The sequence below is a fragment of the Ranitomeya variabilis genome, chromosome 6, assembly GCF_051348905.1.
Source record: "Ranitomeya variabilis isolate aRanVar5 chromosome 6, aRanVar5.hap1, whole genome shotgun sequence".
Taxonomy (NCBI): domain Eukaryota; kingdom Metazoa; phylum Chordata; class Amphibia; order Anura; family Dendrobatidae; genus Ranitomeya; species Ranitomeya variabilis.
In genome coordinates this window covers 372,884,027-372,956,115 of record NC_135237.1, presented here as the reverse complement: position 1 = coordinate 372,956,115, position 72,089 = coordinate 372,884,027, and positions in this window count along the sequence as shown.

Sequence of the window (72,089 nt, the reverse complement as noted above, 5' to 3'; positions counted from 1 at the left end):
CCCTTGCAGTCTGCTTCCCGCTCTGACTGACTGCCGGCCGGAATGTAAGAGCAGAGCACAGCGGTGACGTCACCGCTGTGATCTGCTTTCACTTTACGGCGGCACTGAGTCAGAGCGGGAAGCAGACTGCAAGGGACCTGATGGACACCGGAATGTGAGTATGTACGTTTTTTGGTTTTTTTTACTTTTACGATGGTAACCAGGGTAAACATTGGGTTACTAAGCGCGGCCCTGCGCTTAGTAACCCGATGTTTACCCTGGTTACCCGGGGCCTTCGGCATCGTTGGTCGCTGGAGAGCGGTCTGTGTGACAGCTCTCCAGCGACCACACAACGAATTTCCAACGATCACGGCCAGGTCGTATCGCTGGTCGTGATCATTGGAAAGTTGCAGAGTGTGACAGTACCCTTAGGCATATCTGAAACTCAAAGATAGAGCCTGAAGAGCAGAAAACTTGTGAAAAATGCAGGATAAAAGTCATACAATTACCAGAAATAATGTTATTCCCATGTGCACACATATGACAACTTATTCTGAAATAAGTACACTTAATGCCATTATCAAATGTGTAAATAGTAGGGTTTTTTTTATTATAACTCTCATTTTTTTTATTATCATCTTCTATGTGTTCATAGATACTGGATAACCAGAAATGCCTTATATTACAATATCATAGTAGAGATATGTGTTATATTTTGCTGTCAAATTTTGGGTATTTCTCTGCTCATTGTCCTAGAATCAGGGAAAGTAAATGAGAATAGCATTACCAGGAAAAGCAAAGCAACTTCTATTACAGGTGGTGACTTTAATTGTAACTATTTTAACCTAATCATCATAGCAGACACCTGTGGATCAAGAAGGTTAGCAGCAGACATATCACAGATGCCTGAGAGGTGACGAGAGACGAATATATTATTTTCCCACAGCCATGTTTTATAGGAGTTCCACTTGCTTAGCTAAGGGTAAAGTTCCTGAAGAGTATTTCTCACCAAATCATAAACCTTTGACTGCTAGTTTATGGGAGACCATTTAACCATAGACTGCTCTCATTCAGATGCAGAACATCCACTGGCCCATAAAGCACCACTTTGATTCAAGAAACAACATAATAGTAAAGATAGTCACACATTCATAATACTGGAGTAAATGGTAGTAAAATAATGTGCTCACACTTTGTTATACCCTCACATGAGTAAATACAAACACAAGGCTGCATTAACGAACTTAAAATATAAGCTTGAGAAAAAGCAAAATAATTAACCGGAAAGAAAAATAAAAAGTTGTAATTGTTAATTTTAGGCAACATCGGCGGTGAGAACATTATCAGTTGATCTGTAATGTTAGATGCCGTGTGGAATGTCCGACAAATACAATTTCTCATGAATTATACATAATAATGAAAATGATACTTAATAGAAGGCTGGAAAGAGGGCAGGTATTTCCATCACCTAGGGGTGAAAGACCTGCAAATTAACAACAAGACGGTTCATTGAAGCAGATAATGGACTGGTGTGTGAACACAAGGAGCCTTTGTGGGAAGGATTGTGATTATTAGTTTAGTCCATGCTAATCATTACTAGTATGAACATTAAAGTGGTGTTACAGTAAAAATTTCTATAGAAAATTTTATTTGCTAGAAGCACAAATTATATTTTTTTCTGTGTTATGTTAAGTAGAAACCGTAAATACATTTACAGGGGGTAAACTGTAATATTTTATTATCAAATTATAGTATTACTCTCCACTATACAAATGCTTGAATCTGATCATCAGCATGCCCAGGAGGATTCAGGCAGTGTTGAAAGCCAAAGGTGAATTTACAAAATGCTAACAAAATAACAAACATAAAAATGTAGATTTTTAAGAGCAAAACATCAACAATGCAGTGTTATGATAAGAATCTTCATAACTAATCATATGCTAAATAGTTGCAAGTCAAATTTATGTATGAGATAGCAAAGATGATTCTCTATAAAATGATGGTAGTCTCAATTTCGAAGCAGTAGTGGATGGTGACATATGGAGCCTTAAATTCAAATGTTCAAAATATTGTTACCCTTTTGATCATCAGTGTATGTGCATCCAGATCTGCTCTTCTCTTCAGGGCTACTCACAAAAATCACCATCTTGAGACCTTCTCTTCAAAGCTATTTGCTAGACCTGGTGCAAATACACCAAGCTTTCAGACAGTTGAGAGCCACCCATCATGAGCCTATGAGCCTCATGTGGCTCGCGACCCTCAGGTTGTAGACCCGTATATTACAGACTTTAAATGAGTTACCTTCATTGTAAAGAAGCAAGGGCTGCAATCAGATACTCTTCTTGACTTTTTTAATACCATGAAATGAGCTAGTATTGCCTGGGATTGGGACATACAGCTCTGGCAAAAATTAAGAGGCCACCACATCAAAACGATGTCATGGGCAGCCCAATCTCCACACCTGAACCCCATTGAAAACCTCTTGAATGTAATCAAGAGGATGATGGATAGTTACAAGTCATCAAACAAAGAACTGCTTAAATTTTTGCACCAGAAGCAGTGGGAAAGACTGGTGGAAAGCATGCCAAGATGCATGAAAGCTGTGATTAAAAATCATGGTTATTCCAGAAAATATTGATTTCTGAACTCTACTCAAGTTAAAACATTAGTATTGCTGTTTCTAAATGATTATGAACTTGTTTTCTTTGCATTATTTGAGGTCTGAAAGCACTGTTGTTGTTTTTTTTAATTTTGACTATTTTTCTTTGTCAGAAAAAAAATACAAAATTTATTGCTTGGAAATTCGGAGACATGTTGTCAGAAGTTTATAGACTAAAAGAACAATTTTCATTTAACTCAAAAATAAACCTATAAAGAGCTAAATCAGACAAACTGAACTTTTGCAGTGGTCCCTTAATTTTTGCCAGAGTTGTGCATATATATATATACATATATATAAATTAAATAATCAAAATAGCAAAATAGCAAAAAATATGCATTGCTTGCAGACCTCAAATAATGCAAATAAAAACAAGTTCATAATCATTCAGAAACAACAATACTAATGTTTAAACTCAGGAAGAGTTCAGAAATCAATATTTTGTGGAATAACCATGATTTTTAATCACAGCTTTCATGGGTCTTGGCATGCTTTCCACCAATCTTTCACACTGCTTTTGGGTGACCTTATGCCACTCCTGGTACAAAAATGTAAGCAGTTCTTCTTTGTTTGATGGCTTGTGACTATCCATCTTCCTCTTGATTACATTCCAGAGGTTTTTAATGTGGTTCAGGGCTGGAGATTGGGCTGGCCGTGACAGGAATTTGATGTGGTGGTCTGTTATGACCCCAATGGCAGAGGGTCTCAAAAGTACATACCAAGTCTGCAAACATAAAAAACCAGCTCATAGGGCAGTGGTAACTGGGCTAACCGTATATCTAATCCTAGCACCACAAATAGCAGCAGCCGGGGAACGTGCCTACGTTGGTTCTAGACGTCTTGCGCCAGCCGGAGAACTAACTAACCCTAGAAGAGAAAAGATAGACCTTTCTTGCCTCCAGAAAAAAGACCCCAATAGTTGGATACAAGCCCCCCACAAATAATAACGGTGAGGTAAGGAGAAAAGACAAACGTAAGAATGAACTAGATATTTAGCAAAGAGAGGCCCACTGACTAATAGCAGAATATAGTAAGATGACTTATACGGTCAGCAAAAACCCTATCAAAATTTCCACGCTGGATATTCAAGAACCCCCGAACCGTCTAACGGCCCGGGGGGAGAATACCAGCCCCCTAGAGCTTCCAGCAAAATCAGGAATCACATTTAGTACAAGCTGGACAGAAAATAAGAGCAATACAGATTACCAAAAAACAAGGAAGCAGGACTTAGCTTAATTTTGCAATAACCCGGACCAGCAGACAGGAGCAAACAGAAAGGATCTGATTACAACGATGCCAGGCACTGGACTGAGGATCCAGGAAGTTTATATAGCAACACCCCTGGACTAACGACCCAGGTGGGTGCCAAACTGAGGAAAGACAATCCCAGAGTCATATCACTAGTGACCACAAGAGGGAGCCAAAAAAGTCTAATTCACAACAGTACCCCCCCTTTAAGGAGGGGTCACCGAACCCTCACCAGGACCACCAGGGCGATCAGGATGAGCAGCGTGAAAGGCACGAACTAATTCGGCCGCATGCACATCAGAGGCAACCACCCAGGAATTATCCTCCTGGCCATAGCCCTTCCACTTGACCAGATACTGAAGCCTCCGTCTGGAGAGACGAGAATCCAAGATCTTCTCCACCACGTACTCCAACTCGCCCTCAACCAACACCGGAGCAGGAGGCTCAACAGAAGGAACCACAGGCACAACGTACCGCCGCAACAAAGACCTATGGAACACGTTGTGAATGGCAAACGACACCGGAAGATACAAGCGAAAGGACACAGGATTAAGGATTTCCAATATCTTGTAAGGACTGATGAAGTGAGGCTTAAATTTAGGAGAGGAGACCTTCATAGGAACAAATCGAGAAGACAGCCATACCAAATCCCCAACACGAAGTCGGGGACCCACACCGCGGTGGCGGTTAGCAAAACGCTGAGCCTTCTCCTGTGACAACTTTAAGTTGTCACCACATGATTCCAGATCTGCTGCAACCTATCCACCACGGAATCTACCCCAGGACAGTCAGAAGGCTCCACATGTCCCGAGGAAAAACGAGGATGGAAACCAGAGTTGCAAAAAAAAGGCGAAACCAAAGTAGCGGAATTAGCCCGATTATTAAGGGCAAACTCAGCCAACGGCAAGAAGGTCACCCAATCATCCTGATCTGCAGAAACAAAACACCTCAAATAAGCCTCCAGAGTCTGATTAGTTCGCTCCGTTTGTCCATTAGTCTGAGGATGAAAGGCAGACGAAAACGACAAATCAATGCCCATCTTAGCACAAAAGGATCGCCAGAACCTGGAAACAAACTGGGATCCTCTGTCAGACACAATATTCTCAGGAATGCCGTGTAAACGAACCACATTCTGAAAGAACAAAGGAACCAGATCGGAAGAGGAAGGCAGCTTAGGCAAAGATACCAAATGGACCATCTTGGAAAAGCGATCACATACCACCCAGATGACAGACATGCCCTGAGACACCGGAAGATCTGAAACGAAATCCATGGAAATGTGTGTCCAAGGCCTCTTCGGGACAGGCAAGGGCAAGAGCAACCCGCTGGCACGAGAACAGCAAGGCTTAGCTCGAGCACAAGTCCCACAGGACTGCACAAATGACCGCACATCCCGTGACAAGGAAGGCCACCAAAAGGACCTAGCCACCAGATCTCTGGTGCCAAAAATTCCCGGATGCCCTGCCAACACCGAGGAATGAACCTCGGAAATGACTCTGCTGGTCCACTTATCAGGAACAAACAGTCTGTCAGGTGGACAAGAGTCAGGTCTACCAGCCTGAAATCTCTGCAACACACGTCGCAAATCCGGAGAAATGGCTGACAAGATAACTCCCTCTTTAAGAATACCAACTGGTTCTACGACTCCAGGAGAGTCAGGCACAAAGCTCCTTGAAAGAGCATCAGCCTTCACATTCTTTGAACCTGGTAAATACGAGACCACAAAGTCAAAACGGGAGAAAAACAATGACCAGCGGGCCTGTCTAGGATTCAGGCGTTTAGCAGACTCGAGATACATCAGATTTTTGTGATCAGTCAAGACCACCACACGATGCTTAGCACCCTCGAGCTAATGACGCCACTCCTCAAATGCCCACTTCATGGCCAAAAACTCCCGATTGCCAACATCATAATTCCGCTCAGCAGGCGAAAACTTCCTAGAGAAAAAGGCACATGGTCTCATTACAGAGCAACCAGGGCCTCTCTGCGACAAAACGGCCCCTGCCCCAATCTCAGAAGCATCCACTTCAACCTGAAAGGGCAGTGAGACATCAGGCTGGCACAAAACAGGCGCCGAAGTAAACCGGCGCTTCAACTCTTGGAAAGCTTCCATGGCTGCAGGAGCCCAGTTAGCAACATCAGAACCTTTCTTGGTCATATCCGTCAAAGGTTTAACAACGCTAGAAAAATTAGCGATAAAACGACGGTAGAAGTTAGCAAAACCCAAGAACTTCTGAAGACTTTTAACTGACGTGGGCTGAGTCCAATCATGAATAGCTCGGATCTTGACTGGGTCCATCTCCACCGCAGAAGGGGAAAAAATAAAACCCAAAAAGGGAACCTTCTGTACTCCAAAGAGACACTTTGAGCCCTTAACAAACAAAGCATGCTCACGCAAAACCTGAAACACCATCCTGACCTGCTCTACATGCGAGTCCCAATCATCAGAAAAAAACAGAATATCATCCAGATAAACAATCATAAATTTATCCAGATACTTCCGGAAAATATCATGCATAAAGGACTGAAACACTGAAGGAGCGTTAGAGAGCCCAAAAGGCATCACCAAGTACTCAAAATGACCTTCGGGCGTATTAAATGCAGTTTTCCATTCATCTCCTTGCTTAATGCGCACAAGGTTGTACGCACCACGAAGATCTATCTTGGTGAACCACTTGGCACCTTTAATCCGGGCAAACAAGTCCGACAACAGAGGCAAAGGATACTGAAATTTAACAGTGATTTTATTCAGAAGCCGATAGTCAATACAAGGTCTCAAAGATCCGTCCTTCTTGGCCACAAAATAGAATCCCGCACCAAGAGGGGAAGAGGATGGACGGATATGCCCCTTCTCCAGAGACTCCTTGATATACGAACGCATTGCGGTATGCTCAGGTACAGACAGATTAAATAGTCTTCCCTTAGGAAATTTACTACCTGGAATCAAATCTATGGCGCAGTCACAGTCCCTATGAGGAGGCAGAGCACTGGACCTGGACTCGCTGAATACATCCTGATAATCAGACAAATACTCAGGAACTTCCGAAGGAGTAGAGGAAGCAATAGACACCGGCGGGGAATCACCATGAATTCCCTGACAGCCCCAACTTGACACAGACATTGCCTTCCAATCCAAGACTGGATTATGGGTCTGTAACCATGGCAGACCCAAAACGACCAAATCATGCATTTTATGCAGAACAAGAAAACGAATCACCTCCCGATGTTCAGGAGTCATGCACATGGTTACCTGTGTCCAAAACTGCGGTTTATTTTCCGCCAATGGCGTAGCATCAATACCTCTAAGAGGGATAGGATTTACCAAAGGCTCAAGAACAAAACCACAGCGCTTGGCAAATGACAGATCCATAAGACTCAGGGCAGCACCTGAATCCACAAACGCCATAACAGGGTAGGAAGACAATGAGCAAATTAAAGTCACAGACAAAATAAATTTAGGTTGCAAATTACCAATGGCGACAGGGCTAACAACCCTTGTTAGGCGTTTAGAGCATGCTGATATAACATGTGTAGAATCACCACAGTAAAAACACAACCCATTCTGCCGTCTATGATTTTTCCGTTCATTTCTAGTCTGAATTCTATCACATTGCATTAAATCAGGTGTTTGTTCAGACAACACCACCAGAGGATTAGCAGTTTTGCGCTCCCGCAAACGCCGGTCAATTTGAATAGCCAGCGCCATGGAATCATTCAGACTTGTAGGAATGGAGAAACCCACCATCACATTCTTAATGGCTTCAGAAAGTCCATTTCTGAAATTTGCGGCCAGAGCACACTCATTCCACTGAGTAAGCACGGACCATTTCCGAAATTTTTGGCAATACACTTCAGCTTCATCCTGGCCCTGAGAAATAGCCAGCAAGGCTTTTTCTGCCTGAATTTCAAGATTGGGTTCCTCGTAAAGCAATCCGAGCGCAAGAAAAAACGCATCAATATTTGCCAATGCCGGATCTCCTGGCGCTAGCGAGAAGGCCCAATCCTGAGGGTCGCCCCGTAAGAAAGAGATAACAATTTTAACTTGCTGAGCTGAGTCTCCAGATGAACGGGGTCTCAGAGATAGAAACAATTTACAATTATTCCTGAAATTCCTAAACTTGAATCGGTCTCCAGAGAACAGTTCAGGAATAGGTATTTTAGGTTCAGACATTGGACTACTGGTAACAAAATCTTGTATGCCCTGCACACGAGCAGCAAGCTGATCCACACTTGTAATCAAGGTCTGGACATTCATGTCTGCAGCAAGCACAAGCCACTCAGAGGTAAAGGGGAGGAACAAAGAGAGGAAAAAAAAAAAACTCAGAATTTCCTTTCTTATTATCCCACTTCTGCAATGCATTAAACATTCAACTTTGGCCTGGCATACTGTTATGACCCCAATGGCAGAGGGTCTCAAAAGTACATACCAAGTCTGCAAACATAAAAAAAACAGCTCATAGGGCAGTGGTAACTGGGCTAACCGTATATCTAATCCTAGCACCACAAATAGCAGCAGCCGGGGAACGTGCCTACGTTGGTTCTAGACGTCTCGCGCCAGCCGGAGAACTAACTAACCCTAGAAGGGAAAAGATAGACCTTTCTTGCCTCCAGAGAAAAGACCCCAAAAGTTGGATACAAGCCCCCCACAAATAATAACAGTGAGGTAAGGAGAAAAGACAAACGTAAGAATGAACTAGATATTTAGCAAAGAGAGGCCCACTGACTAATAGCAGAATATAGTAAGATGACTTATACGGTCAGCAAAAACCCTATCAAAATTTCCATGCTGGATATTCAAGAACCCCCGAACCGTCTAACGGCCTGGGGGGAGAATACCAGCCCCCTAGAGCTTCCAGCAAAATCAGGAATCACATTTAGTACAAGCTGGACAGAAAATAAGAGCAATACAGATTACCAAAAAACAAGGAAGCAGGACTTAGCTTAATTTTGCAATAACCCGGACCAGCAGACAGGAGCAAATAGAAAGGATCTGATTACAACGATGCCAGGCACTGGACTGAGGATCCAGGAAGTTTATATAGCAACACCCCTGGACTAACGACCCAGGTGGGTGCCAAACTGAGGAAAGACAATCCCAGAGTCATATCACTAGTGACCACAAGAGGGAGCCAAAAAAGTCTAATTCACAACAGTGGTCCTTCATCCACACCTTAATTGACCTAGCTGTGTGGCATGGCGCATTGTCCTGCTGGAAAAAACAGTCCTCAGAGTTGGGGAACATTGCCTGAGCAGAAGGAATCAACTGTTTTTCCAGGATAACCTTGTATGCAGCTTGATTCATACGTCCTTTGCAAATATTAACCTGCCCATTTCCAGCCTTGCTGAAGCATCCCCAGATCATCACCAATCCTCCATGAATATTTCACAGTGGGTGCAAGACACTGTGGCTTGTACGCCTCTCCAGGTCTCCGTCTAACCATTAGATGATCAGGTGTTAGGCAAATTCAACTGACACTGGAATGGAATGGCTGTCAGACATGTAGAGAAGCTGATTTTTATAAAACTGTGCAGTGTTCTCTTAATTTTTGCCAGAGCTGTGTATATATTGTATGCAAGTTAGGGTGCTCTGCATCTTCGCACAGACACTGCAGCTATGCTTACATAGAGTCAGTGCCGGCTTTCATTACTGGCTCCTGTCTGCAGCCGCTACTTATCTACTGCAGATAGGAGTTAGTTTTAAGAGCTGGCAATGATATGATATACAGTAAGCACAGCTGCGGTGTATGTGCAGAGTGCAGTGTGAGTTCAGACAATGCTTACCTGAGCACTATCAATCAAGGTTTAACAGTGCGTAAGAGTGCAATGATCTCTTGGCACTATCAATGGTTGGCGAAAGCCCCCCATTTGCATTTTTATTTTTTTAATGACAATTAAACCACTAAAAGCTGTACTACAGGTATGATTTTTTTTGGAGCTAAGTACCATACATACCTACATAACTGTTCTAGTTAGAGTTTTAAGGTGACCCCCTTTACTAATCCTCTGCCTGCATTTCCATGTTTTCCAATGGTCACTGTTTACTGGGTTCCAGCGGTCATGTGGGTGCCATCACATGATTGCTATAGTCAACCAATGGGATTGGCAGTGTATGTAAGTAAGATGAGTATTACTTCTTGTGTTATTGTAATCCATTTGTAAAACCTATTTATAAATGTCTGGGCGGTCCAGAATTAGTCAGTCTATGGGGGGTCCTGAAGTAATGGGTTTTACAAATGGATTACAATTGCATAAAATTACAAAAGGAGTAATACTCATCTTACTTACACCACGAAATGCAAGAAATCATGCAACCCCATAAAGACAGAAGAGATGGTTTATTACCATCTCTGGCTTCCTAATTACTGTATACCCAGTATACTGCATATAACTACTGTGTACACAGTGCTGAACAAGAGCTGTTTATACAGAATGCGCTGATGGTTCTTCTTCCCTCTGACCCAGCGGTCATGTCATCACTGAGTTTAGGGAGGGAGCAGGAGCTGCTGAATCCTAGAAGACTACATCAGTTCTACTATGTAGTCAGGAGGCGGCATTTCCTTTGTAACTGGGGATAATCTAAAATAAAATTATCCAAATGTTGAAATGCCCTCACAGATCTTTTATGACCTTATGGGGGGGCACAATGTGTGAAATAAGTAAGTAAATAAAGAGCAGGAAAATAAACAAATAAATAAAAATGTTAAGGCCAATTCCAATCACTGTTAATAGCCCTGCCCCTGAGAAAGGCTGGTCACCGCCGAAACTTTGCCACACCATGGGCTAATAAAGTCCACTTTTTTCATCATTTTTTGGAGTGCTGCCTCCATTTTTCTTTTTTATATACAGTATATATATAAATATATATATAAAGAAAAATGGAGGCAGCACTCCAACATATATATATATATACATATATAATCAATATTACACACTAAAGCGCACTGTCATTATTACAAATGTGTTCATTATTTTCTTCTAATATAATTGTATCAGGGTTATTTCTCACGGCATTACCAAAAATTGCTCCTGAAAACAAGTGTAGTGCTCATTGATTAAAGTTATAAAATAAATATAAGAAATTATCTTCTTACTTTAGTATTTTCTTGTCCATCAAACTAAAGCAGCATTTTTATATTACTCGAAAGAAAATTGTGAACATAACTCAACACAGAGGCAGAAAACAGTTCAGCTCAGTGAAGACTTTCCACCTTTTAATGTTGGCAGGGTCACCATTTACAGAGCTAAGCTTGGGTTATATGCTGTGTAAAGTGCCAAGTGCACAGAATAAACTAGCCTCGGGTGTTTACAGTTATCTATTCTCTTGTCAGTAAGTGAATCCAAGTGCTTTATGCTTGTTTCAGCATTCCTGATTCCTTATGCTTATGTTTTTTGAACTGGCTGAAATGCAAAGGTTATCTTAAGACCAGACAAGCAACCATTTTTCCAAACTTTAATTTCAGAATACTGAAGACTGCAGATTCTGGACTCTACGAAATGTTTTTCACCAGTCAGCAATACTCTCTGCGATGAGTTTAAATTAAGAGTCATATAAAGTAATCATATTGCTTTATTTTGTGTGTTGTATTATCACATATAATAAAATCATTGCCATCAGTGTAAAGGAACAACGACATTAATGATTCTATCATTTTGTTTCCGCATTCATGACAAAATATAATTAAAATTTAACTTTTATTCTAAATCAATTAATCATATTGTATGTATCCTATTACTGAAAGCCAGCCTAGAATACAGAAGATGAGTTACCATGAAGTGATGTTCTTAAAGGGAACCTGTCACCCCCAAAATCGAAGATGAGCTAAGCCCACCAGCATCAGGGGCTTATCTACAGCATTCTGTAATGCTGTAGATAAGCCCCAGATGTATCCTGAAAGATGAGAAAAAGAGGATAGATTATACTCACCCAGGGGTGGTCCCCCTGCGGTCCGGTCCGATGAGCGTCGCGGTCCGGTCCGGGGCCTCCCATCTTCTTATGATGACGTCCTCTTCTTGTATTCACACTGCGGCTCCTGTGCAGGCGTACTTTGCCCTGTTGAGGCGGGAAAGGTCAGAGAGGCCCAGCGCCTGCGCACTGCAGTACTTTGCTCTGCCCTCAACAGGTCAGATAAAGTACACCTGTGCCGGAGCCGCAGCGTGAAGACAAGAAGAGGACATCATCCTATGAAGATAGGAGGCCCCGGACCAGACCGCGATGCCATCGGATCGGACCGCCCCCCCAGGTGAGTATAATCTAACCTCTTTTTCTCATCTTTCAGGATACATCGGGGGCTTATCTACAGCATTCCAGAATGCTGTAGATAAGCCCCTGATGCTGGTGGGCTTAGCTCATCTTCGATTTTGGGGGTGACAGGTTCCTTTTAAAGGGAATCTGTCACCATGTTGCTACCCCAACTGAGAGCAGCAAAATATAGAGCCATAGACCCGGATTCCAGCAAAGTATTTCTTCATGGGCTGTGTGCTGTACTTTTGATAAAATCACTGTTTTATCAGCAGGAGATTATCGCTAACCGCATCCACCACAGTGTGTACACAGAAAGCTGTCAAACACTAGTGTGAGCAGGTTATACAGAGCTCATCATACAGAGAACTGGTAGATCTGCAGCAGAGAAAACAGTGATTTTTTGTCAAAAATGCAGCAATTTGCCCAGTAATTGATACATAACTGAAATCAGGGTCTCTGTCTGCATTATGCAACTCTTAAATGGGTTAGCAAAAACCTGGTGACAGATTCCCTGTAATGCACCTTGCTGGTGTAAATGAATGAATTGGCTATTGTGCTGCTTTGGCGACTCCTGCTATATCTATCGATAAGGTAACCAGCTGCAAAGACTTCAAATGTTAATACAAAAATTTGTACAAGAATGTAAATTAAATACCGTATTTTTTGGCATATAAGACGCACCGTACTATAAGACGCACCCCAAATTTGGGGTGAAAAATGCAGAAAAAAAGATTTTTTATAAGATGGGGGTCCGTCTTATTGTCCGAATTTAAGATCTCTTACCTGAGGGCAGGCAGTGGCAGAGCAGGGTCACAGGAGGCATGGTGGTGGCAGAGGTGAGGTGATGCTGAGGTGCGGTGGGCGGAACGGCGTGCACCTGAGCAGGGTCCCATCCTGCTTAGGTGGGCGACGCCATGGCCTGGTGTCCATGGGGAGGTTGCTGTGTCGGTGGCAGACGTGCGGTCACTTCCTCAGGTGGCAGCGGCCAGGGTCCCTTCCACATTTGAGGTGACGCCACAGCAGTAGTGAAGGAGAGCAGAAGAGCTGGGTGGTATTCCTGGTGGCGGCGGGCTTACCGGCATTGTGGCGGCGGCAGAGGTGCGGGCATGAAGTGGCACGGTGAGCTGTATGGCGTGAGCAGGTCCCATCCATATTTGAGGTGAATCCGCGGCCCGGTATTGATGGAGAGCAGCAGAGCAGGGTGAGTTAAGGATTTTTCTGGTGGCGGCGGCCATCTTGCTGAGGCCGCGGGTGCACAGATTCACTACTCTGCGTCCCAGGGCTTCAGGAAAATGGCCGCGGGAGGCCGCGCGTGCGCAGATGGAGATCGCGGCGGCCATTTTCCTGAAGCCGAGTTCGCAGATTGAGATCTCGGCTTAAGGAAAATGGCCGCCGCGATCTCCATCTGCGCACGCGCGGCCTCCCGCGGCCATTTTCCTGAAGCCCTGGGACGCAGAGTAGTGAATCTGCGCACGCGCGGCCTCAGCAAGATGGCCGCCGCCACCGGAAAATACCGTAACTCACCAGCGCTGCTGCTCTCCATCAATACCGGGCCGCGGATTCACCTCAAATATGGATAGGACCTGCTCACCCCATACAGCTCACCGTGCCACATCATGCCCGCACCTCTGTCGCCGCCACAATGCCGGTAAGCCTGCATTCCGAATATAAGACGCACCCCCCATTTTCCTCACAATTTTTTTTGGGGAAAAGTGCGTCTTATATGCCAAAAAATACGGTAATTATTGTAGTATAAAAGCTTTCATATGATTGTTGCCAACTTTTGATAAAGTAAGGAGTAAGTTGCAGATGCTAGTTGATCGGGGTGTTGTCGCGTAAATGTAGACAAAGAATAATCAACTCTTTTGCGGTTAGTGGTGAGGTTTTATCATGTAGGTGCGCAACTGGACATAAGGTACAAGCAACAATTTTGGGGTTTATTTTGAACCTGATCGGGTGTTTGTCAGTGAGTCATTGGAAGAGAATGAGCATCTTAATATATACTTACCTTCTAATGTCTTCACATCCTGTTTCATCCAGATGTGTGCGGATCCCAGAATTCCAAGAGGCGGAAGTTCACCGACCGCCATATTGGAACACCCAAGTGATGGGTGTCTCAATATGGAAACTGCTGGTGGTACCAGCCTCTTGCACGGTACCACCAGCGGAACACCGTTGCAACACACACACACTGTATACACCGTATGCAACACATACACAAACAGACTGTATATGCTGTATGCACCACACACACACTGTATAAGCCATATGCACCACACACACACACACTGTATACGTCGTACTCAACACACACAAACACACACTGTATATGCTGTATGCACCACACACACACTATATATGCTGTACACACCACACACACTATACGCCGTACGCAGTGGTACCACCAGTGGAACACAGTCGCGAACACACCCCTGGGATCAGCCGAATTATTCACTGACCGCCACCATCTTTGTACAGAAGGAGCGTATGCGCAGTTTTAATGTGACCGCCGCTATCTGTCTGCACAAAGATGGCAGGGCTCTGATTTACTGTGCCTGCGAGAATTCAGCGCAGGCGCATTGAATAATTCAGCTGATCCCGGTGGCAGATGCGCGATGTGTCAACAGGTAGAGGAAGCCGGTCACATTAAAGGGGTTTTCCCAAGAACAAAAGTTTGTTTTAAAATTGTATGTGTCTGACCGTGTACGGAGCATACCACATCTCCTGGGCAGGGGAGGAAGCAAAAGACAATACTGACATTACAGCAGTGGATCACAGAGGATTCATTTTGTCAGGTAAAATATTTCACTGACTGTTTTTAAACCATATTTTACCTCACAAAACGTATCCTCTGCGATCTCCTGCTGTAATGTCAGTATTGTCTTTTGCTTCCTCCCCTGCCCAGGAGCTCACAGATGGGAGAAGTCAGCACATGGGGAAAGAGATAGTGGATAGGTGGGTGAGCACATGGGGAGAGATTCTCAACGCTGCAAAGCCTGCCCCCATAGTGACATTACCGCCCTCCATCTAGTGTAATGAATAAATAGTGTTATACAATGTATACAGTGTACATGATAAAAATATACATGTTCAGTAGTAACTAGTCATGCCAGTAATTAACACAGCATAATAACCAAATCACTTTTACCCCAATTCATTATTGCTTTTTTTAAGTCACTTTCCTCGTTTCCCTTGTGGTAATAGTTGCCATTTTTACATCAAATTCATTAAAATGCTGCATGCAACTAAGTAATTTGGCATTAACTGTTTTATATGACTTTTGTTGTCATAAATTGCCTCAAAAGTCTGGTGTACATGAAAATACATCGTACAATACAAATGTAGTGACTTTAAAAAAAAAAGAAGTCATAATTGATAAATACATACAGTAAAATAGACTTCAATAAAGATGCAAATAGAATAATGAATTGAGTGCAAACAAAAAAAGCGCAAAACTCACAAAACTAAAGATAGACAGGCACCACGACAAGAATGAGTTAGGGCATTTGGAGCGACTGAAACAGCAAGAAAATCCACGTTCAAATGTTCAGTATTTGGTCAGTATTTTACATCAGTATTTGTAATCAAAAACCAGGAGTGGGTGATAAATACAGAAGTGGTGACGTGTTTCCTATTATACTTTTCCTCTGATTGTTCCACTCCTGGTTTTGGCTTATAAATACTGATCTAAAATACTGACCAAATATTGAACGTGTGCACTTGGCCTAATACTGACATGCTGATACAAGTGGAAATCAGATAATGTAATGCGTGTTTGTGTGAATACATCAAAGAACTACAAACAAGCAGGTTAGAAATACTGCAGCCTATTGGTCATAATGATTACTGGGGACCAGTTTAACCTGAGGGAGAAGATGAGGCATTGCCACACCTAGATATTATGTGAGAGAATTGAAGATGTATATAAAGAGAGCTCAGGTGGCATTTGTCCAAAATACCTTGTCTTCCGTCAAGGAGGCAGGCCTTTCCCCCCTGCTGCAGACGCCTCACAGCCGTCACTCACATCTTCTTGGCGCTGGGTGCCGCCTCCTCACCGCTGTTTTGAAATGATGTGGCGCCTGCGCTCTTTTCTCCTGCCTTGGGCGCCTGCTACACACACACACCAGCTGTGAGGATTTGGCAAGGTTCCAGGCGATTGCACGGAGGAGGGATCACCTGAGGATGCACACGCTGTAGCAGGCGGTGGGAGAGGGTGAGAGGCTTAGACACGCAATGCGCATGCCCAGGAATCCCAGCCCCGTAGTATGAATAAAGCATAAGACACTGCGGGGCTGGGATTCACAGGCAGGGCGTACGTACGCACAGAGGACAGACTGCCAGCGCTCACTGCGCCTGCCCAAGGCAGGAGAAAAGAGCGCAGGCGCCGCATCATTTCAAAACAGCGGTGAGGAGGCGCCAAGAAAATGTGAGTGACGGCTGTGTGGCGTCTAAAGCAGGGGGGAAAGGCCTGCCTCCTTGACGGAAGACAAGGTATTTTGGACAAATTATAAAACTGATTATTTCGGCAGTTACAGCACACAGAACTAAAAGAGCCACCTTGTCAGAATGCAGCATTACTGCTGCACAAGGTGGCTCTTTTAGTTAAAAACGCCTGGGGGTGACAGGTTCCCTTTAAGAGGGAGGGAGAAAAAGACATTGGGTTGAATCAGGCAGTCATTGGAGGGATCTCGATGGAAGAGGATCCAAGCCTGGATGGATGGATGGATGGATGGATGGATGGATGGATGGATGATCTATGGAAATTTGGAGATTGATTGTTGGCTGGAGGGGTATCCATGAGCTACGGTCGGGATATCCATCGTCTGGAGAAACATAGGCTGTGACTGCACACTATACCGTCTGGAGATACGAAATCTGTGGGCCAACCAAAAGTTGGGAGATGGTGGGTATCGCCTGGTACAGGGCCAGTGGAACTACCGATCTCAGATTGGGAATTTGTGGACTGAGGACATTTTATTTTGGCCATCTACCTGGATTTGTTGTACAACCATGGATGTATGGAATAAAAAAATAGTTGCATCGTTAACCTGCATAGGTGATTTTTATATCCCACAACCTCATATCTTGACAAGTGATGGCAGCAGTGGGATCACCTATCTCTGGATAGCATACCAGGGAAAATTAGTAAGCAGTGACTTGGCAGAAGAGATGGCAGACTCCATCTACAGGAGACTCAAAAAGGAGGAGCTGAGAGCGCTTTGCTCTGAGAGAGAGTTAGAGTGGTTGCCAGAGGACTACTGGGCAATCCTAATACAACGCTTGGATGACTGGGACCATGAACATCCACATCCACAGGAGGAGGGACCACAGCCCAGGGCAGACATCCAGATGGTGGAGGATCGACCAACTGAGCTGAGGTGGATGCTGGACGCACTAGGAGAGCAGGCCACAGAGATAGAGTGGGCTCAGAGTTTTTTGACCGAATATCTGGGTGTGCGTGTAACAGTACCCCCACCCGCCCCAGCATAGAGGACAGTGGATTACAGGAGAGGTGGGTCCCCATTGTTAAGGTAATGGGATATACCACAGTTCAATGAGGACACATCAGATATTGATGAACATCTCCAGTTATTAGAGAACCTCTGCCTGCTACATGAGGTGTCAGTCAGTGAAATGCCCAGATTTTTGAGCATTGGCTTAACTGGAAAAGCAAGAGAAGCTTATAATAACTTGTCTTCTGGGGATCAGAGATGTTACTTTGCCATTTACAACGCATTACTAGAGAGGTATGCCGTCACGCCTGAAACCTACCGGAGGAAGTTTCGGGAGACTGACAAGCCTGGTACACACACACCAGGAGTTTGCTAACACACTAGATACATCATGCACTCGGTGGATAGAAGGACAGGAGGCTCGGGGACCAGAACATGTCTTGGATTTATTCATGCTGGAACAATTTATGTCTAAGCTCCCAGGTGACTTAAAAAAAATGGGTGGCGGATAGAAAACCACTCAGCCTGGATGAGGCTGCAAGATTGGCTGATGATTGGTCTGCTGTTAGGCCTGGGCTACGTGAAAGTACAGCCCCAGTGAGTCACAAACAGGGGCTTACATGGAGGCCATCAAGATCCATGGATTGGCAAGAGGAGGAACGGAGGGTATTTCGGACTTCACAAAGAGGGGGAGGTTTCCCAAGCCCCCCAGTGCAGCCCATGTCGGGGCAAGTAGGGTTAAGCTGCCATAACTATGGACATATGGGACACTAAGTCAGGGAATGCCAGGAATGTTCTAGCCCATATCATCCACGTCTCCAACCGGTGAACACTGTGCTACAATCGGGCTGGAATGCTGAAGGAGGATCCCATTACCTCGACCAGAAGAGGAAGAGGCATTTGTGGTACAAGGACAAGTATCCCGGACAAGATGGGACACCTCAGCGACCATGACCCAACATCTGCAGCCGGTCTGGGTAGAGGGCGAGGAGGCTGCAGGACTCTGTGACTCCGGATCCTCTGTTACATTGATCAAAGAACATCTAGTACTGGATCAGTGTATTGTTTCCAGCAGCCATATGTTAGTTAATGTAGCCGGAGGAGAATCTCTGAACATTCGAAGGGCCTGACTACATTTAGTCTGGAGTCACAGTAGTGGAATGGTGGATATAGGAGTAGTGCGACACCTACAGTAGATGTGTTGCTTGGAAGCAACCTAGGAGCAGGGTTGGTGTGCCACTGGGCCAATGTCGTAGCCCAAAGCCAAGGATCGGTTCACACTGCATCAGCCGAGAGGGACAGAGCAATCTCAACATGCCGACTACTCCCCTGCCAGTGGTGAGAATGCACAAAATGTAATGACTGTTACCATGAGTGAATGTGACCTGGGGGAGGTAAACAACATCATGGATTAGTCCTAGGGACTTCAGGACACTGAGTCTACCATCACCCTGGTCAGCCCAAATACTGTCCCCCAGAACATTATTTACCAAGCCATCAAATGACCATCCCCATAGCTGGGGATCAGCACTCTGGGGTTAGACGCAATGGAAATAAGTTCGGTTCTCATCGGGTACGTTGGGAGTTTCCCAGGTCCAACCATGGATAAGGGGGAGGATATGGAGGACTCTGGGAGAGAAAAAGACCCCTGTGCCATCTAACTAATACAGAGTCATTGTCTCAGGGCTTCCCCCATCAGGGAGTTGGCAGGATCTGAAGATCATATGAGACAAGCTGGGGATGTCTACTATGCCGATGTGCACCACGGTGGAATGGGGACTGTGGAGTTTATTTGCAAGGACGACATGGAATATGCCTTGAGGAAGCTGGATGATACAAAGTTTTATTCTCATGAAGGTGAAACCGCTTACATTCGTGTCCATGCTGAAAAAAGTGGGGGAGGAGTGTGAGGATATGGCCGCTTGCTAAGACTATAGGACGAATGGACTTAGAGCAGAGTCCACAGCTCGAAGACATGGAGACGTTACATCAATATTACACTGCGTGCAGAATTATTAAGCAAGTTGTTTTTTGGATCACATGATACTTTTTATATATGTTGTCCTACTCCAAGCTCTTCAGGCTTGAGAGCCAACTACCAATTAAGTAAATCAGGTGATGTGTATCTCTGTAATGAGGAGGAGTGTTGTCTAATGACATCAACACCCTATATAAGGTGTGCTTAATTATTAGGCAACTTCCTTTCCTTTGGCAAAATGGGCCAGAAGAGAGATTTGACGGGCTCTGAAAAGTCCAAAATTGTGAGATGTCTTGCAGAGGGATGCAGCAGTGTTGAAATTGTCAAACTTTTGAAGCGTGATCACCAAACAATCAAGCGTTTTATGGCAAATAGCCAACAGGGTCTCAAGAAGCGTGTTGGGCAAAAAAGGCACAAAATAACTGCCCATGAATTGAGGAAAATTAAGCGTGAAGCTGCCAAGTTGCCATTTGCCACCAGTTGTGCCATATTTCAGAGCTGCAACGTTACTGGAGTATCAAAAAGCACAAGGTGTGCGATACTCAGGGACATGGCCAAGGTAAGGAAGGCTAAAAAACGACCACCTTTGAACAAGGAACATAAGATAAAATGTGAAGACTGGGCCAAGAAATATCTTAAGACTGACTTTTCAAAGGTTTTATGGACTGATGAAATGAGAGTGACTCTTGATGGGCCAGAGGGTGGATCAGTAAAGGTCAGAGAGCTCCACTTCGACTCAGATGCCACCAAGGTGGAGGTGGGGTACTGGTATGGGCTGGTATCATCAAAGATGAACTTGTGGGACCTTTTCAGGTTGAGGATGTAGTGAAGCTCAACTCCCAGACCTACTACCAGATTCTGGAAGACAACTTCTTCAAGCAGTGGTACAGGAAGATGTCGGTATCGTTCAAGAAAAACATGATTTTCATGCAGGACAATGCTTCATCACATGCCTCCAACTACTCCACAGCGTGGCTGGCCAGTAAAGGTCTCAAAGAAAAAAAAATAATGACATGGCCCTCTTGCTCACATGATCTGAACCCCATAGAGAACCTGTGGTCCCTCATAAAATGTGAGATCTACAAGAAGGGAAAACAGTACACCTCTCGGAACAGTGTCTGGGAGGCTGTGGTGGCTGCTGCACGCAATGTTGATCGTAAACAGATCAACAACTGACGGAATCTATGGATGGAAGGCTGTTGAGTGTCATTATAAAGAAAGGTGGCTATATTGGCCACTAATTTTTTTTGGTTTTGTTTTTGCATGTCAGAAATGTTTATTTCTAAATTTTGTGCAGTTATATTGGTTTACCTGGTGAAAATAAACAAGTGAGATGGGATTATATTTGGTTTTTATTAAGTTGCCTAATAATTCTGCACAGTAATAGTTACCTGCACAAACAGATATCCTCCTAAGATAGCCAAATAAAAAAAAAACCCACTCCATATTCCAAAAATATTAAGCTTTGATATTCATGAGTCTTTTGGGTTGATTGAGAACATAGTTGTTGATCAATAGTAAAAATAATCCTCTAAAATACAACTTGCCTAATAATTCTGCACGCAGTGTATTGTACTTTAATAGTTAATTTGCTCGATGTGCTTTATTATTTATTTGCTTCCTTGTCAGTTCATCCTCAGGAATCAATGTTTCTATTCAGTGGCAGTAAGCAGAGGAAGATGAGCAGGCTAGATCTTATGTAAACCTAAAGGTACCGTCACACTCAGCGACGCTGCGGCGATATAGACAACGAGCCGACCTAAACTAGATCGCTGGAGCGTCGCTGTTTAGGTCGCTGTAGAGACATCAAACACAGCAACTCCAGAACGTTGCAGGAGCGATCCAGTGACGTAACGGCGACTCACTTCTCGTTCTCGCTGGTTGTTAGCTCCATTACATCCATTGTTAGCGTCGATGCTTTTGATGTCAAACATGACGATACACGCCGACCTGGCGACGAAATAAAGTTCTGGACTTCTAGCTCCGACCAGCGATGGCACAGCGGGATCCAGATCGCTGCTGCGTGTCAAACACAACGAGATCGCTATCCAGGACGCTGCAACGTCACGGATTGTTGTCGTTCTCTTTGCAAAGTTGCTGAGTGTGATGGTACCTTAAGGATAAGTTCACACGTTGCAGAATTGCCGCGGAAATTTCCGCAGCAATTCTGCGCCTCCTGCCACGGGTATATCGCATGCAGAATTAGCATGCGTATACCCGCAGAAAACTAGCGTTTTGCAAGCATAATTAGCTTGCAGAATGCTAGAGTTTTCCAAGTGATCTGTAGCATCGCTTGGAAAACTGATTGACAGGTTGGTCACACTTGTCAAACATAGTGTTTGACAAGTGTGACCAACTTTTTACTATAGATGCAGCCTATGCCGCATCGATAGTAAAAGATCGAATGTTTAAAAATAATTAAAAAAATAAAAAACATGGTTATACTCACCTGCAGACCTCAGCGGCATCCGTTCCTATAGCTGTTGTGCGGTGAAGGGCCTGTGATGACGTCACGGTTTGTGATTGGTCACGTGACCGGTCACATGCGGTCTCGCGACCAATCACAAGACCGTGACGTCATCGCAGGTCCTTCACCGCCCAGCAGCTATAGGAACCGAAGCGGCAGCATAGAGGCCGGAAGACTGCGGGGGACATCGAAGGTGAGTATATCGCTATTTTTTATTTTAATTCTTTTATTTTTTACCAATTATATGGTGCCCAGTGCGTGGAGGAGAGTCTCCTCTCCTCCACCCTGGGTACCCACCGCACATGATCTGCTTACTTCCCGCATGGTGTGCACAGCCCCGTGCGGGAAGTAAGCAGATCAATGCACTCCTATGGGTGCAGAATCGCCGCGATTCCGCACTTTTAATGAACATGCTGCGTTTTTTTCTGGAATGCGATTCCGCTCGGGAAAAAAATGCAGCATGTGCACAAAAAATGCGGATTGCAATCTGTTACATAGGATGCTTAATGTTAGCGTTTTTTTCGCGGTTTTATAGCGTTTTTATAGCGAAAAACCGCAAAAAAACGCAAAAAATCTGCTACGTGTGCACAAAGCCTAAGGGTACCGTCACACATTGAAATTTCCATCGCTACGACGTTACGATTCGTGACGTTCTAGCGATATCGTTAAGATATCGCTGTGTCTGACACGCTACTGCGATCAGACACCCTGCTGAGAATCGTACGTCGTAGCAGATCGTTTGGAACTTTCTTTCGTCGCTTGATCACCCGCTGACATCGCTGGATCGTTGTGTGTGACAGCGATCCAGCGATGTCTTCGCTTGTAACCAGGGTAAACATCGGGTAACTAAGCGCAGGGCCGCGCTTAGTAACCCGATGTTTACCCTGGTTACAAGCGTAAATGTAAAAAAACAAACCGTACATACTCACCCGTCGGTGTCCTTCAGGTCCCTTGCCGTCTGCTTCCTGCTCTGAGTGCCGGCCGGAAAGTGAGAGCAGAGCGCAGCGGTGCTGCGCTCTGCTCTCACTGTACGGCTGCACTCAGAGCAGGAAGCAGACGGCAAGGGACCTGAAGGACACCGACGGGTGAGTATGTACTGTTTGTTTTTTTACATTTACGCTTGTAACCAGGGTAAACATCGGGTTACTAAGCGCGGCCCTGCGCTTAGTTACCCGATGTTTACCCTGGTTACCCGGGGACTTCGGCATCGCTCCAGCGCCGTGATTGCAACGTGTGACCGCAGTCTACGACGCTGGAGCGATGATTATACGACGCTGCGACGTCACGAATCGTGCCGTCGCAGCGATGAAAATTTCAATGTGTGACGGTACCCTAAGGCCAGAATCTATCAATCTCATCAGTATCAAGGTCTCACTCCAATTGTACTCCCAAACCTAGGTCCATTGTGTGGTTTGTGATAGTAGACACAGGGGAGCCATCACCACGGGAGGTCACACATACAGTCCCAGCTGATGGAATATGCTTTGCTCTGTGAGCTAAAGGAAATGTTTAAGGGGGAGAGAGAAAAAGACATAGCATTGAATCAGGCAGTTGTTGGAGGGATTTCGATGGAAGAGGATCCAAGCCTGGGATGGATGGATGATCTTTGGAGTTTTGGAGATTGATTGTTGGCTGGAGGGGTATCCATGAGCTACGGTCGGGTAATACATCATCTGGAGGAACATAGGCTGTGACTGCACACTATACCTGCTGGAGATTCGAAATCTGTGGGCCAACCAAAAGTTGGGAGACGGTGAGTATCGCCTGGTATGGGGCCAGTGGAACTACCGATCTCAGATTGGGAATTTGTGGACCGAGGACATTGTATTTTGGCCATCTACCTGGATTTGTTGTACAACCATGGATGTATGGAATAAAAAAAAATTGCATCGTTAACCTGCCTAGGTGATTTTTATAACCCACAACCTCATATCTTCACTATATGTAATGCACCTGATTGTCCAGAAACACAGAGGCCAATAGGCTATTGATAAGCTTTGTTTGTTGCATACAAACACAGGTAAATCCAAACAAACGATTCAGCAGAGATTCAATTCCAATGTAGCAAGCCCAGTTATTTTCCAGTATAGAAATGCAGGTATGTGCATAGTGCAGCGAGTCCTGAGTACTATCTTCTGCTTATATGCACTGTCTCTCACACAACTGCCTGCAGCTCAGGCTGTGGTCTCTCAGGACCTCTGAGGTTCCCTACCTGCTCCTCCAGCTTTCAGAACAAAGACACCACATGTGCACACACAAGACCTCTCCTTCTCTTCAGGTGCTGTGCTCAGGACCTGGTCATGTGGTCAAACCATGTGACTTTATTGCCGTATATGGAAAGCAGGGTTGAATTGTTAACTCTTTAGTAATCTAGTAGCAGAGCATAATAAGTATATAACTTTATGCATATTTAACCCCTTATCGACCGCCATACGCCTTTTAACGGTGGCAGTTATGGGTACTTAAACCACAACACCACTTTTTAACAGCACTGAGGAATAAGGGTATAGAGCCCCCAGAATCGAAATTTCTCCAGGGTCTCGGCTACAAGGGGTAGCTCAGACCCCAGAAAAAATGATTTGGGTTGGTTTTTACCGACCCCGGTGTTACGATTGCTGTTATTAATGGTATAACGGCGACCAAAAAAAAGTCAGATTTCCCATTTAATTTCTCTCTTCTCTGATGTGATTGAACATCAGAGGAAAGAGAAATGGGGTACCCAGATCCCACCCGATACTTCCGATGTCACTGCATCCCCCTGTGAAGTCTCCCAGGCTGCCGCCATCTTCTTCCAGGAAGAAAATGGCAGGCGCATGCACAGTGCGCCCTCCAAGATCTGCCAGCCAGCACCCGGCAACAATAGGAACATTTTCCTATTGGCTCATTTTGATCACTGTGATAGACCCTATCACATTGATCAAAATAAAAAAAATAGTAATAAAAAAAACCCTTTATCACCGCCTTAGTTAGGGAAAAATATTAAAATAAAAAAATATTTATTTCCATTTTTCAATTACGGTTAGAGTTGGGCTAAAGTGAGCTGGGCTAAAGTGAGTTGAGCTAGGGTTAGGTTTAGGGTTGAGCTAAAGCTAGGGTTGGGTTAGGGTTGTGGTTATGATTGGGATTACGGTTAGGGCTGGGATTAGGGTTAGGGGTGTGTTGGGGTTAGGGTTGGAGTTAGAATTGGGGGGTTCCACTGTTTAGGTACAACAGGGGGTCTCCAACACGACATGGCACCACCATTGATTCCAGCCAATTTTGCATTCAAAAAGTCAAATGGTGCTCCCTCCATTCTGAGCCCTGTCATGGGCCCAAACAGTGCCTTTCCACCACATATGGGGTATCAGCGTACTCAGGAGAAATTGCACAACACATTTTGTGGTCCATTTTCTCCTGATACCCTTGTGAAAATAAAAAAAAATTGGTTCCAAAATACATTTTTTGTGAAAAAAGTAAAATGTTCATTTTTTCCTTCCACATATCTTTAGTTCTCGTGAAGCACCTGAAGGTTTAATAAACTTTTTGAATGTGGTTTTGTGCACCTTGAGGGGAGCAGTTTTTAGAATGGTGTCATTTTGGGCATTTTTTGTTATACTGACCCCCCGAACTCACTTCAAATGTGAGGTGGTCCCTAAAAAAAATGGTTTTGTAAATTTTGTTGCAAAAATGAGAAATCGCTCATCAAATTTAACCCTTATAACGGTAATGTAATACAGCATCAACATACAGTAGCAGTGCGTACACGCCGGCCATAGGGATAATGGAGTCAGAGCATGCACATACCGCACCATTTTGTTGAACATGCTGTATATGCAAATTTGCAGACACAGTGTCTGCAAAAAAAATGGCGCAGGGTAGAGCAATATGTGCATTCGTTGTCCCCACTTCCATTTCATTGAAGTACTGTACTACAATTTCTGTCTTCAGAAATAACACTATTAACCTGTAGATATGTGGTTAATCTGCAGGTTAATAGCATTATTATGCTGCCCATCCCCTGCACGCAGCTAAATACAGTGGGGAGAAATTGAACTTTATTTTCCCTGCCAGCATTCGGCTTCAGTCATGGGGGCGGGGGTGGTGCTCTGAGTATACAAAGCGGCCACTCTAACCGTGCCCCCTAACACTGCCTCTACATTGAGGGCGGCATCAGTCAGGTCCAGGGGCACGGTTACAGCGGCGGCTCTGTACTCTCGAAGTGATGACTGACCAGTGCTGCCTCTGATCCCATGACTGAAACTGAATGCTCCTCCATCCTGGTATATGCTCCTCCATCCTATTATATACTTCCCAATCCTTGATATATGCTCCCCCCATCCTGATCCCCATCCTGGTAAGTGCTCTTTTTCTGTTTTTGCTTTTCATATTGATGATTATCTGATGGTATATTCAAGAAGTAGGGGTAGTCAAAATATGACAAGCAGTGGGTGTGGAAGGTGAACGATGGTGATGACACCAACTAGGTACTATTTGATGATGCAGTATAGCTAATAATAAAATAAGCATGAGGAGAAGGCGTAGAAAGACAACTTGAAGTTTGGTCTGATTGCTGAATAACTTGCTTTTGCCAAATGAGCAGGTGATGTTAATTCATGTGTTGGCTGTAACTTGTAGTCAATATATGAAAACAAGGTCTTATTTTCCTATTGCATTGCCTGCAGACTGCCAAAGATTCATGTGTTGGCAATGTGCAAAATAACTTCCATACCCCAAATGTCCCATTATATCATTCGCACCATGCAGGTACAGCAAAACCTGTACAGAGCCACTACAGAAGGTGTAGGTTTTGTCCCTAAGGATTTTTCAGCAGTAAGTCACATTCACTGTGTATCACCAAGACCAACACTGCATCACCCGCCTCCTCTGATAACAGCACCTTTTCAGCAGCCTTATATTGTTTATACTAGCTGTTTCCAGCCAGCTAACGCTCGGCACGCTCATTGCTATCTAATTAACGCTGCTAGTGATTAAACTAAAGTAAATAATGATACATTCAATAGCACTTACGCAGGTGGTAAATTAACATAAAATGAAGTTAAATAACAATAATAATAATTAAAAATCAGAATAATACTAATACATATTATTCACAGTGTAAAATCAAAAGCAAACTGTATTCGTGTGGTAATGTGTGGGGACACAGCCACGTGTGGTAATGTGTGAGGACAGAGCCTCGTGTGGTAATGTGGAGGGACAGAGCCTCGTATGGTAATGTGTGGGGACGGAGCCTCGTGTGGTAATGTGTGAGGACGGAGCCTCGTGTGGTAATGTGTGGGGATGGAGCCTCATGTGGTAATGTGGAGGGACGGAGCCTTGTATGGTAATGTGTGGGGATGGAGCCTCTTGTGGTAATGTGGAGGGACGGAGCCTCATATGGTAATGTATGGGGACAGCCTGGTGTGGTAATGTGTGGGGATGGAGCCTCGTGTGGTAATATGTGAGGACGGAGCCTCGTGTGGTAATGTGTGAGGACGGAGCCTCGTGTGGTAATGTGTGGGTACGGAGCCTCATGTGGTAATGTGTGGGGACGGAGCCTCATGTGGTAATGTGTGGGGACCGAGCCTCGTGTGGTAATGTGTGGGGACAGAGCCTCGTGTGGTAATGTGTGGGGATGAAGCCTCGTGTGGTAATGTGGGGGGCGGGATTATGTGTGGTAATGTGGTGGGGGGTGGGATTATGTGTGGTAATGTGGTGGGGGTGGGATTATGTGTTGTAATGTGGTGGTGGGTGGGATTATGTTTGGTAATGTGGTGGGGGGCGGGATTGTGTGGTAATGTGGTGAGGGGAGGGATTATGTGTTGTAATGTGGTGGGGGCGGGATTACGTGTGGTAATGTAATGGGGGGCGGGATTATGTGTGGTGATGGGGTGGGGGCAAAGCTGCTGTGCAGGGGGTGGGATTATCTGTGGTAATGTGGTAGGGGGGTGGGGTTATGTGTGGTAATGTGGTGGGGGGCGGGATTATGTGTGGTAATATTGTGAGGGGCGGGATTATGTGTTGTAATGTGGTGGGGGGTGGGATTATGTGTGGTAATGTGGTGGGGGGCGGGATTATGTGTGGTAATTTGGTGGGGGGCGGGATTATGTGTGATAATGTGGTAAGGGGTGGGATTATGTGTGGTAATGTGGTGGGGGGCTGGATTATGTGTGGTAATGTGGTGGGGTGGGATTATGTGTGGTGATGTGGTGGGGGGGCGGGATTGTGAGTGGTAATGTGGTGGGGGGTGGGATTGTGTGTGGTAATGTGGTGGGGGGTCGGGATTATGTGTGTTATGTGGGGGGGTGGGATTATGTGTGTAATGTGGTGGGGGCGGGATTAAGTGTGGTAATGTGGTGGGGGGCGGGATTATCTGTGGTAATGTGGTGGGGAGGTGGGATTATGTGTGGTGATGGGGTGGGGGGCAGAGCTACTGTGCAGGGGGCGGGATTATGTGTGGTGATGTGGTGGGCGGGTGGGATTGTGTGTGGTAATGTGGTGGGGGGTCGGGATTATGTGTGGTAATGTGGTGGGGGGTCGGGATTATGTGTGTTATGTGGGGGGGCGGGATTATGTGTGTAATGTGGTGGGGGCGGGATTATGTGTGGTAATGTGGTGGGGGTGGGATTATATGTGGTAATGTGGTGGGGGATGGGATTATGTGTGGTAATGTGGTGGGGGCAGGATTATGTGTGGTGATGTGGTGGGGGCTTGATTGTGTGTGGTAATGTGGTGGGGGGGCAGGATTGTGTGTGGTAATGTGGCGGGCGGGATTATGTGTGGTAATGTGGTGGGGGGCGAGATTATGTGTGGTAATGTGGTGGGGGCAGGATTATGTGTGATAATGTGGTGAGGGGCGGGATTATGTGGTAATGTGGTGGGGGGTGGGATTGTGTGTGGTAATGTGGTGGGGGGCTTGATTGTGTGTGCAATGTGGTAGTGGGGCAGGATTATGTGTGGTGATGTGGTGAGGGGTGGGATTATGTGTGGTAATGTGGTGGGGGGGGCGAGATTGTGTGGTAATGTGGTGGGGGGCAGGATTGTGTGTGGTAATGTGGTGGGGGGGTGGGATTGTGTGTGGTAATGTGGTGGGGGGTGGGATTGTATGTGGTAATGTGGTGGGGGGTGGGATTGTGTGTGGTAATGTGGTGGGGGGGCGGGATTGTGTGTGGTGGTGTGGTGGGGGGCGGGATTGTGTGTGGTGATGTGGTGGGGGGTGGGATTGTGTGTGGTAATGTTGTGGGGGGGCAAGATTCTGTGTGGTAATGTGGTGGGGGGGCGGGATTATGTGTGGTGATGTGGTGGGGGTGGGATTGTGTGTGGTAATGTGGTGGGGGGGCGGGATTGTGTGTGGTAATGTGGTGGGGGGGCAAGATTGTGTGTGGTAATGTGGTGGGTGGCGGGATTATGTGTGGTAATGTGGTGGGGGTGGGATTATGTGTGGTAATGTGGTGGGGGGCGGGATTGTGTGTGGTAATGTGGTGGGGGCGGGATTATGTGTGGTAATGTGGTAGGGGCGGGATTATGTGTGGTGATGTGTTGGGGGCGTGGGATTATGTGTGTTGATGTGGGGGGCGGGATTATGTGTGGCAATGTGGTGGGGGGCGGGATTATGTGTGGTAATGTGGTGGGGGGCGGGATTATGTGTGGTAATGTGGTGGGGAGCGGGATTGTGTGTAATAAAGGGGTGGGGGGGCGGGATTGTGTGTGGTGTTGGGGTGGGGCCAGGATTATGTGTGATGATGTGGTGGGGGCGGAGCTACTGTGCAGGGGGCAGGATTAGCGAGTAATCAAGATGCTTCATATATATAGATATGGTCTCCTCCATTTCCTTCTTTCTCATGTCATCCAAGTTCCAAGGTAGACTGTTTATCTGTTCTATAAATCAGCTGGAAGCAGTTGTTCTTGTGAAATATGTTCCTTAGCCTCCTGGGTGATATGGGGAGATGGCAACATAGACAGATTGAGATGGCTACCAGGCCCATGAGGGTGAAGGGCCCGCTGACACCCACACAAGCTTCAACTGGATGTGCATCCTCGGACCTTCAGGTCCATGCGTGGTAATACACACTGCTGGCCAATCAGAGGTCAGCATGCACATGACTGGGGGCACATAGAAGTGATTTTATGTGCTGCCGTCAATTGCACTCTGAAGACAGCTGTCAGATTCAAAAGAGGACACTGTGAAACACGTGAGCGGATTGTGAGGTGTTCATAATTGTTTATGAGGGGATATATATACTGTATATATATATATATATATATATATATATATATATATATATACACTCACCGGCCACTTTATTAGGTACACCTGTCCAACTTCTTGTTAACACTTAATTTCTAATCAGCCAATCACATGGCGGCAACTCAGTGCATTTAGGCATGTAGACATGGTCAAGACAATCTCCTGCAGTTCAAACCGAGCATCAGTATGGGGAAGAAAGGTGATTTGAGTGCCTTTGAACGTGGCATGGTTGTTGGTGCCAGAAGGGCTGGTCTGAGTATTTCAGAAACTGCTGATCTACTGGGATTTTCACGCACAACCATCTCTAGGGTTTACAGAGAATGGTCCGAAAAAGAAAAAAAATCCAGTGAGCGGCAGTTCTGTGGGCGGAAATGCCTTGTTGATGCCAGAGGTCAGAGGAGAATGGGCAGACTGGTTCGAGCTGATAGAAAGGCAACAGTGACTCAAATCGCCACCCGTTACAACCAAGGTAGGCCTAAGAGCATCTCTGAACGCACAGTGCGTCGAACTTTGAGGCAGATGGGCTACAGCAGCAGAAGACCACACCGGGTACCACTCCTTTCAGCTAAGAACAGGAAACTGAGGCTACAATTTGTACAAGCTCATCGAAATTGGACAGTAGAAGATTGGAAAAACGTTGCTTGGTCTGATGAGTCTCGATTTCTGCTGCGACATTCGGATGGTAGGGTCAGAATTTGGCGTAAACAACATGAAAGCATGGATCCATCCTGCCTTGTATGGAGCATCTTTGGGATGTGCAGCCGACAAATCTGCGGCAACTGTGTGATGCCATCATGTCAATATGGACCAAAATCTCTGAGGAATGCTTCCAGCACCTTGTTGAATCTATGCCACGAAGAATTGAGGCAGTTCTGAAGGCAAAAGGGGGTCCAACCCGTTACTAGCATGGTGTACGTAATAAAGTGGCCGGTGAGTGTATATATATATATATATATATATATATATATATATATATATATATAGAAATATATACCAGGATGGAGCCCAGGATAAGGGACATATCCACCATGGAAGATATATATACCAGAAAGGGTTTGAGGATAGGGGACATTTATATATACCAAGATGGGTTTCAGGGTAAGGTACATACATGTCAGTATGAGGCCCAGGAAGGAGCACATAAATACCAGGATGGGGGATATATATACCAGGATGGGGCCCAGGATAAGGGACATACAGTGGCTTGTGAATGTATTCGCCTCTCCCTGGCATTTTTTGTGTTTTGCTACCGCACAACCTGGAATTTTATTGTTATTTTTGAGGGTTTGCATTAGTTCAGGTAAAGAACATGCCTACAACTATGTCCATTTGGTTTTCTTTTTATTACGAAGGAAACAAATAGGACAAGATAACTGATAACGTCAGTTAGGATAACTATTCAACTCCTAGTGTCAATACTTTGTAGAGCCTCCTTTTGCAGCAATTACAGATGCAAGTCGCTTTGGATATGTCGTTATGAGCTTTCCACATCTTGCCACTGGGACTTTTGCCTATTTCTCAGGCAAAATTTCTCTACTGTATCTTCTTCAGGTATGTCTGACAACAGATTCTCAATTGGATTAAGTTCTGGACTTTTACTAGACCACTCAAAAACATTTACATGTTTCCCCCACATCTCTTGAATGTTGCTTTACCAGTAGCCTTTAAGTAATAGTCTTGTTAGAGGTTGAACCTCCGTCCCAGTTTCAAATCACTGAAAGACTGAAACAGGTTTTGCTCAAGAATATCCCCGTGATTTGGACCATTTTCCTTTTCTCTGCTGCAGAAAGACATCCCCACAGCTTGATGCTGCCACCATCATGTTTCCCCAAGGGGATGTTGTTTATAGAGTGGTGAGCTGGGTGGGTTTGGTGCCATACATCGAGTTTATCTTGGTGGCCAAAAAGTTCAATTTTGGTCTCTGACCACAGCACCTTCCTACATACATTTGGGGAATCTCCCACATGTCTTTTGGCAATCGTAAAATGAGCCTTACAATTTTTGTGTGTAAGTAAAAAAATAAAATTCTGCACACACTTCCATAAGGGCCACCACTGTGGAGTGTACGGCTTATTAAGCCTTTTCCGGCATCGGGCATAATAATTCACCAATTTCGAACACCCTCCCTTTGATGTGGGCTCCGGTGCTGAGCCCACATCTTTTCCGGCACATGTCAGCTGTTTTGAACAGCTAACACGTGCACTAACAGCTGCTGGAGGAATCGCCTGCATGTAGTAGAGCCAATCGGGTTATGGCAGCTTCTAGTCTCCCATGGAGACTATTGAAGCATGACAAAAGTAAAAAAAGAGAAAAGTATTTAAAAATATTAAAAAAAATATAAAAGTTCTAATCACCCCCCTTTTGACCCATTCAAAATAAAACAATTAAAAAAATCAAACATACACATATTTGGTATCGCCGCATTCAGAATCGCTTGATCTATTAACCCCTTTACCCCCAAGGGTGGTTTGCACGTTAATGACCAGACCAATTTTTACAATTCTGACCACTGTCCCTTTATGAGGTTATAACTCTGGAACGCTTCATTGGATCCCGGTGATTCTGACATTGTTTTCTCGTGACATATTGTACTTCATGATAGTGGTAAAATTTATTTGATATTTCCTGCGTTTATTTAGTGAAAAAAATGGAAATTTGGTGAAAATTTCGCAATTTTCCAACTTTTAATTTTTATGCAATTAAATCACAGAGATATGTCACACAAAATACTTAATAAGTAACATTTCCCACATGTCTACTTTACATCAGCACAATTTTGGAACCAAAATTTTATTTTGTTAGGGAGTTAAGGGTTAAAAGTTGACCAGCAATTTCTCATTTTTACAACACCATTTTTTTTAGGGACCACATCTCATTTGAAGTAATTTTGAGGGGTCTATATGATAGAAAATAACCAAGTGTGACACCATTCTAAAAACTGCACCCCTCAATGTGCTCAAAACCACATTCAAGAAGATTATTAACCCTTCAGGCGTTTCACAGGAATTTGTGGGGGGAACCACCGTTTGAGCGCATGGCAGAGCTCGGAATGGAAGGAGCGTCATTTGGAATGCAGACTTGCAGACTTACATGGATTGGTCTGCAGGCGTCACATTGCGTTTGCAGAACCCCTAATGTACCTAAAAAGTAGAAACCCCCCACAAGTGACCCCATATTGGAAACTAGACCCCCCAAGGAACTTATCTAGATGTGTTGTGAGAACTTTGAACCCCCAAGTGTTTCACTACAGTTTATAACGCAGAGCCGTGAAAATAAAAAATCTTTTTTTCCACAAAAAATATTTTTTAGCCCCTAGTTTTAATCCAAACACATCCCTAACCCTAATCCCTACGGTAACCCTAACCACACACCCCTAACCCTGACACACCCCTAACCCTAATCCCAACCCTATTCCCAACCGTAAATGTAATCCAAACCTTAACCCTAACTTTAGCCCCAACCCTAACTGTAGCCTTAACCCTAGCCCCAACCCTAACCCTAACCCTTGCCCTAACCCTAACGGGAAAATGGAAATAAATACATTTTTTTAATTTTTTGCTAACTAAGGGAGTGATGAAGGCGGGTTTGATTTACTTTTATAGCTGATTTTTTATTGAATTTTTATGACTGGCAGCCGTCACACATTGAAAGACGCTTTTTACTGCAAAAAATATTTTTTGCATTACCACATTTTGAGAGCTATAATTTTTCCATATTTTGGTCCACAGAGTCATGTGAGGTCTTGGTTTTTGTGGGACGAGTTGACGTTTTTATTGGTAACATTTTTGGGCACGTGACATTTTTTGATCGCTTTTTATTCCGATTTTTGTGAGGCAGAATGACCAAAAACCAGCTATTCATGAATTTCTTTTGGGGGAGGCGTTTATACCGTTCAGTGTTTGGTAAAATGGATAAAGCAGTTTTATTCTTCAGGTCAGTATGATTACAGCGATACCTCATTTATATCATTTTTTTTATGTTTTGGTGCTTTTATACGATAAAAACTATTTTATAGAAAAAATAATTATTTTTGCATCGCTTTATTCTGAGGACTATAACTTTATTTTTTCTTTGATGATGCTATATGGCGGCTCGTTTTTTGTGGGACAAGATGACGTTTTCAGCGGTACCATGGTTACTTATATCCGTCTTTTTGATCGCGTGTTATTCCACTTTTTGTTTGGCGGTATGATAATAAAGCGTTGTTTCTTGCCTCTTTTTTTTGGGGGGGGGGGAATTTTTTTTATTTTTTTTGCACATGTGAATATTTTTTTTTTACACTATAACATTGCCCCGGGGGGGGGGGCATCATGTTATAGTGTAAGATCGATGATCTGACACTTTGCTGTGCACTGTGTCAGATCGGCGATCTGACATGCGCAGCTCCTGGCTTCCCGGCGCCTGCTCTGAGTAGGCGCTGTGAAGCCACCTCCCTGCAGGACCCGGATGCCGTGGCCATTTTGGATCCAGGCCTGCTGCAGGGAGGAGGGGGTAAGAGACCCTCGGAGCAACGCGTTGCTCCGGGGGTCTCAGGGAAGCACGCAGGGAGCCCCCCTCCCTGTGCGATACTTCCCTATATCGCAGTGTGTCGGGGGTTAATGTGCCAGGGGCAGTCCGTGACCACTCCTGGCACATAGTGCCAGATGTCAGCTGTGATAGCCAGCTGACACCCGGCCGCACTCCCCTGTGAGCGCGGCCAATCGCATATGACATACTATCCTGTCGGTGGTCATACGGGCCCACCCCACCTCGGCCAATGTCCAATGTCAGAAAGGGGTTAATATAAAAAAAGTTAACCTGATTGCCAAACGGCGTAATGAGAAAAAAGTCAAAATGCCAGAAAAACGTTTTTTTGGTCGCCGCAACATTGCATTAAAATCCAATAATGGGCTATCAAAAGATCGTATCTACACCAAAATGGTATCTTTAAAAACTTCAGCTCGGTGCAGAAAAAATAAGCCCTCACCAACCTGAAAACACAAAAAATGGAGACGCTACGGGTATCGGAAAATAGCGCTTTTTTTTTTTTAACAAACTTTAGAATTTTTTTTTACCACTTAGATAAAAAAGAACCTAGACATGTTTGGTGTCTATGAACTCATAGTGACCTGGAGAATCATAATGGCAGGTAATTTTTAGCATTTAGTGAACATAGTAAAAAAGCAAAACAAAAAACAATTGTGGAATTGCACTTTTTTTGCAATTTCACAGCACTTTGATTTTTTTCACCATTTTTCAGTACACGATATGTTAAAACCAATGGTTCAATTCAAAAGTACAACTCGTCTCACAAAAAGCCATCACATGGGCATATTAATCATAAAATGAAAAAGGTATGGATCTAGGAAGAAGGGGAGCAAAAAATGAAAACGCAAAAACGAAATACCATCGGTCATGAAGGGGTTAAAGTTGCATGGTCTGACAGTCCAGTCTCTGCTTGGGAGCTCTGCAGCTCCTTCAGGATTACCATGACTGTATCAGCGTGGGGAACATATGAGCGGCTGGCTGTGGGGGCTTAAAGGAGCTATCACAAGAGGCGCTGTTTGAGACATCATATTATATCAGAGACTGTGGGGAACATTATACTGGGAGCTGTGGGCAACATTATACCTGGACTGTGGGGACATCATATATCTAGGATATGTAGAGGGCATGACTGTAGAGGGACTGTGGTGGACATCATAGTGTATATTGGAGGGATGCTGTGGATATCACACTGTATGGATTGTTGTGGTCACCATCATACCATGTAGGGAAACAGTGTGAGAGGGGGATACAGTTTGGAGAGGACAACTAGAGGTGAGCAAATATTTCAATGTTCGGTTTGTATTATGATCACCGAATCTGCAATATTCGCCAATTAACTAGTCCAATATTTGCCAAACATAACCGAACGCCATTACAGTCAATGGGAGGCAAAAACAAATGCATGCACAACACCTTATAACGGCCCCAAATGCTGCCAAAACACATCAAATGAGAGACAGACACCAATTCACCCACTGTAGAAATTGAAGCATGGCACTGCAGCAATCAGCCAGGCAAGAGGTTTTGGGGTCTTACAGCTTTCAATCGATCGTCACATGAAGGCGAATTGGGTGAGGGATCGGTGTAGGCCTCTTTTGCTGGAAGCCTTGTATCCACATGCAACTCCTCTACCTGCTTTCATGCTGAGCCATACTCAGGTTGCACAAATATCAGTTTTGTAGACTACCATTGTAAGAAAAATGTAAAAAAACTTAAGGATAGTAACACGGGTAGTTGAGTCCAAGGAAGTGGACACCTAACAGTCATGGAGGCCTGTTACGACAGGCAACACGCATGAAGGAGACACAACCAGGAGTGTTCACATTTCCAAAAATTATTGACAGACAATACCAAAGTGTCATCAATTTCACCACAGTATAGATAGTATAATAGAGACCGACAGTTTTTCCACTATACCCAATCCAGCAGATGGACACCCAACTAGGAGTGTTCACATTTAAACAAATTAGGGCTTTACACTACAGAAGTGGCATCAATTTTACCACAGTAGATAAAGTATAATAGGGACTGATGGGTCTTCCACTACACTCAATACAGCAGATGAATATCCAACCAGGAGTGTTCACATTTCCAAAAATTACTTCTCAGACATCACAAAAGTGGCATTAATGTCACCACAGTCGAAATAGTACAATTGAGACTGACAGGTCTTCCACTATGCCCAATCCAGCAGTGCTCACATTTCCAAAAATTACTGCCAGACACCACAAAAGTGGCATCAATTTAACCACAGCAGAAATAGCATAATAGGGACCGACAGGTCTTCCATTACATCCAGTCCAGCAGATGCACATCCAACTAAACGAATGAGGGCTTTACACCACAGAAGTGGCATCAATTTCACCACAGTAGAAATAGTATAATAGGGACAGACAGGTCTTCCACTACACCCAATACAGCAGATGGACACCCATCCAGGAGTGTTCACATTTCCAAAAATTACTTCTCAGACATCACAAAAGTGGCATTAATGTCACCACAGTAGGAATAGTACAATTGAGACTGACAGGTCTTCCACTATGCCCAATCCAGCAGTGCTCACATTTCCAAAAATTACTGGCAGACACCACAAAAGTGGCATCAATTTAACCACAGCAGAAATAGCATAATAGGGACCGACAGGTCTTCCATTACATCCAGTCCAGCAGATGCACATCCAACTAAACAAATGAGGGCTTTACACCACAGAAGTGGCATCAATTTCACCACAGTAGAAATAGTATAATAGGGACAGACAGGTCTTCCACTACACCCAATACAGCAGATGGACACCCATCCAGGACTGTTCACATTGTCAAAAATTACTTCTCAGACACCACAAAAGTGGCATTGATTTCACCACAGTAGAAATAGTATAATAGGTACCAACAGGTATTCCACTATGCCCAATCCAGCAGATGGACACTCAACCAGGTGTGTTGACATTTAAACAAATGAGGGCTTTACACCACAGAAGTGGCATCAATTTCACCACAGTAGAAATAGTATAATAGGGACCGACAGGTCTTCCATTACTCCCAGGCCAGCAAATGGACACCCAACCAGGAGTGTTCACATTTCCAAAAATTACTGGCAGATACCACAAAAGTGGCATAAATTTAGCCACAGTAGAAATAGTATAATAGGGACCGACATGTCTTCCAGGATGCCCAATCCAGCAGATGGACACCCAACCAGGAGTGTTCACAGTTAAACAAATGAGGGATTTGCACCACAGAAGTGGCATCAATTTCACCACAGTAGAAATATCATAATAGGGACCAACAGGTCTTCCACTACATCCAATCCAGCAGATGGACACCCAACTAAACAAATGAGGGCTTTACACCAGAGAAGTGGCATCAATTCAGCACAGTAGAAATAGTATTATAGGGACCGACAGGTCTTCCACTACTCCCAATCCAGCAGATGGATACCCAATTAGAAGTGTTCACATTTAAACCAATTAGGGCTTTACACTACAGAAGTGGCATCAATTTCACCACAGTAGAAATAGTGTAATAGGGACTGACAGGTCTTCCACTACACCCAATACATCAGATGGACACCCAACCAGGAGTGTTCACATTTTCAAAAATTACTTCTCAGACACCACAAAAGTGGCATTAATTTCACCACAGTAGAAATAGTATAATAGGGACCGACAGGTCTACCACTATGCCCAATCCAGCAGATGGACCCCAACCAGGAGTGTACACATTTAAATAAATGAAGGCACCACAGAAGTGGCTTCAATTTAACCACAGTAGAAATAGTATAATAGACCGATAGTACTTCCACTACATCCAATCCAGCAGATGGACACCCAACCAAGATGTCACGATTCCAAGAGTGGACCCACTGGCTTGTGGAACCAACTGACCCCGGGCGAGCTGGCCAGGTGGAACTGACCCCTATACTGGGAGCGTTAGGGGCAGGCCCAGGGTAAAATCACCGCAAGGGCAAGTACCTGAGGGTCGGCTCGTAGGAGACAGGACTGGGAGCACGTAAGGGACTGGTAGCAGGAGCGGGAGAGCAAGACCAGGAAAGCTTAGGACACAGGGCAGGAACAGAACTGGGATCTCCGGGAACGGGATCAGGACTGGGCAGAGTGTGGGCTGGAGGTGCGCCGAGATCCGGGCAGGATGGAGCACATACCAGAAGATGCACAGGGCTGAGGACAGGGCAAAGTGCATGCTGAGAGGTGTACAGGGCTATGTAATACTATTGTAGGAACTCAAGGATTCTGATAGCATGGGGCAATGAACAGACAGAGACGGGTTTCTTTAGTGCAAATAGTGTATTTGTACAACAGCAATAACACCCAAAACAATATACTGATAACCCACAGTGTCCTGAAATGAAACAAGTCCTTGAAATATATACAGCAAATCGGTGGAGTTCTTAAGGCAGAGTCCTCAGCAAGGTGAGTGTGATAGGTGACGTGGTGCAGATCCAAACACTGTCGGCACAGAAAGAGTCAAATCCAGGTATGAATTAAACACAGGGAAGTCCAGAACAAGTCCACAAGTTCATCCCAGGTGTGGCATGAACACGGGTAAGTTCAGAAACAGGTTCACATTAAAGTATTATACTGGTGTTGTTTCCAACAGCTCCCACCAGAGGGAGTAAATGAAGTATTAAGTAGCAACACACAGTCCCGAAACAAAGTTCCAAAAACACAGTTCTTACCAGAAGGAGTGAACCGAGGGTTAAGTTCCAAGTCAGCAGACTAATGATAACCTAGAGAGTGTAGCTTACAAATGCAGGAAATATCCTGAGCCAGAGGTAGAGAAACACTCAGAACCAGCAGCTGAGCTGAAGGAGAACAGAATCAGAATACTCCAGCAAAGAGGCTGACACCTGACCCGGGTTTTAAACAAACGAACAGGAAGTAGGGCGGACAAAAACAGCAAACTCCATCTTAACAAAGGGCAAAATCATTCACAAGGCGACTTAGAAAACCCGGAATACTGACATTACTCCCCCCTAGAAACGGCCTCATCACGAACCTGGACCAGGCTTGTCTGGGTATCTACGATGAAATTGAGCAACCTTCAGGGGAGCATTGATGTTACTTACTGGTTCCCAAGAATCATTTTCAGGAGAGTAACCCTGCCATCTAACTAGATACTGAAGGCGGTTCCTATGAAGTCTTGAATCGATAATGTCCTGTACCACAAATTGTTCTTCGCAATCAACCAACACTGGTGGAGGAGGAGGTACGATACGTCCCTGAAATGTGTTAAGAGAGACTGGTTTTAATAAAGAAACATGAAATACTGGGTGTACCTTTAGAGTTCGTGGCAGCTTCAGCTGACAAGCAACAGAGCTCACAATCCCGGTGATCTTGAATGGACCGATGAACTTCTGTCCCAGTTTCTGCGAAGGAACACCCAATTTTAGATTCTTGGTGGAATACATGGGTGCCGGTTTCCAGAATCTATCGGCCGACTTCTTGTAACGCTCCTGTGCTGCGGTCAGGGAGTCTTTCAAAACTTCAAGATTACGTTGCAACACCGCCACTCTGTCTTGAACTGCCGGTACCGAAGTAGCAACTGGAGACCTAGGCAAAATATTTGGATGATATCCCAGATTGGCGAAAAAAGGCGTTACCTTTGTGGAACTGCTCTGTGAGTTGTTATACAAAAATTCCGCTAGTGGAAGTAGCTTCAGCCAATCATCCTGCAAATGACTGACGTAACAGCGTAGATATTGCTCCAAGGTTTGATTGGTCCGTTCAGTCTGCCCATTGGTCTGAGGGTGGTATGCAAAAGACAAGCAAACATTAATGTGGAGCGCAGAACAAAATCATTTCCAAAACCTGGAGGTAAATTGTATTTAGAGATGATCTCATCTGGTACCCCATGCAGCCGGAAAACGTTCTGGATAACCAGATCCACTGTCTCTGTAGCTGAGGGAAGACCAGTGAAAGGAATAAAATGAGCAGCCTTCGTTAAACGGTCCACTACCACCAAAATAGTATTTTTACCGCCAGAGGTGGGTAACTCCACAATAAAGTCCATCGAAATAGACCCCCAAGGGTGAGATGGTACTGGTAGTGGCTTAAGAAGGCCAGTAGGTGAAACACGAGGAACCTTGTACCGGGCACAAACCTCACAAGAGCGGACATAGTCATTCACATCCTTCAAGCAGGTAGGTACCAGAAAAATCAACTTAAAAATTTCTGCGTCTTCTGTACCCCCCGATGACCAGCCAATACGGAGTCATGGACCAATTTGAGAATTTGAAGTCTCACAGCCTCAGGAACATAAATACAGCGCTCTCTAAGCCATACACCATTCTGAAAGACAAGATTCACATTGTCAGGTGGGGCAGCAAGAAATACGTCACCATCATAGGCCAGCTTGATTTCCTCCCACAAGTCCCAGTCCTGGAGCACTCCCATGAAATTGGCATCAGACAAGATGGTCTTAGACGGGGTCCCAGGCACGTAGTCCATCATGTGGATTTGGGATAGTGCATCGGCTTTCCCATTACGTGAACCTGGGCGGTGCGAGATGATAAAATCAAACTGGTTCAAGAACAAACTCCAACTAGCTTGTCGAGGAGAAAGACATCTGGCGGACATAAGGAATTCCAGATTACGGTGATCTGTGAGCACCACTACCTGTTGAGTTGCTCCTTGCAAATGGTGTCTCCATTCCTTAAAGGCGGAAATGATTGCCAAAAGTTCCTTATCTGCAATATCATAGTCCAGTTCAGCAGATGACAACCTGCGAGAAAAGAAGGCACACGGGTGCAACAAACCTTTGTCTCCGGTTCGTTGGGAGAGGATTGCACGCAGTGCACAGTCAGAAGCATCCACCTACACGACAAAAGGCAGAGCAGGATCCGGGTGCGTCAGTATCGGAGCCGTGGTAAAACAAACCTTGAGGCGATCAAAGGCTTCGTGGGCTTGCGAAGACCATACAAACTTCTTCCCCTTCTTAGTGAGGAGAGTGATGGGACGGACAATTTCTGAAAAATTCCGGATAAAACGTCTATAAAAGTTGGCAAAACCAATGAATCTTTGTACCTCTTTGATGTTTCCTGGTACCGGCCAATCTATGATCGCCTGGATCTTGCTGGACTCCATATTCAATCCCTGGAGAGAAATAACATCGCCTAAAAATTGAATCTTGGAGCAATGAAATTCACACTTTTCGAGTTTGATGTACAAATGATTATCTCTCAAACGTCTGAGCACGGTCTTGACATGTTCCTGATGTTCCTGTAGTGAATCAGAGAAAATCAAGATGTCATCCAGGTAAATTACTACATAATGATCCAGTAAATGCCTGAAGATATCATTGGCTAAGTGTTGGAAAGCAGCAGGAGCGTTACAGAGTCCGAATGGCATCACTAAATATTCAAAATGTCCATACCGACATCTGAAAGCTGTCTTCCATTCGTCTCCAGGACGTATACGGAGTAAATGATATGCCCCGTGAAGATCTAATTTGGTAAATATTTTAGCTTGGCAAACTCTCTCCAACAATTCAGGAATTAAAGGCAACGGGTACCTGTTACGAATGGTTACCTTGTTTAGCTCCCGGTAGTCAATACAAGGTCTTAGAGTGCCATCTTTCTTTTTTAAAAAGAAAATGCGGGATCCTGGTGGTGAAAAGGATGGTCGGATAAACCCTTTGGCTAAATTTTCATCTATGTATTCTCGTAATGTCTTTAATTCTGGAGCTGACAACGGGTAAACATGGCCGAAAGGAATTGCTGCCCCAGGAAGCAGCTCTATGGGGCAGTCGACTATAAGGTCTATGTGGAGGGAGTTGGTCAGCCTTCCTTTTGTCACAAATGTCCGAGAATTCCTGGTAAACCAGAGGGAGAGTAGATACCTGTTTCGTTTTCTCCAAATTCTGGGTAACTGGAGCCATTACCTGTGGACTGATGGTAGGGCTACACTTCGGAAGGAAGGATATCTCCTTGGTTTCCCAATTGACGCTTAGATTCTGTGACCGTAACCAGGGAATTCCTAAAATTACAGGAAAATGAGGAGAAGATATTAACATAAAGGAAAGTGTATCCTGATGGTCTGGTTCCATCTTACACTTCAGAAGCACCCTCTCCCGGTCTACTGGTCCGGAAACTAATGGAGAACCATCCACCATTTCCATGGTGACTGGTGAGGCTCTTAGTTGTGTCTTAATACCATGTTCCCTGGCAAAAGAAGAATCCATGAAATTTCCACCTGCTCCAGAGTCTATCATAGCAGAACTTGGTATCCACTGTCCCTCCCACAGAATCTGAATAGGAAGAGAACAATGTGAGTATTTCTCCCCTTGATCTTTAGGGGAAGTCGGCATCACTGTTAGGGGAACCACAGCATCTATATGTAAACTGGTCTCCGAAACTTCTGACTCATTGTCCATATTGTCATAGTCCCCTACTGCCGCCAACACTTTGTTAGGTCGCCTGGGACATTTAGGACAATAAGGAAATGATCCGATTGACCGCAGCAAAAACATAAGCGCTCACGAAACCGATATTCACGGCGTTCGTTACTCACGTTTTTGTAGAGAGTCCACTTGCATAGGCACCTCCTCAGCTTCCCGCGGGTTCTGGCTGGTAGTTTCCCTAGACGGAAGAGTAAAATTAGTGATGCGATTTGAAGACGCCCATTTCTCTTGTCTGCGTTCAGTTAGGCGGATATCAACACGCACACAGTGTTGTAAAAATAACTCAAACTCCTGTGGAAACTCTGAGCGAGCTAGCTCATCATTGATTGTACTGGACAACCCTTTCCTGAAAATTGGTAATAAAGCATTATCATCCCAGTTCGTATCCACTACTAACCTCTTAAATTCAGTAATATACTCTATGGCTGAACGTTTCCCCTGGCGTAAGGAAAGCAAGGATTTTTCAGCAGAGGCACGGCGGTTGGGATCATCAAACATTTGCGCCATAGCTGCCAGAAAATCATCCAAATTATTTAGACGTACATCACGACTTTCAATCATAGGATTTGCCCAAGCCAGTGCCCGTGAAGTCAACAATATAATAATACATAGTACCTTAGATCTATCTGACTGATAGGAGGCACGTACATCAAAAAATAATATGCATTGATTAACAAACCCGCAGAATTGACTTCGGTCACCATTAAACCGGAAAGGAGGCAATTTAGGCATACCGGTGGGTGGTGTATGCTGAACAGGTGGTGTATGCTAAGCAGGTGGTGTAACCTGAGCTTCTACCAGGGTACGTAAATCCTGGAGAGCGCTGACCAAACACCTGCGCATTGTGGTTAGCCCAGGAGTCCATGTCTCTAATCTAAAGGCCCCGTCACACATAGCGATTTACCAACGATCACGACCAGCGATACGACCTGGCCGTGATCGTTGGTAAGTCGCTGTGTGGTCGCTGGGGAGCTGTCACACAGACAGCTCTCTCCAGCGACCAACGATCAGGGGAACGACTTCGGCATCGTTGAAACTGTCTTCAACGATGCCGAAGTCCCCCTGCAGCACCCGGGTAACCAGGGTAAACATCGGGTTACTAAGCGCAGGGCCGCGCTTAGTAACCCGATGTTTACCCTGGTTACCAAAAAAAACAAACAGTACATACTCACCATCTGATGTCCGTCAGGTCCCTTGCCGTCTGCTTCCTGCCGTACAGTGAGAGCAGAGCGCAGCGGTGACGTCACCGCTGTGCTGTACTTTCACTTTCACTTTGCGGCGCTCAGTCAGTGTGGGAAGCAGACGGCAAGGGACCTGACGGACATCAGATGGTGAGTATGTACTGTTTGGTTTTTTTTACATTTACGCTGGTAACCAGGGTAAACATCGGGTTACTAAGCGCGGCCCTGCGCTTAGTAACCTGATGTTTACCCTGGTTACCAGTGAAGACATCGCTGGATCGGTGTCACACACACCGATTCAGCGATGTCAGCGGGACCTCAACGACCAAAAAACGGCCCAGGCCATTCCGACACGACCAGCGATCTCACAGCAGGGGCCTGGTCGCTGGTACGTGTCACACATAGCGAGATCGCTACTGAGGTCGCTGTTGCGTCACAAAACTTGTGACTCAGCAGCGATCTCGCTAGCAATCTCGCTATGTGAGACGGGGCCTTTATTTTGTATAGCCGCCACCTCCTGCTGCAAGGAGTTAATCATAGCAAACATCTTGTGTACCCATGTCTCTGTCATTGCCCCAGTAGAATCCTTTTTTTAGGCTGGATCATCCTCAGGGGCGGAACTACCGGGGTCGCAGAGGTCGCGGCTGCACCAGGGCCCGGGCCCAAAAGAGGGCCCGGTGCCGCCGCGACCTCTGCGACCTGAGGTCAACTTGTCAGGGTATCTCCGTGAGCGCACGCTGCACATTTCGTCCTGTAAATTCAGTGTTAGGTTGAACCCACGGGCTTCCGTACACGCTGTGGGGGAGGGGCCATGCACGTCGCAGTTCCGTACACCAGGCTGAGATTGCCGTCAAGCGAGTCACATGCTGTTGTCATCACGTGACAGGACGTGAAGGTGGCCAGCTGTACGGTTTGTCACTGGTGGAGCGTGGTGTCGTGCAGAGGGAGGCATGGATAAGCTGCGGAGGGTCCTGAACGGCCATGAGGACGAAGAGAGGGGCCTGCAGCTCAGGTACGGGCTACTAGTCATCTTATGCCGGATGTCCGCCCCGCTCCATAAGGGGCGTGCTGTGCTGCAGGCAGATGACCGGGCTTGGATGGGTTACAGCTGGTTTACCCTGTCGGAGACGCCCCACGTGTATTATATATCCGGCCTTGGCCCTGTTAGACCCAGAATGCACTGCTTACAGCTCAGATATTCGGCCCCTGCAGTGTATATAGGTGACCACTCACACACAAAGCTCTATACTATCTGCCCCTGCAGTGTATATAGGTGACCACTCACACACAAAGCTCTATACTATCTGCCCCTGCAGTGTATATAGGTGACCACTCACACACAAAGCTCTATACTATCTGCCCCTGCAGTGTATATAGGTGACCACTCACACACAAAGCTCTATACTATCTGCCCTGCAGTGTATATAGGTGACCACTCACACACAAAGCTCTATACTATCTGCCCTGCAGTGTATATAGGTGACCACTCACACACAAAGCTCTATACTATCTGCCCTGCAGTGTATATAGGTGACCACTCATACATAAAGCTCTATACTATCTGCCCCTGCAGTGTATATAGGTGACCACTCACACACAAAGCTCTATACTATCTGCCCTGCAGTGTATATAGGTGACCACTCATACATAAAGCTCTATACTATCTGCCCCTGCAGTGTATATAGGCGACCACTCATACATAAAGGAATTGCAATAGATATTTACTTCTTAGTTTAACATTGTATGCGTGTGTCTGTATATCATTTTTTTTTTTTTTTTTGGGGGGGGGGGCCCATTCAAAAGTTCGCACCGGGGCCCGCAGGACTGTTGTTACGCCCCTGATCATCCTGTAATACTATTGTAGGAACTCAAGGATTCTGATAGCATGGGGCAATGAACAGACAGAGACGGGTTTCTTTAGTGCAAATAGTGTATTTGTACAACAGCAATAACACCCAAAACAATATACTGATAACCCCCAGTGTCCTGAAATGAAACGAGTCCTTGAAATATATACAACAAATCGGTGGAGTTCTTAAGGCAGAGTCCTCAGCAAGGTGAGTGTGATAGGTGACGTGGTGCAGATCCAAACACTGTCGGCACAGAAAGAGTCAAATCCAGGTATGAATTAAACACAGGGAAGTCCAGAACAAGTCCACAAGTTCATCCCAGGTGTGGCATGAACACGGGTAAGTCCAGAAACTAGTTCACAAGTTGATCCCAGATGTGGCATAAACACGGGTAAGTTCAGAAACAGGTTCACATTAAAGTATTATACTGGTGTTGTTTCCAACAGCTCCCACCAGGGGGAGTAAATAAAGGATTAAGTAGCAACACACAGTCCCGAAACAAAGTTCCAAAAACACAGTTCTTACCAGAAGGAGTGAACCGTGGGTTAAGTTCCAAGTCACCAAACTAATGATAACCTAGAGAGTGTAGCTTACAAATGCAGGAAATGTCCAGAGCCAGAGCTAGAGGTAGAGACAGAGACAGAGACAGAGACAGAGACAGAGACAGAGACAGAGACAGAGACAGAGACAGAGACAGAGACAGAGACAGAGACAGAGACACACTCAGAACCAGCAGCTGAGCTGAAGGAGAACAGAATCAGAATACTCCAGCAAAGAGGCTGACACCTGACCCGGGTTTTAAACAAACGAACAGGAAGTAGGGCAGACAAAAACAGCAAACTCCATCTTAACAAAGGGCAAAATCATTCACAAGGCGACTTAGAAAACCAGGAATACTGACAGGCTAAGGACAGGGTAGGGCGCACGCTGGAGAGCATTCAGTGCTGAGATCTGAGAAGAGTGCACGCTGGAAAGCGTACAGGCAGGTGTCAGGGTAGAGTGCACGCTGGAAAGCGTACAGGCAGGGGTCAGGGCAGAGAAGACCAAAATGCAGGAATGTCAGCGGCGACACCAAACAGAATAACCAGGACACACAGGCGATACTCAGGCACTTACCCTGGACAGAAGACAGTCAGATATACCTGGTGGTGGCTGCCATGACAGGGAGGAGCTTCTGGGTCATGACCCTCCCCCAGAATGCTGTGCTGAAGGAGTGAGCCAAAGGGACCCTCTGCGCATGTGCAGACAACGGAATCCCAGAGATACCAGCGAGGCACAGTATCACTGGAACAATAAGGCTACTTTCACACTAGCGTTGTTTGCTGTACATCGGAATGCGTCATTTCGGAGAAAAAACGCATCCTGCAAAGTTGCCCGCAGGATGCGTTTTTTCTCCATAGGCTTGCATTAGCGACGCATTGCGACGTATGGTCACACGTCGCATCCGTCGTGTTTTGGCGGACCGTCGGCACAAAAAAAAGTTACATGTAACTTTTTTTGTGCATCGTGTCTGCCATTTCCAACCGCACATGCGCGGCCAAAACTCCGCCCCCTCCTCCCCGGACATTACAATGGGGCAGCGGATGCGTTGAAAAACTGCTTCCGCTGCCCCCGTTGTGCTTAATTAACACACTGTCCATCGATATGTAGGTCCGACGGTTTGCGACGGCCTGTACCGATGGATTAGTGTGAAAGTAGCCTTTGGAGGAGAGTCCATGCACCGTTTGTCAGCATATCTCTTCATCCTATCTCCCGCATTAACCAGGGCTCTCTTGGTCTCCTCCCAAATCTTTGAGAACTCTGTGGACAGAAAATCAGCTGCAGGCATGCCCGAGACTGGACGAACCGTTAAAGGCTGTAGCATGGCTAAAGGGTGTGTAGTCGACGGGAGGTATGTGCCACATAAGTGCCTTGTTGCTGTAATGTAGCCCGGTGTATGTCTTTATTGTATATAACCATGTATATATATCTGCTTCAGGACCTGTGGTGATGTCATACCACATGGCTAATCATGTGATGGGTTACTGGGTGTGGTTAGCTCTATATAAGACAGGCAAAATGCTTAATACAGGGGATATGTGTTGGAGGTGAAACCCTCCTGAGTGTGTTAAGGCTACAAGAGTAAGCCTGGTGGACTGGACACTTTGTTTTCTTTTCCTGAACTTAAGGCTATTTTGGTTTGCTGTTATTTTTCCATGTGGTTTATGACGCAATAAACCCTCTGAACTTTAAAGGAATGTGCCTCCTGAGTGTCAGCCATCGCACCTGAGTGAGTGACATCCCTACAATTGGTGGTAGACGTGCGGGCAGCGTTCCCAGCGGAGACAAAAAGTCTGTTATTGAATGTCCTGGGTCAAGTCCGTTGTAAGCCAGCCGGGGAAAATGGAGGAACTGCTGAAACACTTGGTCCAGTTGCAGTCACAGCAGGAGCAACGGCAGAGCCAGCAGGAGCAACGGCAGCAAGAGACCAACAGGCTGTTGATGCAGCAGATACAACAGAGCCAGCAGCTTCTGGCAGCCGCCATCCAGGGCAAGTCGAGTGCCCCAACCCCAGGTTTGGCTGATGACACCCACGTCCGGAAGACGGTAAGACGCGCATTGCAGAAAATGACTCCCGGGGATGATGTTGAGGCCTTCCTGACGGTGTTTGAGAGGGTCGCTGAGAGGGAAAAACTTGCGCCAGAGCAGTGGACAGAGGTACTGGCGCCATACCTGACGGGAGAACCCCAGAAGGCGTACTATGATTTGACCTTGCAGGATGCCAAAGAGTATCACAAATTGAAAGTCGAGATTCTCGCACGTTTGGGGGTGACATTGACTGTCAGGGCACAGCGAGTTCACAGCTGTGCCTATCACCGGGACAAACCGCCTCGCTCTCAAATGTTTGATCTGTTGCACCTGGTCCAGAAATGGCTGCAGCCAGAGTCGTGTACACCTGCACAGATGGTGGAACTGGTGATGATGGATCGGTTTGTGCATTCCCTCCCGGGGTCCATACAGACTTGGGTTGCCCAGGGTGCTCCCCAGAATGCCGACGAGCTGATCGGACTGGTTGAGAGATACCAAGGGTTGGAAGGCTCCTCCGGGAGGCAACCCATGCCGTACTGGGGGTCCCAGAAGGGAGCTGAGTCCCAAAAAGGGGTGGCGCGTCCAAGGTCACAAAGGGCGGGGGAGGTGGTGGCCAAGGTCCCTACGGGTGATGTTATCTGTTGGAGGTGCCACCGGCCAGGACATATAGCTGCCCGTTGTTCCCAGACCACTGAGCAGATGGACTGCAGCATGGGACACCGTTGTTCATACTATGCGTATCCAGCCTGCAGTGTGAACTCTCCGCCCAACGAGGGACCTCAAGCGTGTCCCGTAAAGGTGAACGGTCGAGCAGTAACGGCACTGTTAGACTCAGGGAGCCTGGTGACCCTGGTGAGGGCCACGTTTCCTCTCCACCTGCTCCCGGGAAAGAAGGTTGGAGTGCGGTGCATACATGGTGATGCAAAGGACTACCCTTTGGCCAGGGTGGAGATTGAAACGGCATGTGGCACTGAGTCCCACATAGTCGGCGTCGTGCAGGACTTGTTGCACCCTATAATTATTGGCCGGGATTTCTGTTTGTTTTGGGATTTGTGGGGAAAAGGTTCTGAGCTCCCTAGCAAGAGTAGGGAACCAATGAACCCTGGAAGGGTGTCGCCACACCCGGAGTCAGACAGGTTTCCTTTTTGTGTTCTGGTTGGGGATGAGGAGGAAGTGTCCCCTGCATCTGACATTATGGAGTTAGAGGTAACCGGTGAAAATTTTGGGACTGCCCAACATAGGGACCCCACTCTGAGGGAAGCCTTTAATAATGTCACAGTTATTGACGGGGTGGTACAGGAACCGGGCGCAGACACAAGATTTCCCCATTTTCTGATGAGGGGGTAGTTGTTGTACCGGGTCACGAACATAAGGGAGGAGTTGGTAGAGCAGTAGTGCCGGGTCCGTACAGATGGAAGGTGTTGGACATGGCCCATTCCCACATCTTGGGTGGACACCTAGGGGTGGAAAAAACACAGGAACGGGTTGTGCAGAGGTTCTATTGGCCTGGGTGTCACCGGGAAATAGTGAACTATTGCAAGTCCTGCCCTACATGTCAACTAACTGCTCCCACTCCTCATTTCTGGAACCCCCTTGTGCCACTGCCCATTATTGAGGTGCTATTCGAGAGAATTGCCATGGACTTGGTCGGTCCCTTAGTTAAATCAGCCCGGGGCCATCAGTATATATTAGTCATCCTGGACTATGCCACATGCTATCCTGAGGCAATTCCTCTGAGAAATTCTTCCTCGAAGAATATAGCCCGCGAGTTGGTCCATGTCTTTTCCCGGACAGGTCTGCCAAAAGAGATCCTGACTGACCAGGGGACACCTTTCATGAGCAAGGTGATGAGGGAGTTATGCAAAGCCCTTAAAATCTCCCAGTTGAGGACCTCGGTGTACCATCCCCAGTCAGATGGCCTTGTTGAGAGATTTAACAAGACACTGAAGAGCATGCTGAGAAAAGCTATAGAGAAAGATGGTAGAGACTGGGATTGTCTCTTACCCTACCTGATGTTTTCTATTCATGAAGTTCCACAGGCCTCCACAGGATTCTCACCGTTTGAGCTTCTATATGGCCGACATCCACGAGGACTCCTGGATATAGCCAAGGAAACCTGGGAAGCCGAAGTCACGCCCCACAGAAGCGTCATTGAGCATGTGGCCCTGATGCAGCAGAGGATTGCAAAGGTGATGCCTAGGGTTGAGCGAAACGGGTCGATCATTTTCAAAAGTCGCCGACTTTTGGCTAAGTCGGCGTCTCATGAAACCCGATCCGACCCCTGTGCTTGTCGGCCATGCGGTACGCGACTTTCGCGCCAAAGTCGCGTTTCAATGACGCGAAAAGCGCCATTTCTCAGCCAATGAAGGTGAACGCAGAGTGTGGGCAGCGTGATGACATAGATCCTGGTCCCCACCATCTTAGAGAAGGGCATTGCAGTGATTGGCTTGCTGTCTGCGGCGTCACAGGGGCTATAAAGGGGCGTTCCCGCCGACCGCCATCTTACTGCTGCTGATCTGAGCTTAGGGACAGGTTGCTGCCGCTTCGTCAGAAGCAGGGAGAGCGTTAGGCAGGGTCCACTAACCACCAAACCGCTTGTGCTGCAGCGATTTCCACTGTCCAACACCACCTTCGGTGTGCAGGAACAGTGGAAGCTATTTTTTTTTTTTTTTCCCCTCAGCGCTGTAGCTCATTGGGCTGCCCTAGAAGGCTCCGTGATAGCTGTATTGCTGTGTGTACGCCACTGTGGAAACCAACTGCTTTTTTCAAAGCACATATCCTCTTGTTCCTTCCTTTCTGCACAGCTATCTTTTTTGTTTGTCCACACTTTTTATTTAATTTGTGCATCAGTCCACTCCTATTGCTGCCTGCCATACCTGGCTTACATTACTGCAGGGAGATAGTAATTGTAGGACAGTTTTTTTTTTTTTTTGTTTTTTTTTTGTGGGAGATTAAGATTGGCATTTCTGCTACAGTGCCATCCCTGTGTGTGCCATCTCTCACTGAGTGGGCCATAGAAAGCCTATTTATTTTTTCCGTGATTTGTGTTCTAAAATCTACCTCAACACAGAAACACTACATCAATCAGTGGGAGAAAAATATTGGCCTCAGTCAGGGCTTGTGTGCCACTGCTGTGTGTGCGCTATCATTCAGTGGGCTATAGCAAGCCTATATTTTTTTTTTTTTTTTTTTTTTAATATTATTTGGTTTCAAAAGTCTCCCTGAAAAAAAAAAAAAACCTAAAAAAACAGTGGGAGAGTAATATTGCCCTTTCAGCTTGTGTGCCAGTCTTGACTCCTGGGTGTGCCACCTCTCTCCCTCTCATTCAGTGGGCCATAGAAAGCCTATTTATTTTTTTTTTTAAATATTATTGGGTTTCTAAAGTCTCCCTGAAAAAACAAAAAATACATAAAAAAACAGTGGGAGAGTAATATTGCCCTTTCAGCTTGTGTGCCAGTCTTGACTCCTGGGTGTGCCACCTCTCTCCCTCTCATTCAGTGGGCCATAGAAAGCCTATTTATTTTTTTTTTTAAATATTATTGGGTTTCTAAAGTCTCCCTGAAAAAAAAAAAAAAACCTAAAAAAACAGTGGGAGAGTAATATTGCCCTTTCAGCTTGTGTGCCAGTCTTGACTCCTGGGTGTGCCACCTCTCTCCCTTTCATTCAGTGGGCCATAGAAAGCCTTTTTTTTTTTTGGTTTTTTTAATATTATTTGGTTTCTAAAGTCTCCCTGAAAAAAACAAAAAAAACATAAAAAACAGTGGGAGAGTAATATTGCCCTTTCAGCTTGTGCGCCAGTCTTGACTCCTGGTTGTGCCACCTCTCTCTCTCTAATTGTGGGCCATAGAAAGCCTTTTTTTTTTTTTTTTTAATATTATTTGGTTTCTAAAGTCTCCCTGAGAAAAAAAAATAAATAAATTAGGTGGGAGATTAATATTGACATTAGTGCTTGAGTGACAGTCCTGCGTGTGTGTCATCTCTGTGATTTTGTGCCACAGAAAACAGAGTGTGTAACATTGTGCCTGATTTTCCTTGTGGTCTCACCAACCTGTTAAGGGATATTGAAATCATACTGAAGTTATAGCTCACCGTGTAAGTTGTTTGATAGCAACAAATAAAGTTACTTTGGTTAAGATTTTAAAACAATGAGGAAGTCTGGTGCAAGAGGTCGTCGTGGGCGTTCATTGTCAGCTGGTAATGATGGTAGTGGTAGTGGAGCATCAGGTGGTCGTGGGGATAAAAATATTCCACCTAAGTCTGGAGCTGTGGAGCCAGTTTCGTCGTCAGGCTACACAAGGCCTCGAACGCTCTCTTTTCTGGGAGTAGGAAAACCGCTTTTAAAGGCGGAGCAGCAACAGCAAGTTTTGGCTTACATTGCAGACTCAGCCTCTAGCTCTTTTGCCTCCTCTTCCGAAACTGGTAAATGTAAAAGCAGCGCGTCGCTTGTGGATGTTCACGGTCAGGGACAAGTCGCTTCCTTGTCCTCCTCAGCAAAAACTACAACAAGAGAGAAGGATGCAGCAGGCGACACAACGGGTCACTCCATGGAGCTCTTTACACATACCGTCCCTGGCTTAGAAAGTGAAACATTTAACAGGCCATGCCCATTACAAGTATATTCTGACATGGAGTGCACTGATGCACAGCCACAGCCAGAGTACTATGCTGCTCCTTTGACTCAGACCACCACATTGCCCTCTCAGGGTACAGATCCACAATCAGACCCTGATGAGACTATGTTGCCCCGCCACGAACGCTATACCACCGACCGACACAGTGACACAGACGAAGTTGCACACGAGCTCGAAGAGGAGGTAATAGATGACCCAGTTATTGACCCCGATTGGCAGCCATTGGGGGAACAGGGTGCAGGCGGCAGTAGTTCAGAAGCGGAGGTGGAGGAGGGGCCGCAGCAGGCATCAACATCGCAACAGGTTCCATCTGCCGGGCCCGTATCTGGACCAAAACGCGTGTCAAAGCCAAAACCTGTTGGAGCACAGCGTTGCCATCCGGTTAAAGCTCAGTCTGCAATCCCTGAAAAGGGATCAGAGTCTAGGAAGAGTGCAGTCTGGCATTTTTTTAAACAACATCCAACTGATCAGCGCAAAGTCATCTGTCAAAAATGTTCAACTAGCTTAAGCAGAGGTCAGAATCTGAAAAGTCTAAATACTAGTTGCATGCATAGACACTTAACCACCATGCATTCTCAAGCCTGGACTAACTACCAAACGTCCCTCAAGGTTGTAGCACCCTCGGCCAATGAAGCTAGTCAGCAACGCAACATCCCTTCCGTCACTGTAAGGCCACCATTTTCCGCACCACCGGCAGTATCTGTGCAGGTTTCTTTGCCAGCCAAAAGCAGTCAGGGTCAGGGAATCACCAGTTTTGTAGGAGGAAATATTGCATGTAGGGCACCGGCGGAAACAATACCGTCTCCAACCGTCTCTCAGTCTGCCATGTCCACCGGCACACCCGAAAGTTCCACGATCTACAGCTCTCCAGTCCAGCTCACCCTACATGAGACTCTGGTTAGAAAAAGGAAGTACTTATCCTCGCATCCGCGTACACAGGGTTTTAACGCCCACATAGCTAGACTAATCTCGTTAGAGATGATGCCCTACCGGTTAGTTGAAAGCGAAGCTTTCAAAGCCCTGATGGAGTACGCTGAACCACGATACGAGCTACCCAGTCGACACTTTTTTTCCAGAAAAGCCATCCCAGCCCTGCACCAGCATGTTAAACAGCGCATCGTCCATGCACTCAGGCAATCTGTGAGTACAAAGGTGCACCTGACTACAGATGCATGGACCAGTAGGCATGGCCAGGGACGTTATGTGTCCATCACGGCACACTGGGTGAATGTGGTGGATGCAGGGTCCACAGGCGACATCAATTTAGGGACAGTTGTGCCTAGCCCACGGTCTAGGAAACAGTTGGCTGTAGGCGTTCGCACCCCCTCCTCCTCCTCCTCGTCCTCCTGCAGAAGCTACAGCTCTTCCACAGAACGCAGTCGGCCAACCACTCCATCGGCAGATGACACTGTTGCACACCAGTTGTCCCATTATGGGCCAGCTACTGCCAAGCGTCAGCAGGCTGTATTGGCTATGAAGTGTTTGGGCGACAACAGACACACCGCGGAAGTTCTGTCCGAGTTCTTGCAACAAGAAACGCAGTCGTGGCTGGGCACAGTAGATCTTGAGGCAGGCAAGGTAGTGAGTGATAACGGAAGGAATTTCATGGCTGCCATCTCCCTTTCCCAACTGAAACACATTCCTTGCCTGGCTCACACCTTAAACCTGGTGGTGCAGTGCTTATTGAAAACTTATCCTGGGTTCTCCGACCTGCTCCTCAAAGTGCGTGCACTTTGCTCACATATCCGACGTTCGCCTGTACACGCCAGCCGTATGCAGACCTATCAGCGGTCTTTGAACCTTCCCCAGCATCGCCTAATCATAGACGTTGCAACAAGGTGGAACTCAACACTGCACATGCTTCAGAGACTGTGCGAACAGAGGCGTGCTGTTATTTATTTGTGGGAGGATACACGGGCAGGCAGTAGGATGGCAGACATGGAGTTGTCAGGTGTGCAGTGGTCGAAGATACAAGACATGTGTCAAGTCCTTCAGTGTTTTGAGGAATGCACACGGCTGGTTAGTGCAGACAACGCCGTAATAAGCATGAGCATCCCCCTAATGCGTCTGCTGATGCAAAGTTTGACGCACATAAAGGAGCAGGCGTCTGCACCAGAGGAAGAGGGAAGCCTTGATGACAGTCAGCCATTGTCTGGTCAGGGCAGTGTACAGGACGAGGTAGCGGGCGAAGAGGAGGTGGAGGACGAGGAGGATGATGGGGATGAGTATATTTTTAATGCGGAAACTTTCACGGGGGCACAGGAAATTGGTTGCGTGTCACGGCCGGGTTCTGGTTTTTTGAGGGACACAAGTGACGTAGATTTGCCTGCAACTGCCCCTCAACCAATCACAACCGGAGATTTGACAAGTGGAACTTTGGCCCACATGGCGGATTATGCCTTACGTATCCTACAAAGGGACACACGCATTACGAAAATGATGAACGATGACGATTACTGGTTGGCCTGCCTCCTTGATCCACGCTATAAAGGCAAATTGCAAAATGTTATGCCACATGAGAACTTGGAACTAATATTAGCAACCAAACAATCAACTCTTGTTGACCGTTTGCTTCAGGCATTCCCAGCACACAGCGCACGTGATCGTTCTCACACGAGCTCCAGGGGGCAGCAGACTAGGAGTGTTAGGGGTGCACACATCAGAAGTGGCGTTGGACAGAGGGGTTTTCTGACCAGGTTGTGGAGTGATTTTGCTATGACCGCAGACAGGACAGGTACTGCTGCATCAATTGAAAGTGACAGGAGACAACATTTGTCCAGTATGGTTACTAACTATTTTTCATCCCTTATCGATGTTCTCCCTCAACCGTCATTCCCATTTGATTACTGGGCCTCCAAATTAGACACCTGGCCAGAATTGGCAGAATATGCATTGCAGGAGCTTGCTTGCCCGGCAGCAAGTGTCCTATCAGAAAGAGTATTCAGTGCTGCAGGGTCAATATTAACCGAAAAAAGGACTCGTCTGGCTACCCAAAATGTTGACGATCTAACATTCATTAAAATGAACCACAACTGGATTTCAAAATCTTTTGCCCCACCTTGCCCGGCCGACACCTAGCTTTCCTATGAAAAGCTCTTGCCTGTGAATTACTTTTCTAATGTCTAATTTGCTGCTGCAGATTGTACAGCATACGACATGTTTACACCTCCCTAAATGGCCAAACTCCCCACACGGGGCCGTGGTATCGCGACTTGGCGCAAGCACCCGTGAGACTGCTGTTTGTCTGAAGAGGTGGGTGTGCTCGCTTTTGGTTGACGGCATTGCTACTGGGTCCCTCATAGTACAATGTAGTGTCTCTGGCGGTGGTGGTGCGCACCCAACGTCAGACACACCGTTGTAACATGAGTGGCCCTGGGGCGGTCCCGCCGGCCTCAAGAGAGTTCCCCCCTACCCCAGCTCAAACTGGGCTGTACTACGTGCAAAATTATGTCGCACAGCTCCACCAATCTTTAGTCTATTCGCTGACATCATTCAATGTCTGGCACTGACAATACAAATTTGTAGACATCTATGATGCAACTTAAAGTAGTCTGTGTCTGTGTCCTATATTGGCACCATTAAATAGTTACTGCCAAATTACTATGTCAGAAACACAGCAGATGAGCCCACCCCTGTACCTAAGTATGCCATCTTTTTTTTTGTTTTGGTTGTTTTGCGAGACATTAACATCTATTTATATTTTGGGAGTACTGGGACAGACACTCCTTGCACTACTCCTCCACTCAGCACCAAGCTGCCTGCCCGTGTATCCATGTAACCGCTGTAAAACTGCCATGAGCCTATTGTTTGTTATTTTAGGCCTTTGATAGCCTGTCTGCGGTCCCTACTCCTCCACTGACCACCAAGCTGCCTGCCCGTGTATCCATGTAACCGCTGTAAAACTGCCATGAGCCTATTGTTTGTTATTTTAGGCCTTTGAAGCCTTTCTGCGCTCCCTCCTTCCACTAGTCCTCCACTGACCAGACCACTGCTGCCCGTGTACCCCTGGAACCAATTTTAAAGTGCCTACAGCCAGCCCATTTTATTGTGTTAGGCCTTCGAAGCCTGTCTGCGGTCCATACTTCCACTAGTCCTCCACTGACCAGACCACTGCTGCCCGTGTACCCCTGGAACCAATTTTAAAGTGCCTACAGCCAGCCCATTTTATTGTGTTAGGCCTTCGAAGCCTGTCTGCGGTCCATACTTCCACTAGGCCTCCACTGACCAGACCACTGCTGCCCGTGTACCCCTGGAACCAATTTTAAAGTGCCTACAGCCAGCCCATTTTATTGTGTTAGGCCTTCGAAGCCTGTCTGCGGTCCCTCCTTCCACTAGGCCTCCACTGACCAGACCACTGCTGCCCGTGTACCCCTGGAACCAATTTTAAAGTGCCTACAGCCAGCCCATTTTATTGTGTTAGGCCTTCGAAGCCTGTCTGCGGTCCCTCCTTCCACTAGGCCTCCACTGACCAGACCACTGCTGCCCGTGTACCCCTGGAACCAATTTTAAAGTGCCTACAGCCAGCCCATTTTATTGTGTTAGGCCTTCGAAGCCTGTCTGCGGTCCATACTTCCACTAGGCCTCCACTGACCAGACCACTGCTGCCCGTGTACCCCTGGAACCAATTTTAAAGTGCCTACAGCCAGCCCATTTTATTGTGTTAGGCCTTCGAAGCCTGTCTGCGGTCCATACTTCCACTAGGCCTCCACTGACCAGACCACTGCTGCCCGTGTACCCCTGGAACCAATTTTAAAGTGCCTACAGCCAGCCCATTTTATTGTGTTAGGCCTTCGAAGCCTGTCTGCGGTCCCTCCTTCCACTAGGCCTCCACTGACCAGACCACTGCTGCCCGTGTACCCCTGGAACCAATTTTAAAGTGCCTACAGCCAGCCCATTTTATTGTGTTAGGCCTTCGAAGCCTGTCTGCGGTCCCTCCTTCCACTAGGCCTCCACTGACCAGACCACTGCTGCCCGTGTACCCCTGGAACCAATTTTAAAGTGCCTACAGCCAGCCCATTTTATTGTGTTAGGCCTTCGAAGCCTGTCTGCGGTCCATACTTCCACTAGGCCTCCACTGACCAGACCACTGCTGCCCGTGTACCCCTGGAACCAATTTTAAAGTGCCTACAGCCAGCCCATTTTATTGTGTTAGGCCTTCGAAGCCTGTCTGCGGTCCCTCCTTCCACTAGGCCTCCACTGACCAGACCACTGCTGCCCGTGTACCCCTGGAACCAATTTTAAAGTGCCTACAGCCAGCCCATTTTATTGTGTTAGGCCTTCGAAGCCTGTCTGCGGTCCCTCCTTCCACTAGGCCTCCACTGACCAGACCACTGCTGCCCGTGTACCCCTGGAACCAATTTTAAAGTGCCTACAGCCAGCCCATTTTATTGTGTTAGGCCTTCGAAGCCTGTCTGCGGTCCATACTTCCACTAGGCCTCCACTGACCAGACCACTGCTGCCCGTGTACCCCTGGAACCAATTTTAAAGTGCCTACAGCCAGCCCATTTTATTGTGTTAGGCCTTCGAAGCCTGTCTGCGGTCCCTCCTTCCACTAGGCCTCCACTGACCAGACCACTGCTGCCCGTGTACCCCTGGAACCAATTTTAAAGTGCCTACAGCCAGCCCATTTTATTGTGTTAGGCCTTCGAAGCCTGTCTGCGGTCCCTCCTTCCACTAGGCCTCCACTGACCAGACCACTGCTGCCCGTGTACCCCTGGAACCAATTTTAAAGTGCCTACAGCCAGCCCATTTTATTGTGTTAGGCCTTCGAAGCCTGTCTGCGGTCCATACTTCCACTAGGCCTCCACTGACCAGACCACTGCTGCCCGTGTACCCCTGGAACCAATTTTAAAGTGCCTACAGCCAGCCCATTTTATTGTGTTAGGCCTTCGAAGCCTGTCTGCGGTCCCTCCTTCCACTAGGCCTCCACTGACCAGACCACTGCTGCCCGTGTACCCCTGGAACCAATTTTAAAGTGCCTACAGCCAGCCCATTTTATTGTGTTAGGCCTTCGAAGCCTGTCTGCGGTCCATACTTCCACTAGTCCTCCACTGACCAGACCACTGCTGCCCGTGTACCCCTGGAACCAATTTTAAAGTGCCTACAGCCAGCCCATTTTATTGTGTTAGGCCTTCGAAGCCTGTCTGCGGTCCATACTTTAAATACTCCTCCACTCACCACCAAGCTGCCTGCCCGTGTATCCATGTAACCGCTGTAAAACTGCCATGAGCCTATTGTTTGTTATGTTAGGCCTTTGATAGCCTGTCTGCGGTCCTTACTTTAAATACTCCTCCACTCACCACCTAGCTGCCTGTGTATCCATGTAACCGATGTAAAACTGCCATGACTGCCTACTGTTTGTTATTTTAGGCCTTTGATAGCCTGTCTGCGGCCCCTACTTGCAATACTCCTCCACTGACCACAATGCTGCCTGGAGTGCCTGCCTGTGTATCCATGTAACCGATGTAAAACTGCCATGACTGCCTACTGTTTGTTATTTTAGGCCTTTGATAGCCTGTCTGCGGCCCCTACTTGCAATACTCCTCCACTGAGCACAATGCTGCCTGGAGTGCCTGCCTGTGTATCCATGTAACCGATGTAAAACTGCCATGACTGCCTACTGTTTGTTATTTTAGGCCTTTGATAGCCTGTCTGCAGCCCCTACTTGCAATACTCCTCCACTGACCACACCAATGCTGCCCGTGTACCCCTGGAACCTATTTAAAAGTTCATAGAGCCTAGTTATATATTTTATTTACTATTAATAAGGCCATGATGGACTACGCTGTACCACGCTACAAGCTAACCAGTCGACACTTCTTTTGCGAGAAAAGCCATCCCAACCCTCCACCAGCATGTAGAAGACCGCATTGTCCATGCACTCTGGCAATCTGTGAGTACAAAGGTGCACCTGACAACAGACGCATGGACCTGTAGGCATGGCCACGGAAGATTACGTGTCCATTACGGCGCAATGGGTTAATGTGGTGGATGCATGGTCCACAGGGGACAGCCTACTAAGTCTGTCTGCAGTCCCTAATTCAAATTGTCCTCCACTGTCTAAATCGGAACTTCCACCTTCTGGCTTTCGGCCTATAGTATCAGAAATTAAACTGCATTTGGCCTTCAACTTTGGTTAGGGCCTACTAACGGCTTCTGCCCCTCCCTGGTGTTGTCCTCAACTAAATAAAGCTGAGCTTCAACCTTCCGGCTCTCATTAAGTGGTTTTAAAAAAAAAAAAATTGGTGGTTAGGGCCTACTAACGGCTTCTGCCCCTCCCTGGTGTTGTCCTCAACTAAATAAAGCTGAGCTTCAACCTTCCGGCTCTCATTATGTGGTTTAAAAAAAAAAAATGGTGGTTAGGGCCTACTAACGGCTTCTGCCCCTCCCTGGTGTTGTCCTCAACTAAATAAAGCTGAGCTTCAACCTTCCGGCTCTCATTAAGTGGTTTTAAAAAAAAAATGGTGGTTAGGGCCTACTAACGGCTTCTGCCCCTCCCTGGTGTTGTCCTCAACTAAATAAAGCTGAGCTTCAACCTTCCGGCTCTCATTATGTGGTTTTAAAAAAAAAAAAAATGGTGGTTAGGGCCTACTAACGGCTTCTGCCCCTCCCTGGTGTTGTCCTCAACTAAATAAAGCTGAGCTTCAACCTTCCGGCTCTCATTAAGTGGTTTTAAAAAAAAAATGGTGGTTAGGGCCTACTAACGGCTTCTGCCCCTCCCTGGTGTTGTCCTCAACTAAATAAAGCTGAGCTTCAACCTTCCGGCTCTCATTATGTGGTTTTAAAAAAAAAATGGTGGTTAGGGCCTACTAACGGCTTCTGCCCCTCCCTGGTGTTGTCCTCAACTAAATAAAGCTGAGCTTCAACCTTCCGGCTCTCATTAAGTGGTTTTAAAAAAAAAAAAAATGGTGGTTAGGGCCTACTAACGGCTTCTGCCCCTCCCTGGTGTTGCCCTCAACTAAATAAAGCTGAGCTTCAACCTTCTGCTCCAAATTACCATTTTAAAAAATGCAATAGGCTTTTCCGGCCTACTAAAGGTGTCTGCCCCTCCCTGGTGTTGTCCTCAACTGAACAAAGCTGAGCTTCCACATTCTGGCTTTCGCCCTATACTATCAGATATTAAACTGCATTTGGCCTACTAGTGTGGTTAGGCCCTTGAAACAGTGTCTGCTGCTCTTGGGTTTGCTACTCCACTGAACAAAGCAATGCCGCCTGTTTAGTCCTGTTACCAATTTTGAACTGCATGTAGCCTACTTTATTCTTTGGCCCTATATCTGTTTCCTCCTCATCCTGCCCATTGCCCAGCCACTGCTAAATGAGTCTGCTGGTACATTGACCTAGACCACTACATTCCCCTTGTACTCTACACAGCCAGAATCTGACCCTGCTGAAAGTAAGGTTCCCCTTCCCGCATGTTATACCACCTTACACAGGGACAAAGAGGAAGGTGCAGATGAAAGTGCAGGTTCCTTCATCAGGTGGGGGGGCATACTCGTTGGCGACGTCACTGGCACAGGGCCCCTCAGAGTACGCAAAAGTGTCGCTGCTGGTGGGAGGCGCCCCCGCCATGCAAACACACCGCCGTACTTTGAGGGGCCCTGTGCCAGTGGCAATGCGAACGAGTGGGCCCCCCCTGCTTGCTCAGGATCACAGCACTTGCAACTTTTAAATACTTACCTTTCCCTGCAACACCGCCGTGACGTAGTCCGCATTTCCTGGGCCCACGAAAAACTTGAGCCAGCCCTACTCCCCCCACAACTTTCCCCCAATTCCTTATGCCCAACTATTATTATACAGTTAATTAAGATTGGCAAGCTTCAGAAACAAGAATGGATGTTTTTGGCATTAAAATGGGCACTGTAGGTGTTTTCCTGGCCTCCACTCACTGCCGACTATGCTTCCCCATTGACTTGCATTGGGTTTCGTGTTTCGGTCGATCCCCGACTTTTAGCGATAATCGGCCGACTGCACTCGACTCGACTCTGGACAAAATCGGGTTTCCCAAAACCCTACTCGATCTTAAAAAAATGAAAGTCGCTCAACCCTAGTGATGCCTATTGTGAAAGAACACCTCCTCCAGGCACAAGAAGCTCAGGCCAGAGTCTACAACCGGTCTGCAAGAGTGAGGCAGTTCAATCCCGGAGACCGAGTTCTGGTGTTAGTTCCGACGGTGGAAAGCAAGTTCTTGGCCAAATGGCAAGGGCCATATGAGGTTGTCGAGAAACTTGGTGAAGTAAATTATAAAATTCACCAACCAGGAAGATGGAAACCATTCCAAGTGTATCATGTCAACCTCATCAAGCCGTGGCAAGATAGAGAGCCGACAGTAACTCCATCGTTGTTAAGCAACCCAGGAGGTGAGGTTGGAGCGGTTACTATAGCGGAGACGCTATCGAAGACCCAGAAACAACAGTGCCGGGAGTTACTCCAGAAAAACAGGGACCTGTTTTCAGAGTTGCCAGGACGCACAAAGGTCATAGAGCACGAGGTCCTAACAGAGCCACATGTGCGGGTGAACGTGAAGCCCTATCGTATTCCTGAGGCTCGTTGAGAAGTTATCTCCAAGGAAGTGGAGCGTATGTTGAAGCTTGGAGTCATTGAGGAATCCAAGAGCGGTTGGTCGAGCCCAATTGTCCTGGTCCCAAAACCTGATGGAGAGTGGAGGTTTTGCAACGACTATCGGAAGTTGAATGAGGTCTCCAAGTTTGACGCTTATCCCATGCCCCGCGTTGATGAGCTCATCGAAAGGCTTGGGCCCGCCAGGTACATAACCACCTTGGATTTGACGAAGGGGTATTGGCAGATCCCCATGGCACAGGAAGCCAAGGAGAAGACGGCGTTTTCTACACCAGATGGATGCTTCCAGTATGTCCGGATGCCGTTTGGCCTACAGGGAGCTCCGGCGACCTTCCAGAGGGCTATGGATAGAATCCTTGCACCCCATAAGGCATACGCTGCTGCGTGCCTGGATGATATCGTCATCTTTAGCCCGGACTGGGAGAGTCATCTGGAAAAGGTCCAAGCGGTGTTTGATGCTATAAGAGAGGCCGGATTTACAATAAACCCGAAGAAGTGTGCCTTGGGTAAAGAAGAAGCTAAGTACCTTGGATACATCGTGGGTCGTGGAGAAATAAAACCCCAAATCAGTAAAGTGGAGGCAATTCAAACATGGCCAAAACCAGTTTCCAAGAAGCAAGTTAAAGCCTTCCTGGGAATCGTGGGATATTACAGGAGGTTCATCCCAAACTTCGCCACGATGGCTGCGCCTCTGACTGACCTGCTAAAAGGGACAAAATCAGTAATGGTTAAGTGGTCTGAAGAAACAGAGTCAGCCTTCCAAGAAATGAAAGAGGCTTTGTGTAAGCAACCCGTTCTGATGGCCCCAGACTTTAATAAATAATTTATTCTTCAGACAGATGCCTCAGATGTTGGGGTAGGAGCAGTCCTTTCCCAAGAGCTACATGGGGAGGAGCATCCTGTTCTCTGAGTAGAAAGCTGTCTTCATCTGAGAAGAACTACTCAGTCGTGGAAAAAGAGTGTCTGGCCATAAAGTGGGCGGTGGACACGTTACGGTACTATCTGCTGGGTCGTAAATTCAGACTAATATCTGACCATGCCCCACTTAGATGGATGAGGGAAACAAAGGGTAGAAATGCTAGGGTCACCCGTTGGTTCTTAGCCCTGCAGGACTTCAGTTTCCATGTGGAACATAGGGCCGGAAAGCTGCACGGTAATGCGGATGCCTGTTGTGATTTTGCTTTTTGCTCCCTCTAGTGGTCATTAGTGATTTGACTCTGGAGCGTCTGTCTTTTCCTATATCCTCACCTGGGCCGTTAGTTCAGGGGCGTTGCTATATAAGCTCCCTGGACCTTCAGTTCAATGCCTGGCATCGTTGAAATCAGAGCTAATCTGTTTTGCTCTTGTCCTCTGATCCTGGTTCCTGTTTTTCAAGCTAAGTCTGCTTCTTTGCTTTTTGCTTTTGTTTTGTTTGGTATTTTTGTCCAGCTTGTTCCTATCTGTATCCTGACCTTTGCTGGAAGCTCTAGGGGGCTGGTGTTCTCCCCCCGGACCGTTAGACGGTTCGGGGGTTCTTGAATCTCCAGCGTGGATTTTTATAGGGTTTTTGTTGACCAGATAAGTTATCTTGCTATATTCTGCTATTAGTAAGCTGGCCTCTCTTTGCTGAACCTGGTTCATTTCTGTGTTTGTCATTTCCTCTTACCTCACCGTTATTATTTGTGGGGGGCTTGTATCTTGCTTTGGGGTCCCTTTCTCTGGAGGCAAGAGAGGTCTTTGTTTTCTTCTCCTAGGGGTAGTTAGATTCTCCAGCTGGCGCGAGTCATCTAGCGATCACCGTAGGCATGATCCCCGGCTACTTCTAGTGTTGGCGTTAGGAGTAGCTATTTGGTCAACCCAGTTACCACAGCCCTATGAGCTGGATTTTTGTATCTTGCAGACTTACACGTTCCTCTGAGACCCTGTCCACTGGGGTCATAACATTATGCCAGGCCAGTATTAAATGTTTAATGCATTGCAGAAGTGGGATTAGAAGAAAGAAAATTTTGAGTTTTTTTTTTCCCTCTCTCATTTTTTTTTTTCTTTTCCCCTTTACCTCAGAGTGGCTTAAGCTTGCTGCAGACATGAATGTCCAGACCTTGATTACAAGTGTGGACCAGCTTGCCGCTCGTGTGCAGGGTATACAAGATTATGTTACCAGAAATCCTAGGTCTGAACCCAAGATTCCGATTCCTGAACTGTTTTCAGGAGACCGATTTAAGTTTAGGAATTTCAGGAATAATTGTAAATTATTTTTGTCCCTGAAACCTTGTTCGTCTGGAGACTCTGCTCAACAAGTAAAAATTGTTATTTCATTCTTACGGGGTGACCCTCAGGATTGGGCTTTTTCGTTGGCGCCAGGAGATCCGGCATTGGCTGATATTGATGCGTTTTTTCTGGCGCTCGGTTTACTTTATGAGGAACCCAATCTTGAGATTCAGGCAGAGAAAGCCTTGCTGGCTATGTCTCAGGGCCAGGACGAGGCTGAGGTGTATTGCCAAAAATTTCGGAAATGGTCCGTGCTGACACATTGGAACGAGTGTGCACTGGCCGCTAATTTTAGAAATGGCCTTTCTGAGGCCATTAAGAATGTTATGGTGGGTTTTCCCATTCCCACAGGTCTGAATGATACCATGTCCCTGGCTATTCAAATTGACCGGCGGTTGCGGGAGCGCAAAACCGCAAATTCCCTCATGTTGTTGTCTGAACAGACACCTGATGTGATGCAATGTGATAGAAAAACCGCAAATTCCCTCATGGTGTTGTCTGAACGGACACCTGATTTGATGCAATGTGATAGAATCCTGACTAGAAATGAGAGGAAAATTCATAGACGCCGGAATGGCTTGTGCTACTACTGTGGTGATTCTACACATGTTATCTCAGCATGCTCTAAACGTATATCTAAGGTTGTTAGTCCTGTCACCGTTGGTAATTTGCATCCTAAGTTTATTCTGTCTGTAACTTTGATTTACTCACTGTCATCTTATCCTGTCATGGCGTTTGTAGATTCAGGTGCTGCCCTGAGTCTTATGGATCTCTCATTTGCTAAGCGCTGTGGTTTTATTCTTGAACCATTAGAAAATCCTATCCCTCTTAGGGGTATTGATGCTACGCCATTGGCAGAAAATAAGCCGCAGTATTGGACACAGGTTACCATGTGCATGACTCCTGAACACCGCGAGGTGATACGTTTTCTCGTTCTACATAAAATGCATGATTTGGTTGTTTTGGGTTTGCCATGGTTACAGACCCATAATCCAGTCCTTGACTGGAAGGCTATGTCAGTGTCTAGTTGGGGCTGTCATGGTATTCATGAGGATTCCCTGCCTGTGTCTATTGCTTCTTCTACGCCTTCGGAAGTTCCGGAGTACTTGTCTGATTATCAGGATGTCTTTAGCGAGTCCAGGTCCAGTGCATTGCCTCCTCATAGGGAATGTGACTGTGCAATAGATTTGATTCCAGGCAGTAAATTTCCTAAGTGAAGACTGTTTAATCTGTCGATACCTGAACATACCGCTATGCGTTCATATATCAAGGAGTCTCTGGAGAAAGGACACATCCGTCCGTCTTCTTCCCCTCTTGGTGCGGGATTCTTTTTTGTGGCTAAAAAGGACGGATCTTTGAGGCCTTGTATTGACTATCGGCTTTTAAATAAGATCACTGTCAAATTTCAGTATCCTTTGCCGCTGTTGTCTGACTTGTTTGCCCGGATTAAAGGTGCCAAGTGGTTTACCAAGATAGACCTTCGTGGTGCATACAACCTTGTGCGCATTAAGCAAGGGGATGAATGGAAAACCGCATTCAATACGCCCGAAGTGTTGTGAATTTACTTTTTGCTCCCTCTAGTGGTTACTAGTTTTTTGACTCTGGTTTTTCTGTCATTCCTTTTATCCGCACCTGGGTCGTTAGTTAAGGGTGTTGCTATTTAAGCTCCCTGGACCTTCAGTTCAATGCCTGGCAACGTAGTTATCAGAGCTAGTCTGCTGTGCTCTTGTCTACTGATCCTGGTTCCAGTTATATCAGCTAAGTCCGCTTTTTGCTTTTTGCTATTTTGTTTTGGTTTTGTATTTTTGTCCAGCTTGTTCCAAATATATATCCTGACCTTTGCTGGAAGCTCTAGGGGGCTGGTGTTCTCCCCCCGGACCGTTAGACGGTTCGGGGGTTCTTGAATTTCCAGTGTGGATTTTGATAGGGTTTTTGTTGACCATATAAGTTACCTTTCTTTATTCTGCTATCAGTAAGCGGGCCTCTCTGTGCTAAACCTGGTTCATTTCTGTGTTTGTCATTTCCTCTTACCTCACCGTTATTATTTGTGGGGGGCTTCTATCCAGCTTTGGGGTCCCCTTCTCTGGAGGCAAGAAAGGTCTTTTGTTTTCCTCTACTAGGGGTAGCTAGATTCTCCGGCTGGAGCGTGTCATCTAGAATCAACGTAGGAATGATCCCCGGCTACTTCTAGTGTTGGCGTTAGGAGTAGATATATGGTCAACCCAGCTACCACTGCCCTATGAGCTGGATTTTTGTATTCTGCAGACTTCCACGTTCCTCTGAGACCCTCGCCATTGGGGTCATAACAGTTTGCCAGGCCAGTATTAAATGTTTAATGCATTGCAGAAGAGGGATTATAAGAAAGAAGATTCTGAGTTTTTTTTTTTTTTTTTTTTCTTCTTCCCCTTTACCTCAGAGTGGCTATGCTTGCTGCAGACATGAATGTCCAGACCTTGATTACAAGTGTGGACCAGCTGGCTACTCGTGTGCAGGGCATACAAGACTATGTTATCAGTAATCCTAGGTCAGAACCTAAAATACCGATTCCTGAACTGTTTTCCGGAGACAGGTTTAAGTTTAGGAATTTTGTGAATAATTGTAAATTGTTTTTGTCCCTGAGACCCTGTTCATCTGGAGACTCTGCTCAGCAAGTAAAAATTGTTATTTCGTTCTTACGGGGCGACCCTCAGGATTGGGCTTTTTCGCTGGCGCCAGGAGATCCGGCATTGGCTGATATTAATGCGTTTTTTCTGGCGCTCGGTTTACTTTATGAGGAACCCAATCTTGAGATTCAGGCAGAAAAGGCCTTGCTGGCTATGTCTCAGGGGCAGGACGAGGCTGAAGTGTACTGCCAAAAATTTCGGAAATGGTCCGTGCTGACACATTGGAACGAGTGTGCACTGGCCGCTAATTTTAGAAATGGCCTTTCTGAAGCCATTAAGAATGTTATGGTGGGTTTTCCCATTCCCACAGGTCTGAATGATACCATGGCACTGGCTATTCAAATTGACCGGCGGTTGCGGGAGCGCAAAACCGCAAATTCCCTCATGGTGTTGTCTGAACAGACACCTAATTCGGTGCAATGTGATAGAAAAATCGCAAATTCCCTCATGGTGTTGTCTGAACAGACACCTGATTTAATGCAATGTGATAGAATCCTGACTAGAAATGAGCGGAAAATTCATAGACGCCGGAATGGCTTGTGCTACTACTGTGGTGATTCTACACATATTATCTCAGCATGCTCTAAACGTATAGCTAAGGTTGTTAGTCCTGTCACCGTTGGTAATTTGCAACCTAAATTTATTCTGTCTGTAACTTTGATTTGCTCACTGTCGTCTTTTCCTGTCATGGCGTTTGTAGATTCAGGTGCTGCCCTGAGTCTTATGGATCTGTCATTTGCTAAGCACTGTGGTTTTACTCTTGAACCATTAGAAAATCCTATTCCTCTTAGGGGTATTGATGCTACGCCATTGGCAGCAAATAAACCGCAGTATTGGACATAGGTTACCATGTGCATGACTCCTGAACACCGCGAGGTGATACGTTTCCTGGTTTTACATAAAATGCATGATTTGGTTGTTTTAGGGCTGCCATGGTTACAGACCCATAATCCAGTCCTGGACTGGAAGGCTATGTCAGTCTCAAGTTGGGGCTGTCGTGGTATTCATGGGGATTCCCTGCCTGTGTCTATTGCTTCTTCTACGCCTTCGGAAGTTCCGGAGTATTTGTCTGATTATCAGGATGTCTTCAGTGAGTCTGAGTCCAGTGCACTGCCTCCTCATAGGGACTGTGACTGTGCTATAGATTTGATCCCAGGCAGTAAATTTCCTAAGGGAAGACTGTTTAATCTGTCGGTACCTGAACATACCGCTATGCGTTCATATATCAAGGAGTCTCTAGAGAAAGGACATATTCGTCCGTCTTCTTCCCCTCTTGGTGCGGGATTCTTTTTTGTGGCAAAAAAGGACGGATCTTTGAGACCTTGTATTGATTATCGGCTTTTAAATAAGATCACTGTCAAATTTCAGTATCCTTTACCGCTGTTGTCTGACTTGTTTGCCCGGATTAAAGGTGCCAAGTGGTTCACCAAGATAGATCTTCGTGGTGCGTACAACCTTGTGCGCATTAAGCAAGGTGATGAATGGAAAACCGCATTCAATACGCCCGAAGGTCATTTTGAGTACTTGGTGATGCCTTTTGGGCTCTCCAATGCGCCTTCAGTTTTTCAGTCCTTTATGCATGACATTTTCCGGAAGTATCTGGATAAATTTTTGATTGTTTATCTGGATGATATTTTGGTTTTTTCTGATAATTGGGATTCGCATGTGGAGCAGGTCAGGTTGGTCTTTAAAATTTTGCGTGAAAATTCTTTGTTTGTCAAGGGCTCAAAGTGTCTCTTTGGTGTACAGAAGGTTCCCTTTTTGGGGTTCATTTTTTCCCCTTCTGCTGTGGAGATGGACCCAGTCAAGGTCCGAGCTATTCTTGATTGGACTCCGCCCTCGTCAGTTAAGAGTCTTCAGAAGTTCTTGGGTTTCGCTAACTTCTACCGTCGTTTTATCGCTAACTTTTCTAGCATTGTGAAACCTTTGACGGATATGACCAAGAAGGGCTCCGATGTGGTTAATTGGGCTCCTGCTGCCGTGGAGGCTTTCCAGGAGTTGAAACGTCGGTTTACTTCGGCGCCTGTTTTGTGCCAGCCTGATGTCTCGCTTCCCTTTCAAGTTGAGGTGGATGCTTCAGAGATTGGAGCAGGGGCCGTTTTGTCGCAGAGAGGCCCTGGTTGCTCTGTTATGAGACCTTGCGCCTTTTTCTCTAGGAAGTTTTCGCCTGCGGAGCGAAATTATGATGTGGGCAATCGGGAGTTGTTGGCCATGAAATGGGCATTTGAGGAGTGGCGTCATTGGCTCGAGGGTGCTAAGCATCGTGTGGTGGTCTTGACTGATCACAAAAATCTGATGTATCTCGAGTCTGCTAAACGCCTGAATCCTAGACAGGCCCGCTGGTCATTGTTTTTCTCCCGATTTGACTTTGTTGTCTCGTATTTACCAGGTTCAAAGAATGTGAAGGCCGATGCTCTTTCCAGGAGCTTTGTGCCTGATGCTCCTGGAGTCGCTGAACCTGTTGGTATTCTTAAGGATGGTATTATCTTGTCAGCTATTTCTCCTGATCTGCGACGTGTGTTGCAGAGATTTCAGGCTGATAGGCCTGATTCTTGTCCACCTGACAGACTGTTTGTGCCTGATAAGTGGACCAGCAGAGTCATTTCCGAGGTTCATTCCTCGGTGTTGGCAGGTCACCCAGGAATTTTTGGCACCAGAGATCTGGTGGCCAGATCCTTTTGGTGGCCTTCCTTGTCTAGGGATGTGCGGTCATTTGTACAGTCCTGTGGGACTTGTGCTCGAGCTAAGCCTTGCTGTTCTCGTGCCAGCGGGTTGCTCTTGCCCTTGCCTGTCCCTAAGAGACCTTGGACACATATCTCCATGGATTTCATTTCTGATCTTCCGGTGTCTCAGGGCATGTCTGTTATCTGGGTGATATGTGATCGCTTCTCCAAGATGGTCCATTTGGTTCCTTTGCCTAAACTGCCTTCCTCTTCCGATCTGGTTCCTGTGTTTTTCCAGAACGTGGTTCGTTTGCACGGCATCCCTGAGAATATTGTGTCAGACAGAGGATCCCAGTTTGTTTCCAGATTCTGGCGATCCTTTTGTAGTAGGATGGGCATTGACTTGTCGTTTTCGTCTGCTTTCCATCCTCAGACTAATGGACAGAGGGAGCGAACTAATCAGACTTTGGAGGCTTATTTGAGGTGTTTTGTCTCTGCTGATCAGGACGATTGGGTGACCTTCTTGCCGTTGGCTGAGTTTGCCCTTAATAATCGGGCTAGTTCCGCCACCTTGGTTTCGCCGTTTTTCTGCAACTCTGGTTTCCACCCTCGTTTTTCTTCGGGTCATGTGGAACCTTCTGACTGCCCTGGGGTGGATTCTGTGGTGGATAGGTTGCAGCGGATCTGGAATCTTGTGGTGGACAACTTGAAGTTGTCACAGGAGAGGGCTCAGCGCTTTGCCAACCGCCGCCGCGGTGTGGGTCCCCGACTACGTGTTGGGGATTTGGTGTGGCTTTCTTCCCGCTTTGTTCCTATGAAGGTTTCCTCTCCCAAATTTAAACCTCGTTTTATTGGTCCTTACAAGATATTGGAAATTCTTAATCCTGTATCCTTTCGCCTGGATCTACCTGTGTCGTTTGCTATCCACAACGTGTTTCATAGGTCCTTGTTGCGGCGGTACGTTGTGCCTGTGGTTCCTTCTGCTGAGCCTCCTGCTCCGGTGTTGGTTGAGGGCGAGTTGGAGTACGTGGTGGAGAAGATCTTGGATTCTCGTCTCTCCAGGCGGAGGCTTCAGTACCTGGTCAAGTGGAAGGGCTATGGTCAGGAAGATAATTCCTGGGTGGTCGCCTCTGATGTTCATGCGGCCGATTTAGTTCGTGCCTTTCACGCCGCTCATCCTGATCGCCCTGGTGGTCGTGGTGAGGGTTCGGTGACCCCTCACTAAGGGGGGGGTACTGTTGTGATTTTGCTTTTTGCTCCCTCTAGTGGTCATTAGTGATTTGACTCTGGAGCGTCTGTCTTTTCCTATATCCTCACCTGGGCCGTTAGATCAGGGGCGTTGCTATATAAGCTCCCTGGACCTTCAGTTCAATGCCTGGCATTGTTGAAATCAGAGCTAATCTGTTTTGCTCTTGTCCTCTGATCCTGGTTCCTGTTTTTCAAGCTAAGTCTGCTTCTTTGCTTTTTGCTTTTGTTTTGTTTGGTATTTTTGTCCAGCTTGTTCCTATCTGTATCCTGA